The 60,948-nt window shown below is 46.6% G+C and overlaps 5 protein-coding genes and 1 pseudogene across 5 annotated transcripts; 3 read left to right on the top strand and 3 right to left on the bottom strand.

Annotated features, from left to right (window-relative positions):
* Positions 1 to 4,820: 4,820 nt before the first annotated feature.
* On the bottom strand, positions 4,821 to 5,723 carry LOC127185148 (voltage-dependent anion-selective channel protein 1-like; annotated as a pseudogene).
* A 22,960-nt stretch (positions 5,724 to 28,683) lies between these two features.
* On the top strand, positions 28,684 to 30,815 carry LOC127185532 (PWWP domain-containing DNA repair factor 3B-like). Its single transcript, XM_051141960.1, has one exon. It carries the CDS (start codon positions 28,704 to 28,706, stop codon positions 30,813 to 30,815), a length of 2,112 nt encoding a protein of 703 aa, XP_050997917.1. The 5' UTR covers positions 28,684 to 28,703.
* Positions 30,816 to 32,079: 1,264 nt separating this feature from the next.
* Positions 32,080 to 32,439, top strand: LOC127185533 (histone H2A-Bbd type 2/3-like). The gene has a single exon (XM_051141961.1). The coding sequence runs from the start codon at positions 32,080 to 32,082 to the stop codon at positions 32,437 to 32,439; it is 360 nt and encodes a 119-aa protein (XP_050997918.1).
* Positions 32,440 to 40,763: 8,324 nt separating this feature from the next.
* Positions 40,764 to 42,892, bottom strand: LOC127185534 (PWWP domain-containing DNA repair factor 3B-like). Its single transcript, XM_051141962.1, has one exon. It carries the CDS (start codon positions 42,870 to 42,872, stop codon positions 40,764 to 40,766), a length of 2,109 nt encoding a protein of 702 aa, XP_050997919.1. The 5' UTR covers positions 42,873 to 42,892.
* A 2,326-nt stretch (positions 42,893 to 45,218) lies between these two features.
* Positions 45,219 to 55,039, top strand: LOC127185535 (X-linked lymphocyte-regulated protein 5C-like). Its single transcript, XM_051141963.1, has 4 exons — positions 45,219 to 45,372; positions 52,814 to 52,931; positions 53,684 to 53,787; positions 54,933 to 55,039. Exons 1-4 carry the CDS (start codon positions 45,219 to 45,221, stop codon positions 55,037 to 55,039), a joined length of 483 nt encoding a protein of 160 aa, XP_050997920.1.
* A 5,168-nt stretch (positions 55,040 to 60,207) lies between these two features.
* LOC127185536 (histone H2A-Bbd type 2/3-like) lies at positions 60,208 to 60,579 on the bottom strand. Its single transcript, XM_051141964.1, has one exon. It carries the CDS (start codon positions 60,577 to 60,579, stop codon positions 60,208 to 60,210), a length of 372 nt encoding a protein of 123 aa, XP_050997921.1.
* Between the last annotated feature and the right edge of the window lie 369 nt (positions 60,580 to 60,948).

The raw sequence follows: 60,948 nt of genomic DNA on the forward strand, positions 1-60,948 counted from the left end.
AGGATAGCTAGTTACCAAGAAGAGACTTGATATTCTGAGAGCATATATAGGGGGAGGGGGTCTCCCTCAGACACAGACATAGGGGAGGGGAGAAGGAGAGAAATGGGAGGGAGGGAAGAATGGGAGGAAACAGGGGAAGGGCTAACAATTGAGATGTAATATGAATAAATTAATAAAAAATAGGCTTCAAACAAAAACAGTCAGAAGAGATAAGGAATTTCATAGTGATTGAGGGAACAATTCATCAAAATTACCCACAATTCTAAACATTTCTGAAAACATGGTTATGACTATGCTCCATTTGATAAAACACATCTTAGTAGATGTAAACTCATAAATTAATGCTAACAGGATAGTATTGGGTGAACTGGTACTCCACTCTCACCAACCGACAGAACATCCTGACAAAAAACAGTGAAATATCAGAATAAAATAATATACTAAACCAAATGAATTTAACATACATCTATAGAACATTCCACTCAAACACTGCAGAATAAACATTTTTCTCAACACATTATGAAACCTTCTCTGAAACAGATCATATATTAGGACACAAGCAAGTTTTAACAACTATGGGGGAGCTTGTTATAATAGATGATAAAGAAATGACATGCAACAGATCTGGTATGAAAGTAGAATTTTTTGTGGGAAGGGAAGAGAAAAGGGGAGAGAAAGTAGAGGGTGCCCCATGACAGACAGATAGAGGGAGAGAGAGAATCCAGAAGAGACCAGAGTATGCAGGATGGCTGGTGGTTCTTTTATCCGGCTCCCCTGGGAATAGAGGCAGGTGATGACCTCAGAGGTTGCAGGTTGCTAGGCAACCTATAAGCAGGCTGGTGGGAGCACAGAATATTCCTACATTCCTCCCATTTCCTTTAATTAAATAATGAGGAGCTAGGAAGGAAGGAAGGGGTGGTGAGTAGGGAATGAGGACCTTGGGTACTATAGAGCAGGTGATTGAAAGTCTTGTTGGGTATAGTAGTCTGGGGTGGCATCTGTGGTCTCTTAGTGTCTGCATGACTTCTGTCCAGGCCCTTCTGGCTTTCATAGTCTCTATCGAGAAGTCAAGTGTAATTCTGATAGGTTTGCCTTTTTATGTGACGTGGCCTTTTTTTTTTCTCTTACAGCTTTTACTATTCTTTCTTTCTTCTGCACATTTAGTGCTTTGATTATTATGTGGCAGGAGAATTTCTTTTCTGGTCCAACCTATTTGGAGTTCTTATATATTTACGGGCATTTCTTTCTTTGGGTTAGGGAAGTTTTCTTCCATGATTTTGTTGAAAATGTTTTCTGGGCCTTGCAGTTGGGAGTCTTCTTTTTCTTCTATCCCTATGATTCTTAGATTTGGTCTTTTCATAGTGTCCCAGATTTCTTGGATGGTCTGTGTCAGGAGCTTTTTAGATTTAACATTTTCTTTGACTGTTGTATCTATTTTTTCAGTCATATCTTCTACCCCTGATATTCTTTCTTCCATCTCTTGAATTTTGTTGGCGATGCTTGTGTCTGTAGAGCCTGTTCTCTTCTATGGGGTTTCCATTTCCAGGATTGTCTCAGATTGTGTTTAGGTCTTCAATCCTTTTATTCATTTCCTTCTCATGTTTGATTGTAGTTTCCAGTCTTTCACTAATTTCTTTAAGCATTTTGTTCAATTCTTTCATCTCTTTCTTTGTGTATTCCTGTTCTAGTTTCCAGGATTTATTTTCCTCCTTTAAGGCCTCTATCATTTTCATAACCTTAGATTTGAAATTTTTCTCTTGTGCGTCGGATGTGATAGTACCTCCTGGGCTTGTTCTGGTTTCTGGTGGTGTCCAATGGTCCTGGGAATTGCTGCTTGTGTTCTTAGGCTCACCTCTTCCCATTGTGATGTCTCTGGGGTTATCAGGTTTGGTGGTCTCTGATGATCTGTGAGTTTAGGGGTATGTGTAGCCAATGGAGCTTTGGTCTGTACCCAAGTCACCACCTCTGGGTTCAGTCTTTGCTTACTTGCTGTTTATGACTCAAGAGGGTCTGGATGCTGAGGAGCAGGCAGAAAGATATTTGGGCAGAGATATGTGCCCAGCGGGCCTCTCAGGGTGGAGGACAATAGGGCTTTGGTCTGCACCCATGTCCCCTCCTCTGGGTTCCTTCTCTGTCTGCTGTTTCTATCCTAGGAGGGTCTGGCTGCTGGGGAGCAGGCAGAAAGATAACCTATTAGAGAACTCCTCCAGTGGCCTGTCAGCCTCCTGGGGTAGAAGGCAATGGGAATTTGGTCCAGCGCTCAAGTCCCTCCTTCTATTTTTGCTCTCTGCTTGCTAGCTGTTTCTACCCTAGGAGGGTCTGACTGCTGGAAAGCAGACAGAAAGATATCTGAGCAGGGAGCTACTCCAGTGGCCTGGCCGGCTACCTCTGGACAAGGGACAACAGGACTTTGGACCCACGCCCAATTCACCTCCTCTGGCTCAGTCTCTGCTTGTTCCTCTGTTTCTGACTTAGGTGGGTCTGGCTGCTAGCAAGAAGGCAGAAAGATATCTGAGCATAGAAGTACTCCAGTGGCCAGGCAGCCTCCTCCAGGCAGAGGGGATTTTGGTCAGGCACCTTATTTACCTCCTTTAGGTTCGTTCTCTGCTTGCTAGCTGTTTCTGACCTGGATCCAGGGGCTGGCTGCTGGATAGCAGGTAGAAAGGTATTGGAGCAGAAAGCTGCCCTGGTGGCCCTGCCAGATTGCTCAGGTGGAGGAGTGTGGACACTGATATTTTGTAGTCTCCAGTTCAGTTGGATACCCGGAGAGCATGGGTACCGAGTGCTTGCAGGGGAGTAGCTAAACTTAGGAAACTGCACATCCACTTGCACGGACCCAGGGACTTTTCTGTGAATTATCCAGGTGAGGCAGAGGTCAGACCCACATGTGCTCCACACAGTGTGCACCCTCTCTTACCTGGGAAACACAAGCACTGGTGCTTTGTCAGTCTCAGTTTGTTCCTTAGGTCACTGTGCAGTCACTGCTGTCCCCGTGATCAGACACAGTGTAAGATCAGTGCAGCCATCTGGGATCACCCTCTCCCAAAAAGTACTTTATTGATACAAAAAAATTTGAAGTTGGTTTTCAATGCAAAAAATAAAAAATAAAAAGATGCCATAAGTATATACTGGAGAAAAGATGGTCTCTTTAGCAAATGGTGCCTGGAAAACTGAATATACACATATAGAATAAAAGTAGAGCCTCAGCTCTCACTCAGAAATCAACAACCCCATCTGGATCAAAGACCTGAACAGAAAATTTGAAACTCTGAATCTGGTAGAGGAAGAATGGAAAATATTTTAAGGTGTAGGCATAGGCAAGGAATTACTAATTATGGACACGAGCAGCTTAGGAAATCACATTATCAGTCAACAAGTGGAACTTTATGAAATTAAAAAGCTTCTGTAGAACAAGAGTGAAGAGACAGCCTCCAGAATAGGACTTAATCTTTGCTAGCTACAATATTGACAGTACTAATATCTGGAATATGTAAACACTGAAGTGCAAACACTGAACAACGAGAAAATAATCCAATAATAATGGGTTCACAAACCATTTGCAAAAGGTGATTACATACGGCCAATAAACACAGTAAGAAATATTAAAAATATTCAGCATTACCAACCGCCAGAGAAATGTGGATAAAAGCTACATTGAGAGTGTATGTAACTCTAATCAAAATGTCAGTCATTTGAAAAAGCAACACATGATGTTGAGGATGTGGACAAGAGGAAAAACTGCACACTGCAGATGTGAATGTGAGCTAGCCCAACCTTTCTGGAACTAAGTGAGGAAGTTTCTCAGACATTTACTCAAAAGATTTGAGGTCAACATGTCACCTGCACATCACTGTTTATTGGAATGCTCTTCACAATAGCTATGTTACGGAGTAAATCTGGGTATATAAAAACAAATACATAAATAAGTAATTTTTTAAATGAAAAAAGAAAACTAAAAGTTTTTTCTCAATATTTCATTCAAGTTTTATTTTAAGTAATGTTAATTATAGCATTTGAAAGGGAGGAGCTAATTCCACACAAAATGGAAGACTCTATAATGTACCCATTAAGCTGCTAAGAAGTAAGAGTGGTGAGGCTACAACAGAAGTCAGTTTAGATCCCTAGTGTTGTCAGGGTGTGACCGCAATCACCTGCCCAGCTCAGGGCTGGAAAAACTGGAAGCTATTTCATACTCTGGTGCAATGGCAAAAAAAAAAAAAAAACGGGGGGGGGGGTAAGAGGGGAAGGGTTGAAAAATAGAAGAAAGAAAGAAAGAAAGAAAGAAAGAAACAAAAAGAAAACTACACCATAACACAGGGAAGTATTAAGTCCTGAATGGCTTCCTCTGTCATGCCCAGCTACTCTGCCCTAAAATGGCACAGAAGAAACAGCTAACCATACCCTGAGAACTACTTTTGGTGTAAACCAGGTAACTGATGGGCTAGGATGGGAACAGAGCATTACAATCTGCTAAAGTGTCCCTGTCACAGAGGTGTGTGCATGCTTCCCAGCAGTTAGGATTGGGACACCAGGGTCACTCAGGAAATCACAATTTCATCTGGAGACTGGATACAGATTTACAAAGGGCCCGCACATTCCCAGCTTCCACTTGCAGCCTGGCATCTCTAGAGGGGCTCCTCCCCAACCCACGCCTACAGCCAAAAGGAGCCTTTCTGGAATGGGGTTTCTGCTTACCTCTGAAGTGGTAAACACCTTGAAGCCGAATCATCCTTAGCATGGAGGTCTAACGTGGTGTTTATCAGTTCTTGCATCCCCAACATACAACATTAAAAGATACACTAAACTATGAAGGTAGCTATGCTGCAAAATAGTTAAAATTAACGATTGTACAATATTCATTTATGCTTGAAATCCCAGTCCTAGACCAAGCTTGCGGCCACCCGCGTTGACGTTCTTGCCATCCAGCAGAGCTGACAGCGTCAGTCTGATACCTGGCTTCAGGGTCTGAGTGTACCCTAAGCCAATCAGGCTAGAGTTGTTCACTTTGGACGAAAAGCAGGCGTCAGGGTCGACCTGATACTTGGCTGCTATTCCAAAGCGAGTGTTACTGTTTCCTGCTGTCCAGGCGAGATAGACAGCAGTCTCCAACTTCTTGTTCACCTTCTGATAAATGGGGCCATCAAACTCTGTCCCGTCGCTCACATTAATATGAATCTGGAATTTGTCCATCTTCTAGCCAACTGTGAAGTTGCTCTGGGTCACTCAGGACTTGGAGGTCTCAAAATTCGTCTGGTAGCCAGCCAGCCAGCCCTCACAGTCAAGCACCAGAGCACCCCGGATCGAGGGCCCAGCGATGTTAAAGTCTATGCCACAGCCTAGGTTGATATGCTCCCTCTTGTACCCTGTCTTGATTTTAGCATTCTTTTTCCCAGTGTTAGGCGAGAAGGACGAGTCAAAGGTCAGCTTCAGTCCGCGCGCAAGCTGGTCTTCCACGGTGATCTCGGTGCCCAGGGTGTTGTCTGTGTTCCACTTCTCCGTAAACGTTAGTCCGTACTCAGTCCACCTGCACTTGGGTTCCAGGCTGCCGTTCACTTTGGTGGTCTCTGTGTCGGCAGAGCCCGAGCTGGTAAATTCCAATCCATTCTCGGACTTCGTTTTCAAATCAAGTTTTATTAAGCCAAAGCCGTAGCCCTTGGTAAAGACATCCTGGCCGACTTGCCGAGATCAGCTTATGTGGGAGGCACAGCCATGTTCTCAGAGGCGGTGAAGGCGGTGGGGGGGGGGGAGGTGCGGCCAGGAGCCTGGGAGCCCCAGATAAAGGTTTTTTTTTCTTTTAAGGAGTCAGGTGAGAACAATAACCGGTTTGCCAGTATCTGAGGTAGAAACAGTACAATCCCTTGGTGATTCCATGGCTTATCTCCAGAGAATGGCCCTTCCTTAAAATGAGCTACCTGTTTATTTCCTAATCAAGGAGCACTTGTCTGGGATGCTAAAATCACCTTGGATATAGTTTCCCCACACTGTACTTGTTAGCATCTTTGTTCTCATTTTCTAAGGTTCTGAACACTTTGAGTGGCTCATAAGTTGTATAATCACCCCAAGGGTATTTCTGTAAATTAGTGTGCAGCCCTTGTCACGACAGTGGTCCTACACAGTAAGTAAAAGGGAAGGAGGACTCCCTTGGGTCAGGTAGAAGAAACAAAGCAGGCTCTTCTTCTGCCTTCCCTTGAAAGATGCTTTGACACCCAACTAGGGCTTCTCACAAAGCACCAGAGTGGTGAGGAGGGGACAATGAATGAGAACCCCATATGGACACTTACAAAGGTGAGTCCCTGAGATAGAGAAATAGCATATTGCTTTCATGGTGAAGGAGAAGCACTATTATTTGCAGAGCTGTGTGAGTCTCTGTGGCCATGTCTTTACGCATTTGCAGCCATCTCTATGTCCACTGCTATTGATCTGTGGATGGCCATTTGAGCTGTTTTCAGATTGTGGTTGTTAATAAAGCCAATAAGAAATATCATATACAAGTCTTTATGTGGGTATATATTTTTAGTTCTCTTGAGTAAGTGATAAAAGGATTCCTGGCCATATCGTAAGTGTGATTTTTAACTTTATCAGATTAATGGTTTTCCAGTATGGCCACATCAGTCTACCTTTCTAGCAGCTTTTTATTTCATACACACACTCTTTCAACCATCTTATACCTTCCAACTTTTATTCCTCTTTTTCAAATTTGATTTACCTGCATGTCTATGGACATTTTGGAATTGGTTTTCTTATTTATTTTTTATACTTTATATAGTCAATTTTTAGGTTTTTTTTTTTTTACTTTTATTGATTCTTTGTGAATCATGCACCCTAATTCCACTAATCTCCCCATCCCTTCATATGCACCCTCTACCCTTGCAACTTTCTCTCGCAAATAAAATTTTAAATCATGGAAGCTGTAGTTTGTCCCACAGTATACATTTTTGTCCACACATTGTTAGTTGCAAATGTTCAGTACAGTGAGTCATTGGTGTAGTTCATATATAGGGTAGAGCTGGCCCTGGTGGCTTGGGCACAGGAAAGCCAAGCCCAAGGACATAAGAACAGGAGACCTAGCCTTGCCCTTTGCCTGCTGCAACATTGAGTGAGCTATCTAGAGCAGTGCTGAAGAGCTCTCCCTGCAGGTGTGACTGTGGAAGAGCTGGCCAGATCAGCTACCACCATGATCCACGGCTATAAGTTGACAATTTTTAGTTTTTAAGTATAAAAGTTTTACATTTTTAAGTGCTTCTCTGGGTAAATCATATTTTGGGGACACCATTGTAAGTGATAAGTACTTTTTCTATCCTCTTTTTTGTGGTGAATATGTTTTTGTTTATTTTGTTTATTTGTTTGTTTGTTTGGTGTGGGTGTGGGTGTGTGTACAGAGGCCAGAAATCACTCTCCACTCTATTTTTGTGTGGATGAGTCTCTCACTGAGCCTGAAATTTATTGATTCAGTCAGACCAGCTGTCAGCAAGCCCCAGGAGCCTTTAGTTTCCACTTGCTCAGCACTAGGATTGCATGCAAATGTCCTTGTGTGCTGGAGCATCTTTCACATACATGCCCAGGAGTGGAATGGCTGGGTCTTGAGGTAGCACTATTTCCAATTTTCTCAGAAAGCACCAGATTGGTTTCCCAAGTGGTTGTACAAGTTTGCACTCCCACCAGCAATGAAGGAGTGTTCCCCTTTCTCCACATCCTCGACAACATGTGCTGTCATTTGAGATTCTTATCTTCACCATTCTGTCAGGTGTAAGATGGAATCTGAGTCATTTTGATTTGTATTTCCCTGATGACTAAGGATGTTGAGCATTTCTTTAGTGTTTCTCAGGCACTTGATATTTCTCTCTTGTTTAATTGGGTTATATGTTTACCTCTGAACCCCATTTCTTAATTGGGTGCTGTTTAATTTCCTGATTTCTATATATATTTTGGATATTAGGCCTCTGTTGGATGTAGGGTTCGTGAAGATCTTCTCCCAGTCTGTAGGCTGTCGTTTTGTTCTGTTCTCCTTTGCCTTACAGAATCTTCTCGGTTTCATGATGTCTCATTTATTAATTGTTCATCTTAGAGACTGAGCTATTGGTGTTCTGTTCAGGAACTTGTCTTCTGTACTGATGAGTTCAAGACTCTTCCCCACTTTTTCTTCCAACATATTTAGTGTGTCTGGTTTTATGTTGAGGTCTTTAATCCACTTGGACTTTAGTTTTGTGCAGGGTGATAAAAATGGATCTATTTGCATTTTTCTACACCTAGAAATCCAGTTAGACCAGCACTATTGGTTGAAAATGCTATCTTTTTTTCCATTGTATGGTTTTGGCTTCATTGTCCGAAATCAGGTGTCCATAGGTATGTGGATTTATTTCTGGGTCTTCAATTTGATTCCATTGATGCACATGTCTGTTTCTATGCCAGTACCATGCTGTTTCTATTATGGTTGCTCTAGAGTACAGCTTGAGATCTGGGATGAAGATTCTTCTGGAAGGTCTTTGATTTACAGGATTGTTTTAGCTATTTGGGGTTTTATGTTTTTCTATATAAAGTTGAGAGTTGAGCTCTCAAGGTATGTAAAGAATTGTGTAGATATTTTGATAGGGATTGCATTGAATCTGTAGCACGCTTTTGATAATTTTTTTTTTTTACTACTTTGATCCTTCCAATCCATGAGTATGGGAGATCTTTCCATCTTCTGATATCTCCTTCAATTTCTTTACTCAGAAACTTGAAGTTTCTTTTCATACATATAGTTCACTTGCTTAGTTAGAGTTACACCGAGATATATGTGGCTATTGTGAAGAGTGTAGTTTCATGAATATTTTTTCTCAGCCCATTTGTCATTTGTATATGAGAGGGCTGCTGATTTTTTAAAAAAAATTAATCTTATATCCAGCCACATTGCTGAAGGTGTTTATCAGCTGTTGGAGCTCTCTGGTGGAATTTGGGGGGACAATTATGTATAATATCATATCATCTACAAATAGCCATACTTTTGACTTCTTCCTTTCCAACGTGGATCCCCTTGATCTCATTTTGTTGTCTTAGTGCTCTAGCTAGAACTTCAAGTACTATAATGAAAACATATGGAGTGAGTTGGCAGCCTTGTCTAGTCCCTGAACTCAGGACATCTGGAAGAACAGATAGTGGAATTTCATTGAGTCCTCTCTCCATTAAGTTTGATGTTGGCTATCAGCTTGCTGTATAAAGCATTTATTATGTTTAGATATGTGCCTTGTATCCCTGATCTCTCCAAGACTTTAAACATGAATGGGTATTCGATTTTGTCAAATGCTTTTTCAGCATCTAAGGAGACGGTTATGTGGGTTTTCCCCCAATTGTCCTTATGGTGCATTACATTGATGGATTTCCATATATTGAATCATCCCTGCAGGCCTAGGATGAAGCCTACTTACTAGGCCATGGTGAATGATATTTTTTTATGTGTTCTTGGATTCGGTTTGTGAATGTTTTATTGAATATCTTTGCACCAATGTTCATAAAAGAGATTGGTCTGAAATTCTCTTTCTTTAGTCGGTCTTTTATGTGGTTTAGGTATCACGGTGACTGTGGCATCATACAATGAGTTTGGTACTGATCCTTCTGTTTCTATTTTGTGGGATAGTTTAAAGAGAGCTAGTACTAGCTCTTCTTTGAAGGTCTGGTAGAATTCTTTGCTGAATCCATATGGCCCTTTGCTCTTTTTGGTTGAGAGACTTTTTATGACTGCTTCTATTTCCATAGGAGATATAGGACTGTTGATTTTGTTTACCTGATCTTGATTCAACTTTGGTAAGTGGAATCTATACAGAAAATTGTCCATTTCACGTAGATTTTAAGATTTTGAGGAACATGGGTTCTTGAAGTTAGACCTAATGATTCTTTGGATTTATCATCTGTTGTTATGTCTCCCTTTTCGTTTCTTATTTTGTTGATTTGTATACTGTTTCTCTGCCTTTTAGTTAGTTTGGTTAAGGGTTTGTCTATCTTGTTGATTTTCTGAAAGAACCAGCTCTTGGTTTCATTGATTCTTTGAATTGTTCTCTTTGTTTCTAATTTATTGATTTCAGCCCTGAGTTTGATTATTTCCAGCCATCTATTCCTCTTGGATGTTTCTGCTTCTTTTTGTTCTAGAGCTTCCAGGTGTGTCATTAAGTTGCTTGTATGAGACGTTTACAATCTCCTTATAAAGACACTTAGTGATATGAACTTTCCTCTTAGCACTGCTTTCAAAGTGGCCCATAAATTTGGGTATGTTGTACCTTTATTTTTGTTGAATTTTAGCAAGTCCGTAGTTTCTTTATTTCTTCCCTGACCCAGTTGTCATTGAGTAGACAGTTGTTCAGTTTCCATGTGTGCATAAGATTTATGTTATCTTTGTTGTTGTTGAAATCCAGCTTTAGTCTATGGTGGTGTGGTAGGATATAAGGTATTATTTCAATCTTCTTGTATCTGTTAAGGCTTGCTTGTGACCTAGCATATTGTCAGTTTTGGAGAAGGATCCGTGAAATGCTGAGAAGTAGATATAATCTTCTGTATTTAGGTGAAAAGTTATGTAGATATCTCTTAGGTCCATTTGATTCATGAGGTCTCTTAGTGTCATTGTTTCTTGGTTTAGCTTATGTTTCATTGAGCTATCCTTAGGAGAGAGGGGGGGTGTTGAAGTCTCCCACTATTAATATGTGGTGATTTGTGTGTGGTCAAAGCTTTATTAATGTTTCTTTTACAAATGTGGATGCCCTTGTATTTAGATCAAAGATGTTCAGAATTGTGATGTCATCTTGGTTGAATTTTCCTTTGGTGAGCATCAACTGTCCTTCCTCATCTCTTTTGATTAATTCTGGTTGAACGTCTGTTTTATTAGATATTATAATGGCTACTCCTGCTTGCTTCTTGAGTATCTGCTTGGAAGACCTTCTTCCAGCCATTTACTCTCAGGTAATGTCTATCTTTGTGACAGAGGTGTGCTTCTTTTATGGAGCAGAATGTTGTGTCCTGTTTTTGCATCCATTCTGTTAATCTGTGTCTTTTTATTGGAGAGTTGAGAGATTAATGACCAGTGACTGTTAGGTCCTTTGATTTTGATGTTGGTTGTGGTAGTGTGTGTGCTTGTCTAATTTTGTTTTGCAAAAGTGAAGTTATATATTTACTGTGTTTAACTGGGTGTAGATAGCATCATTGGGTGGGAGTTTTCCTTCTAGAATCTTCTGTAAGGCTGCATTTGTGGAAAGGTAGTGTTTAAATTTGTTTTTGCTGTGGAATACCTTGTTTTCTCCATCTATGGTTATTTAAAGTTTTGCTTGGTATTGTAATCTGAACTAGCATATGTGGTCTCTTAGAGTTTGCAAGACATTTGCCCAGGCTCTTGTAGCTTTTAATGTCTCTGTTGAAAAGTCGGGTGTGATTTTGATAGATTTTCCATTGCATGTTACTTGGCCCTTTCCCTTGCTGCTTTTAATATGTTTTCTTTGTTCTGTATATTTTGTGCTTTGATTATTATGTGGCAGGAGGATTTTCCTTTCTTGTCTACTCTATTTGGTGTTCCGTAGGCCTCTTTTATGTTTGTGAGCATCTCTTTTTTTTCTTTCAAAGATTTATTTGTTTGTTTGTTTGTTTATTATGTATACAGTGTTCTGCCTGCAATCATACCTTCAGGCCAGAAGAGGCACCAGATTTCATTATAGATGGTTGTAAGCCACCATGTGGTTGCTGGGAATTGAACTCAGGACATCTGGAAGAAAAGATAGTGCTCTTAACTGCTAAGCCACCTCTCCAGCTGGCATTTCTTCTTTAAATTAGGAAAATTTTCTTCTATGATTTTTGTTGTAAATATTTACTGGCCTGGGTGGTGGTGGTGCATGCCTTTAATCCAAGTACTCAGGAGGCAGAGGCAGGTGTATCTCTGTGAGTTCGAAGTCAGACTGGTCAACAGGGTGAGTTCCAGGACAGTCAGGGCTACACAGAGAAACACTGTCTCAAAAAACCAAAATAGAAGAAGAAAGAGAAGGAAGAGGAGGAGGAGGGAGAAGAGGAGGAGGAGAAATGCCATGGGCCATCTCGGTCTGGTATCCATCCTTGGGTCGGGAGTTCTCTAAGTGTCGGTGGACAAAGATAGGTGAGTGACACAACAGAAAACAAACGCAAAGGTGCTGTTTGATTCTGAGTGTATTTTGGAGAATAGCAAGCCAGGTTTATATACACATTTTAAAATGGGGGCATTCACACGTGGTTACATTATTTTCCCCACAACACTGGTGATGCTAACATGTCTAAAATTCATCTTCTTTTGCAAACTTAAATGGATTCTTATAAGCTACAGGAAATTCACCTCTCAGTTCAAATGGAATCCAGATAAGTACTGCCAACCAAGTTTACGTCTCCCACCTATCACCTATTTTGGTAGTTGGTATTCCACACCCTTTCACTGGATTTTGGTAGTTGGGATTCCACACCCTTTCACTGGATTTGGGACTTCCTTCTCTAACTAACTAATTGCCATCTTTCCCACACCCAACACTGGCTGATTAAATGAGTTCCCCCCTTCTTAGTTGGTCTGAACACTTCCCTTTGTCTGAGAAACTTGATATCTCTTTGGTTCACTGGGAATCAGAGGTACCCAAGCCTGTTCTGTATGACAGCGGCTGGTCCTCCTCTGTGGTCTCATTCTTTTATCATAGTTGTTGATCCAAGGTCACTTATATTTATATTATATTTTTGGAAATTACACACACATATATACATAGACACATACACACACACACACACACACACACACACACACATATATATATATATATATAGAGAGAGAGAGAGAGAGAGAGAGAGGGAGAGAGAGAGAGAGAGGTGGGAGGGAAAGAGGGCATGAATTTTAATGATATCCCTTACATTGACCTTTGCATATATATATGCGTATGTATCTGTGTGTGTGTGTGTGTGTGTGTGTGTGTGTGTGTATCACTGGAATTCTTTTCTACATCTCCTCCTTTTCTTTTTTATTATTTACTGATTGTAACAAAAGGTGCATACATGAGCAGAGTTGTAAAGTTATCTACTAGAGGATAGGCAACATACCAGTGAATCCACTGCTGAAAAAAAATTAATATTTTCAACCAGTAAGCATTATTGCCAATAGCTCCTAATCTAAAAGTGAGGCCTTGTGAGCCATTTGCCCATGTGAGCTATAATTTTGATGGGGTAAATGCTCTATCTTCATAAGTGCAATTGTCTACTCATACCTATAAGACAGAGTTACATATAATTTAATAGATTTTTCTAGGTCTCACATTGTTTTCAGCATTCTCTTCCATTAATTTTCTCTGAGACTTGATTTGAGATGATATTCATGACTCATTTAGGACTGAGCACTCAACATTCACTTATTCTCAGAACATTCACCAGTTATGAAGCATTAACTGCTTCCCACAGCTGAAAGAAGCTTCACCTGAGAAAAGTTGATAACAGCACCAACACATGGACAGAAACATAAATATTTAGGAGACAGTCAACATTGTGTCTGTTCCAGTTTGCCTTCTGTTGCTACAATAAAGGCCATGACCAAAAGCAACTTGGGAGGAAAGGGCCGGGCCCTCCCACAGTTATCATTAGGCAAAGAAATATTACCTAGAGATGTCTACAAGCCACTATGATAGAACCATATTTTTAGTTTAGGCTCCCTTTTCTCAGATGACTCTATCTTGTGTCAAGCTGAAAAAACAAATGAACAAACAAACAACAAAAAACTAATGAGGACAATTATCCCCTTGTCAAATTGACACAAATATATGATTATTAAACAATAATATTTCTTCTTGTTTATCCTTAAGACAATTCTGTTAATACAATAATATAAACCATAATGTAAATTAAAAGTCATGTAATAAAATAGGAAAATCTTTAAAAGTTTAGACTCTTTAAACTATTCACCATCCCTGTTGCTAACTGGTTTCTATTTTCAGGACTGACAAGGCAACTTACAATCTTTCCTAACTACAGTCACTGAGTATTAATGCCATCTTCTGACCTCCATGGGGTCACGCGTGGCCATCTTATTAACAAACTAAAATATAACTGAAGCTTCCTGGTTTCTCAAGAGAAAGCTTCTCAACCTTTAATAGATTCATGGTCCCAGAAATTTAAGTAGATTTTTACACATGCACACATTACATAGTTTGGCATTTTAGAATTCTGGATTTGAAGTGTATATCTTTTCTAATTTTCACTTTAATTTGTTCAATGCATTATTTCAAATATGTTATCTTAAGTGTCTTTTCTTGAATGCATGGTATTAAACTATACACATTAGTGTTTACAAATTTAGAAGAAATGTTTTGTTGAAAATCAAACAACTGAAATGTTTGGAAGAAGATTCAAACAAGCTTTGGGAAGAAAAGTCTATAATAAATCTAGAGAAATCTGTAACAAGAATATTGAAGTGCTCTGCAGTGTCTCCTGACTCTCATCCGGGAAATGATTTAAGGACTTTCTGACTCCTTGTTGTATGTTTAGCTTTAGTCTTTCATGGAAACTGAGTCTGATTTGTGTAGGTCTCTTGTCTTTAGTTCAGTGAAGAAAACAACAGCAGCAGCAACAACAAAAGCAATCTAATAGCTGTTTTCTGCAGTAGCTAAACATCTTGCAAGTTATTAAACATAGGTTTTAGTCTTCTTTTGCTATATCATTATTATCAGTTATTGTCTTTGTTTATTTATATTACACAAGTCAATGTGATAAACTGTGCTGCATAGCAAAGTGGTGATGTTATAATTATAACCAAAATACATAAATGAGTAAATAGCCTTGTTTTTTTATATATGTAACTATTGTGAGAAACATTTCATCATTTCCTTCAATATTGATTTTTCATTCCTCTATAATTTATAACCAATTTAGCTCTCCTCATTTTGAATTTATGGTTATTGCTTCACTGGTTTAAACTCATACAAATGTAAATATCATGTTAGGTTTCAGTTAATGTTGTTGTTGTGTAAGTTACATTTGGATATGCAGAAATACTTGCTTTTTTGGATTTAATAGTATTGACTTGGTGCATCATTTTTAATCATTGCAACATTTTATGATTTACAATTTTAAATATACTGAAAATGCACAATAAGTCTATACATGTTGTAGAGCATAAAAATGAAACTAGTGCTTTAGACCTTTTCATATTACTGCTTTCAATTCCTTGGCTAAAATTATTCTAACATTCACTCAATGTCTTCTTAAAATTTTTATCAAATATATATGCACTAATAATAGTTTTCCTTTTTTGATAAATATATTTCTTTAATTTTGCACAAAATCTACTAAGTATACTATTTTAACTTCCAGTAATAAATTAATACAGAGTTGTAGTTAAACAAAAATTTCATGTTATTAAAATATAGTTTATTAATCATTTTCTTGTTGATATAAATTTAGCTTTCTAGATTTTTTCTATGTCAAATAGTACTATCATGCACATTATGTTATCTATGGATATTCTTCTTTACAGTATAATTATCTATTCATTGTTTTAGTATGTCATAAAAGTTATATGAATGTAACCATCATTTTTTTCCTCTAATGAGAGATAAGTATTATCTTCATAATGTCATTTCAATTTTAATAAAATGGCTTTTGTTGTTTTAATATTTTTGTTCATCGGTTTACTATTTTATATATTGTTCATATATGGTTATATATGTATATGTTGTCTTACTCATTGTTTTAATGCTATGAATAGACACCATGACCAAGGTGACTCTTATAAAGGAAAGCACTTAATGGAGTGATTGCTTACAGTGAGGCTTACTCCATTGGCACCAAGGCTGGGAACATGACCAAGGGCAAAAGGTACGATGCTGGAGAACTGAGACAATTATCTTTCTCAAATAGTGCCACTCCTTGATGACTAAGCATTCAAATATAAGGGCCGATGTGGTCCATTCTTAATCAAACCACCACATATATAAATATGATGCTAATTTCTTGCCATTATATATGTGCGAAATATGTTTTTACATATTTTAGATGATGTTTTTAAATTTTTATGAGACTTATTTGATGGCTAGATTTTTTAGTTTTAATATTCATATTTGTCATATTTTGTGTTGTGTTTAGGGGCTGAATCTTAAACAGTGTATATATGCTTATGTTTAAAAAAACCACTTTCTTACAGTTTGAAACAACAAATAAAACATTTAAGACATTTAAAGCAGAATGTTACAATTTTGTCTGAAACTTTGAATGTAGATAAATCTATGAGTCATAGAAATCTTTTTAAATAAGATGCATTATATACATCATATAAAATATTGAAAATATATTAAAAACAAGATCTTTATGCTACATATATTGAAACTTAAAGGGATAAGCTGGCTGTATTGCATGGGTCTTTAAAAAATAGTCTTACATTTATAGGCCACAATTAACATATCTGTGCACTCATATGTGTCTGTTTCTATGATTGAAATAAATCTGATAACATTAGAAGAATCAGCTCTTTATACACCACTACATTTTCAATTTTCTATAATAACAATGATGATAACGTATGCTTTCCAACAATGATGATACTTTTGTTTTATGACTATGAATAATACATGCTAGTTCTTTAGAAAACCAACATTACCATAAATACATCTAAGAAAAATTATCTGCAATTTTACCACATCCGCAAAACAGTCATTAACTCTGTAGTGGTGACTATTCTGTTAAGTACCTACCCATGTACATAACTAACTAAACATAAAATTGCTGTCTTTAACTTCCAGTAAGTACATAAAAAACAGTATGTTAGTGTAGTGGGCAATTCACAGGTGAGAGATAATAAGAGTGAATTATTTCATCTTTTACATGCCATTATTGTTATTAAGTCTTTCATAGGTAATTTTATTATTGCATTTCTTATTAGTTGCTAAATAAAGTCTAAGTTAAATATCCTAAGCAGATAACATCTGTATATTTTCCAGTATATTAGACTTAAATTTCTATTATGACAGTTTTATTAATTCTTTAGAATTTCATATATTTTTATTGTATTCATCCCTAATCCTTCCCAAATTCCTCCAGAAACAAAATTCTGTCTGAACTCTCACCCTCACCCACTTTGTACCCTATTTTTAAAAAATTAGTCAGAAGAGTTACAGTTGATTCACTTCCTGAGTCCATATCCAGTTGAGTTTCCTATATACTTCTGGGTGTGAGACTATCCACTGGAGCATAGTTGACTTATCTGGTGCCATATCCTTAAAGTCAACTGACTAAAAAAATGTAAAGAGTCCATAGCTCCTCATAGGATGAGGACTCTTGAGGCCCTCTCCACTTACTGCTAGATGGTTACCTGGTTTGGTCTTGTAAAGGCAACCACATCTTCTGAGAATTCCTCAGTGTAATGGTTCAGAAGACACTGTTCTGCTCTACTCCTCCAGATCTCTGACTCTTTCAGTCATTTTGTGCTCTTTTCAATGATGGTTCCTGAGGAGATATATATATATATATTTGTGATGTTTATGTCCCATTTGTGCTTGAACACATCACAGATATTCTCTGCACTTTTAACAAGTTGTGACATTCACATTAAGTGCCATCTACTGCACAAAGAAACTTCCCTGATGATGTGTGAGAGACATGCTTATCTATGGGTAAAGATAAACATTTAAGGGAAATTTGGTACTATATTCATTTAGCAGACTATTTATAGTAGATTCACTCCCTGGAGTGTGATTATTTCCTTTTCTTGTTTTCTTTACTGTATTTACTGTAGCAGGCATGTCTTTAATCTTATGGATCAGGCCTTAAATTCCAACAGAGTGGTTGTTATTGATATAACATTTATACTATTATATGTTAGTTGTTTTTTATAAAACTGTGTTTGTTTCCCTTAGTTTCTCTCTTAACCTGGCTAACACCCAAATAACTGGGACTCTTTTATATTTAATAATAAGCTTCACAGAACATGAACTAGTTCTATTCTTAATCCTCTAAACTAATTTGGCCTCCTCCCAGATTATATCTCAGAGATACTTGCACTTTGTAACTTTTATTGTTGATCTCTGTCTCTGTCTCTGTCTCTCTCTCTCTGTCTCTCTCTCTCTCTCTCTCTCTCTCTCTCTCTCTCTCTCTCTCTCTCTCTCTGAATGCCCTAATTCCCTCTCTATTTCCTCTTTTGCAGATTTTGAACTTTTTCATACCTACTTTACTTGGGATTCTTTAATTCTTATACCACAGCAACCTACATAACTAATTCTGGTAAGATGAAAACTGCATAAGAATGAGGAAGCTCCCTCTCGGTACCAGCTTGGCTACTCTACTTTTGTCATGTTGCTCCTTCTGATCCCTAAGTGGAAGATCTTTCCATCTTCTAATATCTTCTTTAATTTCTTTCTTCAATGACTTGAAGTTCTTGTCACACATGTCTTTCACTTGTTTGGTTAGAGTTACACCAAGATATTTTATATTATTTGTGGCTATTGTGAAGGGTGTAGTTCCCCTTATTTCTTTCTCAGGCTCTTTATCATTTGTATATAAGAGGGCTGCTGATTTTTTTGAGTTGATTTTGTACCTAGCCATTTTGTTGAATGTATTTATCAACAGTGTCAATTCCCTGGTAGAATTTTTGGGGTAATTTATTGTATCAACTGAAAATGCCAATACATTGACTCTTCCTTTCTAATTTACATCCTCTTGATCTCCTTAAGTTATTTGAGTGTTCTATCTAAAACTTCAAGTACTATGTTGAACAGATATGGAAAGAGCAGGCAACCTTATCTTATTTCTGATTTCTTTAAGATTCTCTCCATTTAATTTGATGTTGGTTATCAACTTGCTGTGGTATTACCTTTATCGTGTTTAGGTATGTGACTTGAATATGTGACCTCTCCGAGACTTTTATCCTGAAGGGGGTGTTGGTAATTGTCAAAAGATTTTTCATCATATAATGAGAAGTTTGTGTTTTTTCTTACAGTTTTTTATATGGTGTAATTAATTGATGGATTTTCAGAAGTTGAACCAACCGTCTGTGTCCTTGGGATGAAGCCTACTTGACCATAATGGATGATGTTTTTGATGTGTTCTTGAATTGTGTTTGTGAGTATTTTATTGAATATTTTTGCATTAATGTTCCCAAGGAATGTTGGTCTAAAAATCTCTATCTTGTTTGAATCTTTGTGTGGTTTAGGTATCAAGGTGACTCTGTCCTCATAAAATGCATTTGTAAGTGTTTTTTCTGTTTCTATTTCATGGAATAATTTGAGTAGAATTGGTATTAGCTGTCTTTGAAGGTCTAGTAGAATACATATGGTACTAAAACCATCTTGGATTTTTTGTTTTGGATTTTTGATTTTGAATTTTTAGTTGGGAGAATGTTAATGACTGCTTCTATTTCCTTAAATGTTATAGGTTTATTTAGAGTGTTTACCCAATCTTGATTTAGCTTTGGCACATGATATCTATCAAGAAAGTCACCCATTCATTCTTGGAGTACAGTTTTTTAAAGTAAGACCTAGTGATTCTTTGGATTTCCTCCACATTTGTTGTTATGTCCTCCTTTTCATTTCTAACTTTATTAATTTAGATACTGTCTATCTATTTATTTAGTTTTGTTTTATTTAGTTTGGCTAAGGGTTTGTCATTCATGTTTATTTTCTCCAAGAACCAACATTTTTGTTCATTGACTCTTTGTATTGTTCTGTTTCCATTTTATAGATTTGAACCTTTGTTTGATTATTTCCTGCTCTCTACTCTTCTTGCGTATGTTGCTTTTTGTTCTATAGATTTCATGTGTAGTGTTTAGTCACTAGTATGAGGTCTCACTAATTTCTTCATGAAAACACTTAGTGCTATGAATTTTCCTCTTAGCACTGCTTTCATCATGTTCTATAAGTTTGGGTATGTAGTACCTTCATTTTCATTGAATTCTAGGAAGTCTTTAATTTCTATTTTTATTTACTCCCTGACTCACTGTTCATTGACTAGAGACTTTCAGTTCCATGCGTTTGTATGCTTTCTCTTGTTTCTGTTGTTGAAGTCCAACTTTAATCTATGGTGGTCTGATAAGATACAAGGGTCATTTCAATGTTCTTGTATCTGTTGTGACTTGCTTTGTGAGTTTTGGAGAACGTTCCCTGAGGTGCTGAGAAGAACGTATATTTTGGGGTCCATTTCCAATTCTTTATTCTGAGGTGTGGTTTTGTATGCAGCAGAAGGATGGAACTTGTTTTCACATTCATTCTATTAGCCTGTGCCTTTTTATTAGGGTAATTGAACTCATTAATATTGAGAGACATTAATTATTAATGATTGTTATTTCTTGTTATTTTGTTGTTGACAGTGTTTTTTGTGTGTGTGTGTGTCCCTTTGATTTTTGTTTGGTGTGAGATTATTTATTTTCTGTGTTTTCATGCATGTAATTAACATTTTACTGTTGGACTTTTCCTTCCAGCTCTTTTTGTAGGGCTGTATTTGTAGATAGATACTGTTTAAATTTAACTTTGACGTGTAATGTATTGTTTTCTCCATCTTTTGTTATTGAAAGTCTGTCTGAGCATAGTAATCTGTGCTGGCATCTGCGGTCTCTAAGGGTGTGAAAGTCATCTGTCCAGGTTTTTCTGGCTTTTAGGGTCTCCTTTGAGAAGTCAACTGTAACTCTAATAGGTATGCACTTATATACTACTTATCCTTTTTCCTTGTGGCTTTTAATATTCCATATTTGCTCTATACATTAGTGTTTTGATTATTATGTGGTGAGAAAAATTTTCTCTGATCCATCTTTTTGTTTTTCTGTAAGCTTCTTATACCCTTAGAAGCATCTCCTTCTTTAGATTAGATCATTTTTTTTCTCTAATATTGTTGACTATATTTTCTGTGCCTTTGAGCTGAGAATCTTCTCCATCTTTTCCTATTATTCTTAGATTTGGTCTTTTCACTGTGTCCCATATTTTCTGGATGTATTGTGTCAGGAACTTTTTAGATTTCACATTTTCTTTGGCTACTTTATCAATTTCTTCTATTGTCTATTTTCTGTGCCTGTGAGTCTCTTGCACTCTGCTTGTGACACTTGTTTATGTAGTTATTGTTCGTTTACTTAGATTTTTCAGCCCCAGGATTCCCTCAGCTTGTGTTTTCTTTATTGCTTCTATCTCTATTTTCAGGTCTTGGACCATTTTATTCATTTCCTTCGCCTGTTTGTGTTTTTCTGGGTTCCTTAAGGGATTTATTCACTTCCTCTTTAAAGTCCTCTATCATCTTCATAATATTGTAATTGAGGTAATTTTCTTGTGCTTCACTTGTGTGGGAAATCCAGGACTTGTAATAGTAGGTTATCTGGGCTCTGTTGTTGTTGTCATATTGCTGTGAGTATTGTTTGTGTTCTTAAGATGGCCTCTAATTAAGAATAAGCAGGCCGGCTACCAACTCCATTTTAATTCAGTTATTTTCTTGATCTTCAGCTCTTTAGTTTTGTTTTTTGTTTTTTATATTCTAGATACTAACCTTCAATCAGATCTATAATTGCTAAAGATTTTCCCATTCTGCAGGCTACTACTTTGCTTGAATTATGGTTTCCTTTGTTATATGGAAGGGCTTTTTTTTTTTTTGCTTCATGAACTCTCATTTATTAATTTTTGGTCTTAATGCCTAGACTATTAGTGTCCTGATAAGAAATCCCTTTACTATGCCAATGAATTCAACACTATTCCACACTTTCTATTCTATCATATTCAGATTATCTGGTATTACATTGAGGTCCTTGATTCATTTAGAGTTGCTTTGTGCAAGGTAATAAATATTTGAATTTTTTTTCTTTGCAGCCATCTACTTTCCCCTCCACCACTGATTTTCTCCAGTGTGTATTTTTTACTTCTTTGTCAAAAAAATCAGATGTTTGGGTAAATTTACATCTGGATCTTCAATTTGATTCAATTTATCAATGTGTCTATGAGTATTAACACAGAGACACACAATGGGACAATTTGTATCGAATAAGAAACTTTGGAGCACTTAATCTTAAATCAGATAACTTCCTTAAACCTTATTTCTCAGTGTTCGGGTATCTATGAAAAAGACAATACAAAATGATTAGAAGAGCCAGAGGCGGTAGATAACCCCAAGGAAACTGTCTTCAAGACAGTACAGGATTGATGATCAAATAAACTCACAGAGACTGTCATGGGATACATAAGACATACACGGGTTCAATCTGGACTAACTCACAACATGGAAAAGGAGAAGTGGATGCAAAGTTCCTTACCTAAATAATAAAGTTTTGCAATTTAAAGCTGCTTGAAAAAGGAAAGTAAATTTTTTCTCCACTGAGAACATTAACCACACTCCAGAAGAGACCCTTATATCCAGAAGCAGTTCATCAATACAAAATGGACTCCAGGTTTTTCATTTAGGTTTTAAAATTTTGTTTTCTTTGGCATTTCTTGTCTTATTAAAATTTTTTCTTTCTTAGCTTTGGATTTAATGGTTTTTGTTGTGGTTTTTTTGACATATAGAGAGAATGAGAGAGAGAGAGAGAGAGAGAGAGAGAGAGAGAGAGAGAGAGAGAGAGAAAGAGAGAGAAGGAGATTTGGTGGGTAAAGATATGGAGATCAGGCAGGAAGTTGGGGGGATGGAAAGTAATGATCAAGATATGTTGTATAAAAATAAATAAAATTACAATAAGAATATGGTCAAAATATATTGCATAAAATCCAGAAACAATTAAAATATGTATAAAAGAAAAAATGAAAGATATATATTAGAAACATTTTTTACTTGAAATATTTTTCAATCTTTTTAGTGACTATTAAGGACCATGAGTATGTTGTAGTTTGGTAAATCTATGTTTTCCTTTACAAGACACCATTAAACTATGTTACAAAATGACTACCTTGTAGATGTCTTAACACTGAATTTCACAGAGAAGAAATTTTAAATTGTTCTTAAGTGTTCGATTGGTATATTATATTTAAATTGTCTTTTGACAACTAAAGATTAGTAAAATACCTTACATGTTATCTTCTGGATATTCTGTTATTATTTTACATTAAATGTTAGTTATTTTTGGAAGATATAAGGTGAATGTCTTGGTAGATTATTTATTTCAGCAATTTAATATATAAGTTGTTTGGTTACTACATGTTGAAAGACTAGACTTTCAACCTTGATGGGATTGTATGGGACTGGCCGTATTGTACCTTGTTGTGGCATGGTTGGTTGATGTCCCTGGGAGACCTGCTCAATTCTGAATGGAGGAGGGGGTGGGTTTTGGCCTGTGGGGAACTGGGGAAAAGAGGTAATGGGAATGGGAGGGAGGGGAAACTGCAGTAAGGATGTATTATATGAGAGAAGCATTAAAGAAAAACCTAAATAAAAAAAGAAAGACTAGATTTTCTTCATTGTAGTACCTTTACTCCTTTGACAACGTTTAAGTTTTTATTCTGAGTCTAATTCTATGTTGTCTGTTTTATTTTGCTTATTTTTGTAACTATACTTGTAAGACTTCAATGTTCATATTAAGATATAAAATGTAAATGTTTTCATTTCTATTTTAAAATGTTAACATTTTTACATTTCTCAAAAATTTTTCTTTAATGTATTATGTAGAGGTTTATTTTTACTTTATTTTGTGGTTTTTCATACACCATTCTTTCATCGATGTCTGTCTCTTTTAGGCCAAAATAAGTCTTTCATGTTGAATAATTCTTGTATCCCTGTGCTTTCTGTTATTCTTATATGAGGGATTTTATAAACATTGATTAGAATCAATTGCTTTTAATTGAACTTCATCCTTACTGATTATCTGCCTACTGGCTCTGCCAGTGTTTGACCGAATGGTACTGATATCGCCATGTGTCCAAGTGTACTACTTGATATGTCTTTTTTCCCCTGTCCTTTTTAAAAATTACATATTTTGAAGTTCAACAGCAAGGTGCATAGCTCTGTTATTAATTCTTATGTTTTTATATTTATTTGTAAGACAATTTCATATGTGTCTATATTTAGTTGCATATTATTAAGAACTGAAAACCTTCTGGAGAGGAGTTTTAATCCAGAAACATGGCTGCTTTGGCAAGGAATCATATCCAAATACCTAGGTGTTTATCCAGTTGGAATTCAGACAGGTCCTTAATATAGATCTTTAGTCCCTCTGGCTAGAATTTAGTACACAATTTTATCCCAAACAATGAAGTCTAATTGAGGAGTAGACAAAGTGATGAATCTGAGAAAGATTTAACAGAATGAGTCAGAGATAGAATAAGCCCCACTGTCAGGAGAACAGAGAAAAAAGAGAAGTTACAGGAGTACAGCCCAGAGAGAGAGAGAGATCAGGAGAGTTTGTGGAGACATTACAATAGAGCTTAAGAATACAGTAAAGTTTGGTGCAGTTCAGTTAACTGCCGCTATGTTAGTGCAGTTCAGTTCATGGAGTTCAGAGGCAGTTTTTCCACACAGAACGTTTCAAGCAGAAGCTGAGAGAAGCCAGATTGAATCAGTCAGCTTGGAGAGGAGTTTTGAGCCAGAACAGCTGAGTTGAACCAGCCAGCTAGAGTTCAGAAAGACCTGGAAAGGGTGAGCTTATTAAGCAGTAATTCTCGGACCCTGAAAACATTCCAGACATAGGTTAGTAGATGGATGATGGAAACTGAAGCTTTCAAAGTCCAGGATTGATGAAGATTAAATTGTATGGAGTCTAGGAGCTTCCAAGTCTAGATCTAGGGATAGTAAAATAGAAATATTCTGGGTTCAGCCCAAGCCATGTATTCATAAAGCTTGGGTATGGCTCTAATCTCATCCCCACTTCTGAGAAAATAAAAACATTTACAACATTGTCAATTTACTATGACACTACATTTTAAATTATTTTCTGCCAACAATTAATAGCTTTCATAGTTCTAATTTTTCTGTTAGTATAATTTTGTTTAAACTTCTAATTTTTAATAAATCAATATATCTAAAGATTACTTCGATAGATGGGATTTGTTTTTATATGAAATATGATAGTTTCAGATGACTATGATAAGATATCACAGATTCTCAGATCCACTTAGGTTTGAAAGTTCAATATATTATTAATATTATGTTTCACAACACCAGTTGCAAAGAAACAGTTTTTAAATAAATAGTTACGGGGAAGGTGACTAATTTTAAGTTCTTCAAATGTTTATTATCATTTTAATCATTAACATACAAAGAATGTATGTTTCTTTTTCGTATTACTTTGTGAGTGTTTGAGTGTGTGTGTGTTTGTGTGTATGTGTGTGTGTGTGTGTGTGTGTAATAAAAGTTCATTTTTACCTGGTTCTTGCTAAGGAGTAGGTGTTCCCACAGGAATAAATCCATTTCTCCAATAAATCATGTTGAGAAACTTGGTTTCTAAATGAAAATTAGTATTCTCAAAGCAATCTTATTCTTTGGACAATCATCTACTGACATTACATTATAGACTTAAATGTGAAACTACTTATTAATACAAATCCTAATAAAAACTGAGAGGAAAGTTTCAGAACATTATTCTTGGCACTCTTATGTATGTTTCCAAGGGAATTAAGTTCAGAGTGCTGAGGAGCTACTAACACTCCTATGTATACTGGAACATTGTTCACAGTACTTAGGGTGAGGAAACAAAATGTTGCTGATTGTGATAAAAATTAAAAATGCTATCTATAGGCAATTTAATACTCCACAGTCTTCTGAAATGAAACCGGCCTTCTAGTATGATATAGGTAAACTTTAAGGGCACAATGACATGTAAAAGAAGTGGATATAATCCCAAGATTTGTACTGCAAGGTCCTGGTTATACTTGGTAAAAGAAGTAGTCAAGTTCATGTAATTAAAGAGCTGTTCCCACCTGGAGAAAACGCCAATAGCCTTCACAGGCAGCCATTGGGTACAAGGTCTTGATACAGGGCCTTTGGCGCCAGGGTTGAAGCAGGGGCAGAGACAGAGATTTCAGGGTTCCATCTCCCACACTTCTCCACGAGCCTCTGGAGAAGACAGTGCTGTTTTCACGGGGAAGGTGACTATCACAGAAATGTCAGCAAACCTTTGAAAGTAGTGCACCGCGGGCGACGGCGGAGAAGGTGGAGGCAGGTGGCGATACTTATATGAATTAAGCAGGCTGTAGGAAACTTAAGGAGCTTTCAGATGCCCTGGAGCAATAGGCACACAGGGAGGGCATGCACACTGGGGAGAGCGTGGCCTGATATGACCGGTTATGTCTGGTCATGACTGTTCACGACTGGGTTACAGATACTGCACAGATGCCCTGGTGTGTGGGCTTGAACACACAGTTGTTATTCCCAGTATGCTTTCTGACTGAAGTCTGTGGGTCTGAGGACGCCCTGCTTGAGGGAAGCAGAAGCAAGCCCAGGCCTGGGCGGGGTAGGGAGGGTGCATTCTATAAGTGTAACTCGGGCATCCTTGGTTTCTAAGGGTACCCTGTGAGGGCTGAGCTCTCACGTACCCGACACATGGTGCCCGGGAGGGCGTGGGGCGGGCACGGAATGGCTGGATGGTGCTCCCTCGGCCTTGGCGGAGAACAACCTGTGCTAGGAAGGTCCAGCAGAAGGCAGCCTACAGTAACTGAGGGGCTTATGTTTTCCTCTGTGTCCTCAGGAGACCTCTGCGTGACAAGGCCCAGGACTCCAAGGGGGCCAGATCAGAGCAAGCCAGCCCTGTGAGGATCACACAGCCTCATCGGAGGAAGGGTTACTCCTGGTTGATGCCTAAGTCGAGCCCCATACTGCCACCATACACACTGAATATTGCATCGTCCAACAGGTGGGGCCTGAGACACACCCCGACCCCTTTCTGTAGATAGCCACTTTAGGCACTGTGAAATGGGGCTTGAAGTCCCTCAGCCCTGGATGGGAATACAAGAGGAGGGGCCCTGCACATTGCCATAGAGAATAAGGAGCTAGAGTGTACCACCGGGTGCTTATGGATACAGAGGGTGGGAGGGGAAGGACTGAGGGAGGGACTGAGGGAGAACATCGTTTGCCTCCCGTGTTTCTGTAAGGTTGGGAATTCCCAGGATAAGGTCTGGGGTCCCCATGCTCAGTGTGCTCACATGCACAGAAGGGACGCAGGGTAATGAGAGTTCCCAAGAAGAGCAGGGACCTCTGGACACTACGTCATGAGCCCTGAGTCCACAGTGCTCTGCCTCACTGTGGCTTATGGTGCCCAGGGAGTGACAGGAAATCACTTGCATCCTTGAATGAACAGGGAGCAGAGGTGGCACGTGAGCCCTTCCTAGTTCTTCCGCTGTGCTGTAGTCCTTCAAAGCAAGCACAGAGGGCCTCTTCTGAGGATGAGACAGATGTGGGTGTTGTTACCCTGACAGGCTCAAGGCAGATGCAGTCAGGAACAGAGTAGCCACCACCCCAAAAGGTCGCACACACATGCATGCGCGCGCACACACACACACAAGTGCAAACTTGCTTGCGTGCTCACACTCTCATGCACATGCAAATGGAAATGTGCAATGCACACACACACACACAGAAGGGAGGGCGAAGAAAGGTATGAGATTCCACCGAGAAATCCGAGGGGAAGTAACTATGCTGAGAGGCATAGTACGGAGGAACATGAACAGGATTGCTACTCTACCGATGACATTGATTAGTACTGGACCTAGGGATGGACAGGCAAGTCACCACTCGGGTCGTCAAGTAGCTGCTGTGATTTTCTACCTGTCTAAGACACTATGGATTAAAATTAGGGCACAGAGGTTGTGGGCAGGAGAGTTCTCTGGTCTGGGAACAGTTGGAGGAACTGTGCCACCCATCACAGGCAGATATGGTGTGCAGGGTCTATTGCAGACTAGACATTTGCAGCAGGAGGGCGCACAGCTCCAACAGAGACACTCACTCCATCTGACACTGCCGAGTCTGCCCATTTCTCCACAATGGAGTGCTTTCTCTTGGGGGATCTCCCCAAGTGTGCCCCGTGGACACTCGATCCCATAGTGAGGTGCAGGATGGAGTTGGGAACCACAGATCTGAACCAAAAGATTGGAGCGGGTGGGGGGTGGCCTGGCCAGAAGCAATGATAGCAGCCATCCCTCCCTGCTTACCATGTTATGCAAATTACCATGAAGATTTCTCCACCTCCTTGCTGCTCAACCAGGAATCCCACAAGTATGGAAGGCACGTGCACTAGGTGTCCACAGGTTTCCTGGCTCAGAGGGGGTGTGGCAGAGCAGGACTATCTCCTTAGGAAAGACTCCAATGAGGCTTCCCCCTCCGAACCCCATCCTCTGCAAGGGCGTCCCAGGGATCCCCAAGGTACTGACTGGGTGGGCAAGAAAATACACAAGCCTTGTAAAGACACCCACCTCTCTGGGAAGAAGTGCACCACCCCAGCCTCAGGGTGGGAAACAAAATGGTTATGAGTATGTGGCACACACTCTCGGGAACCTTCCGTATCTTCTCCTGCACCTGGAGAACAGACTTCTGTGAGCTCCCTCGATTTCCCTCGCCTCACCTCACTGCGCTGATGCTCCCGTGTCCACTAAAGGCTATTTCCTTCCTCATGCAGCTCTGTTTCCCTCTCCCACCCTCCAGGGTATGCCCATGCCCACCACATCACCCTGAGTGAAGAAGTCACTTCAAGCTTCTCCACCAGACTCTGGAGGGAGGCCAGCACCTCAGGCAGGGCAGCCAGGCCGGAGAGGACCCGCAGGCAGTCAAGGAGCCCACCGCAACCCTGTGGTTCGTGATCAGCACAGCCCCAGAGTCCAGTCACCATGGACTCTGCAGAGTATGTGCTCTGCAAATGGAAGGGCCAGCTGTGGCCTGCAAGGGTCTTGTCGAGACCCAGGACCTCAGCCCATAGTAAGAGGAGAGGGGCACCTTTCCTGGAGGTGCAAATCCTGTCAGTGGGTGAGAAGACGAGAGTGAGGAGCACCGAGGCGAAGCCCCTAACCAAGTCTAAAATCTTAGCCGTGGCCTCCTTGGCAGGGAAGGGGTCACAGGGCAGTGGCTCACCAGGGCAGACCATGCCATACAAGGGAGCCCTCAAGGTGGCACTGGATGTTCTGGGCGAGGAAAGGCACTTGTTTCCAGGAAGGAGGGCACAAGGCCAAAGAACCAGCATGGAGGCTCCAAAGGCTCCCAAAGAGCAGGCCAGCTCCAGCCCGTTCCAGAGCCTTCGCCTACAATCGTGCAGTCAGAGAGGCCAAGGGCTCTCCCAGAGGAGTCCTGGGAAGCAGCGGGGCCGCCCCCGGGGTCCTGTGGTGAGGAGCTCACAGAATGTGCCTGCTGTGCAAAGGGGGAAAGCCCAGGCCCACAGTGCTGTTGGGCCCCCTCACTTTGAAGGGCAAGGGAGTGTGCTAAGAGGCAGCAGAGTGTGGCCAAGGTCCCCAGCACCTGCAGGAAAGGCTGCTGGTAATCCAGGCAAGAGAAAGCTGAGCACATCCAAGCACAGGCCTCGGAGTGCCCCAGCCTCCACAGAGGGCGCCCAGGCTAAAAATGAGCAGCAGGCTGCCCCTGGGCCACCGAGGAGGAGGAGGAGGAGAAGGCGCGTCTCCACCTCGCCCAAAGCCCCGAAGCCACAAGCAAGAGCATCCTGTGCAGGCCTAGAGATCCAGGCTATTGGAGGCCAGAGGAAGAAGACTGCCCTCCCAGAGGACAACAAGGACCCAAGTCCGGGGACCCTGAAGCCGGTTGTAAAGGGGGCATCAGCAGCCCGCGTGCCTCCTATCCGGAGGCTGCGGAGGTCACTCCGCCTTGCTAGCACAAAAAGGAAGATCCACGTGCTGTGTCCCCTGTGCAGGGTCCCGGAACTGGAAACTCATGTGCACTCAAAGGCGGCCAGCACCAGGTTCCAGAGGAGAGGGGACGCAATTCAAGAAGACAGCCAAGCCACCAAGGTGGCTTCTTATGCCCAGGGTACGAATACCATTGAACGAGGAATGCTGGTCTGGTTCAAATGTCAGGACCTTCCTTTCTGGCCAGCGGTGGTCAAGAGCGTCAGCCAACACGACAAGATGGCGAGGGTCCTGTTGATCGAGGGCAGCATGCAGCTTGAGCGCAGGGGTGTCCGCGTCCCTCTCTGCAAGCTGAAGCCTCTGGACTGTGGGGAGAAGAGATCGCTCTTGAGGAGAGCCAGCAGAGTGTACGGCCCGGGCATCAGCTGGTGCTTCTCAGTGATCGACCACTACAGAGAGGGCCTGGCCTGTGGCTCCTCCCTGGGCTCCTTTATGGACTACTACACCTCCCGAGCCAGCTCCCCGCTAAGGAGGGCCATCCAAGAGGGCGACCTGCACATTGACTTCCCCAAGGTGAGCTATGCCGACTTGGAAGACTGGGAGGAGGAGATGACCCTGGCTGGGAAGCGGCCCTGCAGGAAACTCCTGCCTGACCGCACCAGGGCTTCCTGGGACAGAGCCAACAAGAAGATCGTAGACTTCATCGTCAAGAGGAAGGGGGCCGACCAGCACCTGCTGGACATCGTGAAGGGCAGAAAACAGTCCAAGCGGCTGGACGACCTCCGCACATCAAAGAGGGACGTCTTCTGCGTTGAGACCTACCTGGAGGATGACGACCAGTTGCATCTCGTGGCCAGGCATTTGCAAGAAATAGCCAAGGAGGCAGATGAGTCCCTGCTCTCCCTGACAAGAGGCGACATAGTGCGCTTTACCATAGAGGTTCTTCTTCCAGAAGCAATCATCTGCTCCATCGCTGCCCTGGAGGAGCTCAGCTACAAGGAGGCAGAAGAGAAGTACCTGCGTGGCCCGCCGGTGCACTACCGCGAGAAAGAGCTCTTCGACAAGACCATCTTAAAGGCGGCCCGCAAGAGGTCAGCAGCCAGGGTTCAGACTGGCAGAGCCCCTCCTGCGCTTGGCCCCACTTCTTAGAAGGGACCTCCCTCCTTTTACCCATTGCCCCTGGAAATCTCCAAAATAGGAGACAGGATGCACCCCCCAAATAGGAACATCCTTGAGCCTGTGGGGCATGTTATGGGTACTGTGGAAGCTCCTCACTGGCAGGGTGGGGGAGCATTTTCTCCCCCCCCCCCAGAAATAAATCTTCACTTTTGTGCTTGACAGTGCAGATGTCTAGATGGGATCTACAAATCCTGTCAGCTTCAGGCCAGGCCTAGCCCTCTTTGCCCTGAGCCCGAGTACCCAGAAGTCCCGAGGGCACACCTCCCTGGAACCTCAGCAGCCCTGTGTGGAGTATTGGCTAGCTAGGCCCACAGCCTTGCACTCTCTGCAGGGACCCTATGCACCCAGAAGGCACACCAGGTTCCTCATGACGCCTTGTCTCGGACTCCCCCCATACTTCCTTGTCCTCCTCTCTGTCTTCTATAGATGCTTTAGATGGGGCCAGGGTTCCAGAGTTTTCTCCACTACCTCGCTCTTCACTCACCCACACTGAAGGAGAGGATGTGTGTTTTGTGTCAGACACAGGTACGCAAAACAGGCTACCCATTACCGAGTGATTCTGCCTGCAGGGCCTGTCCAACTGGGGCATGAGCCGCCTTGGCAGAAAACAGATTAGTGGCTCCGGGGCACCAGAGACCCGCAAAGCTGTAGCTTGGTGTGGGACACTTGCTCAGGGCGCTGAGTTTGAGTCTCCACATGCAAAGTCGGGGGAACGGCCTCAGGTCTGCAGAGGTGCCAGGGGTACTGGGGAGAGGGAAAGGGAGCACATGCTTCATGGGTGGGGGCGGGGAAAGTACCATAGAAGCCGGAAGTAGAGAAGGATTGGTTCTCCAGGGCAACACTGAGTTGCCGCCACCCCCTTCCCGCACCACCCATCCCACCTCCCCACCTCCCCCACCCCACACCCCTTTCCCCCATCCCCATTCCCGGCGGGCATCTTATTTCCTAGAAGGCTCCTCTGGCGACAGAGGTGTCAAGGGGACCTCGGTGCCCCTAGCGAGGGCATGCCAGGAACCTTGCCATGTCATCAGCGCGAGCGCGGGACCGGGCTGCAACCAATGAGAGAGAGGCCACTAGGACGCGCCACCAGGAGCAGAGGACCATTGGGCCTTGGCATCATCCATCCGGGTCCCTCCCTCGAGGCCCACAGCCCAACGGCCCAGCCAAGCGCAGCAGCCAGGTGGAGCCCAGCCGGCCTGTGAGGTCTCACTCGGAGACTAGCATGCCCTGAGCCATGCAGACCAGCCGTCGTCGAGGGGCTTCGTCTCGCAGCTCCCCCACCTCCAGAGCCCAGCTGACCTTGTCTGTGAGCCTGGTGGAGCACCATCTTCGGGAGGGCGGCCATGGCCCACGGCTGAGCGAAAAGGCGCCCATCTTCCTGACTGCCATCCTGGAGTTCCTGGTGAGCAGTCTACTGGAGCAGGCAAGAGATGAGGCCCAACGCCAAGGCGCCCAGAGGCTCATCACCCCGCAGCTGCTGGAGGCCGCTGTCTACAGCAACGCCCTGCTTGGACAACTGCTCCAATCCGTCACCATCTCCCAGGTGGCCCTGCCTGAGGCCCACAGGAGTCGCCAGGGCCGCAATGGTCCCTAGCTAGGAGCCTCTGCCTCAGTTCCCCTTTGCCGCCACCGTTGCCGCCTTCCCTGCTGCCTTCGCTGTCGCAGCCCTTGCTGTCACCTGGCTCTGAGTTCCCCACCAGCCCATCTGCCTGCCCCTGCTATCCATCCCACTCCATTAGTTCATCCCACCCTGTCTTTCCCACAGTCAGCCCTGCTTACCTGGGCACCCTGGTTGCTTGTGTTCTTATTAAAGCTTTAGTTTGAGAAAAGCATGGCCTTGCTTCCCTGGCTGTTCCTTAGGGGATGTGAAGGGCACGGGGGTGGGTGTGAGGGTGCTACTTGGGGAGGAGGGCGCGGTCGGCCTAGTTGAAGGGACACAGGGGGTGGTAGTGCTGCTGGGTGACCCACAGACTGGTGTCCCTAGCATTTCCTTGGGGCGTGAGGTGGTGGGGGTGGGAGGACGCCTTGGTGGGCCTAGGTGAAGGGACACAGGGGCTGGGAGTGCTGCTGGGGCACCCACAGGCTGATTGAGGGCAGAGGGGAGGTGGACCTAGTTAAATGAACACAGGGTGGAGGAGTGCTGCTGGGTGGCCCACAGGCTGGTTTCCCTACCTTTTCCTTTGGGCAGGAGGTGGTAGTGGGGAGAGGAGGGCACGGTGGGCCCTTGGTGAAGGAACACAGGGGCTGGTAGTGCCGCTGGGGGATCCACAGGCTGGTGTCTCTACTTTTTCCTTTGTGCAGGAGTTAGGAGTAGAAAGTGAGGTCAGAGAGTGAAGTGGGCCAAGTTGAAAGGACACTGGGGTGGGAGTGCCGCTGGGTGACCCACTGGATGGTGTCCCTAGCTTGTCCGTTGTGCAGGAGTTAGGCATAGAAAGTGGGGGCCAAGGGTGAGTTGGGCACAGTTGAGGGAATACAGGGTGTGGGAGTACTCCTGGGGGACCCACAGACTGGTTTCCCTAGCTTTTCCTTAGGGCAGGAGGTGGGATTGGAAGGGGAGGGCAGAGGGTGGGTTGGGCCTAGCTGAAGAAACACATTTGCTGGGAATGGTTCTGGGTGACCCACAGGCTGGTTTCCCTAGCTTTTCCTTGGGGCAGGAGGTAGGAGTGGAAAGTGGGGTCCCGAGTGTGAGGTGGCCCTAGTGGGAGGAAAGAGGGGTGGAATTCAGGCAGGAGGGGGTGGGGAGGTGGTGGGGTGAGGGTGACCTACATACAGGCTGGTTTCCCTAACTTTTCCTTCGGGGATGATGTGGGAGTAGGGGCAGAAGGTGAGGCTGGCTTAGCAGCAGGAACACAGTGGTGTTGGGGCCAGGTGTGGAAGGCAGGCAGGGATGGCAGAGGAGGACTGACAGGCTTCTCTGGAGGAAGAGGAGGAGGACTGCGTGAGGCATGGCACGCACGATGCACCTCCTGTCTCTGAAGCAGTCTGGTCCAGCCTGGGCCAGCTGGGTCAGAGTGATGGCCTTTGCCTAGGAGACCAGGGAGCAGAGGCAGTCAGGTTAGGGATGCAGACAGGACAGTGGCAGCATGCGGGGCCTAGGCTCATCTAGGACCACAACTCAGGATTAGTCCTTGGATGGTCAGCAAGGTCCCACAAGGAGGCTTCCCTGCAATACAGATGACCAAGATGTAACCTAGCCTGCCTGCACCTGAAGCATCCCACCACCTGAGGCCTTGGCTGGCCTGACTCTGAGGTTTTAAGAGGCCATATCCCGAGGCTCAAACTCCACACCACATACTGGTTTTCTGTGCACCCATCTGACACTTGGCTTACCCTGACCCTTGATTTATGTCTCTCTGGGCCCCACCCTCAGCATACCTCTTTGGCAGCTGGTTTCACCCCACAGAATCTCATTCGCATATAGGGCTGGCAGCCAGATAGAACCTGCAACAACCTCCTGGTGCCTGGAGCTGAAGACCTCTCCGTGTGCTCTGGGCAAGGAGGTCACAGCTACCTCCTACTTCCTGCTCCAAACAGCATCAGCTGTATGTGCCTCAGCAGAGCGTGGACACACCTCCCAACTTCAGCTGAGGTCACGTCTTGGAGTAGCTCTGCACTGTCCTATCCGTCTCAGCCCTGACACCACCTCTTCTAGCTGCCCACTTCCCTGTGATCTCACCACACTGTCATGCCCTCCTGTGCCAAAATGGAGATTAAGAATTTCATCGGACGATCCTAGTACGGCAGATATAGGAAAACATAAACAGGCAGCATAGGTGGACATCTAATGAAAATTTAAAAAATAAAAATAAGAGCACACACTATTTGAAAGCTTCAGCAGTCTATAAAAATGAAATTCTGCCATTTGTAGTCACATGGAGGCAGCTGTAAGGCACTGAGAGAGAAAACAAGCTGATACAGAACACCAAATAAAGCCTATTACCTTTCATGTGTGAAAACACACAAACACACACACACACACACACACACACACACACACACACACACAGTTAAGGTACCTGAAACCAGAAGAAAGACTTTTAGGAACAGGGCTCATTGGAAGATAGCAAATTTGGAATGAAATAAAGGTTTGAAGATGGTGGCTGGATATACACTATGCTGACGTAACACCGCAGATGTCATTTATTCATAAAATGATAACTTCAAATTTTAATTAAATTAAAGAAAAACAAGAAGAGATGGGTCGTTCATAGGAAAACATGAAAATGGGGAGTATGAAAAGTCATGGCAATCAGTGTTATGAGACAAGTTTTCTGTTTAACACTATGCTATACAAATACAAAAATGGGAACATTATAAGTAAATTATGAGACGACTTGAAATGGATTGTACAAAAAGTTTCCAACCTTTGAGAAATAGGCACTGGAAAAGAAACAATAAATCTTAATTCAGAGTTAGGTGTACATCTAGGCTGAGCAATAAAAATGAATAAAGCATACTACAAAAGATGCTCCTGTAAACACCCATCCAAAATACTGAAGCCATAAACGTCTGCTCAGATAAGTGTGGACAAACCAAAGGTAAGGGCAGGCGTCTTTCAGCCAGTGTTGGATACAGCGCTGAGATGAGTCCTCATGTCTTTGGGAAACGCCAGAGCCACTACAAGCTCGAGACCTACCTGGTAGGTCTGGGTTCTGCTGTGGGGGGTCATGTAAACAGTTTAACACATCTGAACAAGCTTGTGGGCAAGCACCTAGCCAAGCCTGTTGCTTGGTGAGGTCCACCCAGCAATTGTGCCCAGGGGCCCCATGGCTTGCAGTGGCACAGGCTTGTAATGGGAACTGAACTGTCTTGAGCTGCAAAGGCCCACAGCACTTTTTTTTTTTTTTTTTTTTTTTTTAGTGTGCCCACCTATCTAGCTCTCCTCTCTGGAACCAGATGGGCGGTACCCAAAGACTTCAAAGAGTGTCACAGGGAAGGGTCCCTAGCCCCTACCCATGGGTGCAGCAGGCAAAGCTGTCCCATCCACTCCCCTAGGGTCCTGGGGTCCTGACAGAGCTTTCTCAGGATGGTGAAACCAGTGAGATTTGGAAGTGAGAGTCAGGACACCATGGGCCAATCCTGGGTCCCAACCCCTCTTCACAAACCTAGGAGGACAGGGCTCATGATGCTGCCTGCAGACCCTCCTTACCCAGGAAGGTGGGCCACACCTAGCTAAACGTCCAAGAAAAGAACAACCCTGCCTCTGCTAAAGCAAGCATGACAACAAAGGCATATGCCTGACAGAGTGTGACTGTCCTGGGGTGAAGGCAGGCAGATGGGCTGGATGGGGGGGGCGGTGTTGGGGGGTATGGGGCGCAGAAGAGGCAGTGGAATGTGTGAAGGCTGCATCTGGGCAAGCATGCAGGGAAGATGCCTGAACAGGGCACTGTGGGACTAAGGCCTAGGAAGCCTGGGACACCCTCAACTCTCTTTTAAATGATCCCTCCTGTGGAACTATGGACTGACCGTGGGAGAATGTCTGAACTCCATGGAGAGAGAGAGTGTGTGTGTGTCCCTAGACCCTCAACCTGCACACATGCTCTCCTGTTACTCCTCTCAGACCCTGTGGCCCTGACAAACCTTCCCCAGGCTGACCCCTCGGGCCTTTTCCAGTTTCATGGGGAATTCAGGCTCAAGAAATCACTTCCTGGACAACCAAGGGTCCCAGGATACCTAGTTACTGTGCTATGGAGAAAGGCCTCACAGCACTGTCCCCTCCTTAATCCACTCTCTCCCTCTCCCTCAAGAGGGGTCACAACCCGAATGACTTTACTTCCAGAAGTGAACTACCCTAGGCCCCAGGAGACTTTGTCCTTCAGCCTGGGAACCCTAAGTCACAGCAAGCCCCCCCAAAACTCCTCTTACTCTGGAGGGTGGTCACTGCTAGGGAGAAGTCACTTCTGGAAGTGTATGTACTACAGTGGGTCAGGACATCAGTCACTCCACTAGGGACGTGTACCTCAGAGCAATCTCCCCCCTACCCCTCTTACAAAATCTGTGGAAGGAATCAGACTCCATAAGACTGAGCTGCCAGAATTCAAGAGTGTGGAAACAAGAAAATGAATCTCTAGGAAGTGAAATTACCTGGGACCCTTAAACCTAGAAACATCTTTGCACATGAGCCATATGACCCCCATTTTTGCTCCAGACCTTTGTGTTTCTTGTTCAGGAGGTTGGGAACATGGACAGTGGGCCACTGGTGTTATTAGTGATGCTCCCTAAAGCAGTTCTGGGCTCTATCCCAGAAACTGAGAGTCAGGCTCCCTGGAAGTGAAACCTGCTGCATCCAGGCATTGCTACATCAGAGGTTACTCCCACCCTAGCCTGTACCCTTGCTCATTTTGTAATCACTAAACTGCACGAGGGGAAATTAAAACATTTCATTACAAAAATAGACAAAAGTAAGTGGTGGACACTCAGCCAGCTATACAGAAGATACCGGAAAGAACATTATCATCAGAAAACAAATATAAATTCATCAAAGAGGCCACTGTTGAAACATAAACAATAACAGGAGAAGCAATCAAAAATGCCGAAGACAACACCACAGGTCACGTGCAGTAAACTTGGAACCCCTACCCAGATCCAGCCAATGGACAAGACATTCTCAACAGTTGAGTGGAGAGTGGGGTCTGACTTTCACACGTACTCTGGTGCCCCATATTTGACCACGTCCCCTTGACGGGGAGACCTGGTGGCACTCAGAGGAATAATAGCAGGTTACCAAGAAGAGACTTGATGCCCTATGAGCATATACAGGGGGAGGAAGTCCCCCTCAGTCACAGTCATAGGGGAGGGGAGTAAGGGGAAAATGGGAGGGAGGGAGGAATGGGAGGATACAAGGGATGGGATAACCATTGAGATGTAATGTGAATATTATCAATAAAAAAAGGGAAAAATCATGGTATCAGTAGTTTGTCAGAATGTTAGAAATTTATCTGTTTTGAGAATCAAGCCATCAATCCTCTTTCCAAATAAATCACTGTGATTCATTAAAAAAAAAAAAAAAAGAAAAAAGAAAAAGAAAACACCACAAGTCAAAAAAATGGAAAGGAATTAATACAAACCTTTCAAAGACAACTCTCCATACTGATAGTCTCAATTCACCATCCAAAAGACACAGATTACTATACAGAATTTTAAAAAATGGGAGCCTTCATTTTTCTGTCTCTAAGAAATACAGGTGTAGCTATTTTAATGTAAGACAAAATGAAATTCAAGCCAAGAAGAAAAGAGATAAAGACAATTCCTTCATTCTCATCACTGGAATATTCAGGCACGAGAGAACAGTAGTCTTAAAATACATGCGTCAAACACAGGGATACAAACTGTGATGGAAAAATGTAAAGCCACAGTTAAAGACCAGTACGGTAATAGTGGGTGAGTTCAACACCATTTGCCACTAATAGAGAAGCCATCTGGATTAAAAGTAAATAGAGGGATGCTAAGGACGAATAGCAGTATCAATTGGATGGACATAAAAGAGTATACCAACTGAAGGCCAGCAAGACACATGGCACCTAAGGGACATTTGGCAAAACTGGACACACGTTAAGAGAGAAAAGAAAGCTAATGAAGCCATGAACGGTGATAAAGCATCCTATATTCTAAAAGGAAACAAAGGAATAAAGCAAACTATTAGTATCAAAAGAAAGTATATTTTACAGAACTTGGCAAAACAAAATGGGAGAGTCGAATTTAGAACTTATTAAAGATAGGCATGGTGGCACATGCCCAGAATCCCAACGCTCAAGGAGGGAGAGGCAGGCAGGTCTCTAAGTTCAAGGCTAGACTGGTCTACAAAGCAAGTCCAGGACAGCCTGGCTACTCACAGAAACCCTGTCTAATTAACCAAATAAGAACTGGACTGCCCCGGTGCCTGGGTATGTAGAACACAATGACCTTAGACTCGCCCTTCTCTTGGGAAAGCCATGAATGGACTCGAATTCTTAATTCTTGCCCTACACGGAGTCAGAATCAGCAAGGAGGGAGGTGTCCATGACTCATATACTTTTTAAAAGTGACAAAGGATTGAGTTGTACCATGTCGGCGGCTTTTACAGAGAGACGATTTATAGCACTGAGGGAAAACTTGGTTCCATTTTAAAATCTTCTTCACTTTGTCTTTGCCATGTGTACACGTTCGTTTCTGTGTGTACCTGGACCTGAAATCCAGAAGCTGACGTCAGCTGTCTTCCTCATTTGCTCTTCACATTAGTTTGTTTAGACATGGTCTCCTGCAGAACCCGGTGCTTGCCAATTCAGCTCCACTGCCTGGTCAGCAAGCCCCAGGGGTCCTGTCCCTGAGGTCCCACTCCCGAGAATACCAGCACCTGCACCGTGCTTGGCCCTATACCCAGGTGAGAGCCCACTGTGTGCAGAAAGGAAAGGCAGTAGTTAGCGTCAAGGACTCAGGTTCAGCATTCTCCAGTGCAACAGGAAGGGAACATGTGCTGGGAATCCAGAGGCACTGGCTGGGGGACACATGGGTGTTTACAGGGATTCAGCAGAGAACAGGGCACAATGGCCCCAGCCACTCATAAGGCTGTACTTCCGGGTCCACAGAGGCGCCGATCCAGTGCCCCATCTCTGAAATACACCAAGGACTGTGGTCCAAGAGGGGGAAATGGGACCTTCAGCGCGGTGGGGCCAGGCTGTTTGTCATCAGTACACCCCAGGTGTCAGTGACTCCAAGGAATGACAGCCCCCTCCTTCTCCTGCAAATACCTGAAGGCGCTGATCTCAGGACTCTGAGGAAAGCTGAGATGGTGATGTCTGCTGCAGACAGTCAGCCCACAGGGTTGGCAAATCTTTCTCATTATGAGTATGAAGCATCTGGGGAGTGGAGGGTGGCTGAGAGAGCAAAGGGCTTCCTGAATGGGGCGGGGCTGATGAGTTCAGTGCGTTAAAAGAGAGGTATATGGACAGGCATGTTTAATCTCAGCACTCTGGTGAAAAACACAGGAGGATCAAAAGAGCTGCCTGGCCAGCCATTCTAGCACAATCAGTGAGCAACAGGTTCAGTCACAGATCCTGTCTCCAAAAGTTGAGGAATAACACTGAAGACACCAGATTTTGACCTCAGATTATCTGCAACTTGTACACACACACACACACACACACACACACACACACACAGAGAGAGAGAGAGAGAGAGAGAGAGAGAGAGAGAGAGAGAGAGAGAGAGAGAGAGAGAGAGACAGAGACAGAGACAGAGACAGAGACAGAGACAGAGACAGAGACAGACAGACAGACAAAGACAGACACAGACACAGACACAGACACAGACACAGACACAGAGATTGCCATACATCGTGTTCTTTGAAAGCAGGCTATCTCCAGGGTCGCATTTCCCTTCTCTGGCTTCAAAGACGAGTCACAAAACACACATCCTCTCCTTCAGTGTGAGTGAGTGAAGAGCGAGGTAGTGGAGAAAACTCTGGAACCCGGGCCCCATCTATAGCATCTATAGAAGACAGAGAGGAGGACAAGGAAGTATGGGGGAGTCCGAGACAAGGCGTCATGAGGAACCTGGTGTGCCTTCTGGGTGCATAGGGTCCCTGCAGAGAGTGCAAGGCTGTGGGCCTAGCTAGCCAATACTCCACACAGGGCTGCTGAGGTTCCAGGGAGGTGTGCCCTCGGGACTTCTGGGTACTCGGGCTCAGGGCAAAGAGGGCTAGGCCTGGCCTGAAGCTGACAGGATTTGTAGATCCCATCTAGACATCTGCACTGTCAAGCACGAAAGTGAAGATTTATTTCTGGGGGGGGAAGAAAATGCTCCCCCACCCTGCCAGTGAGGAGCTTCCACAGTACCCATAACACGCCCCACAGGCTCAGGGATGTTCCTATTTGGGGGGTGCATCCTGTCTCCTATCTTGGGGATTTCCAGGGGCGATGGGTAAAAGGAGGGAGGTCCCTTCTAAGAAGTGGGGCCAAGCGCAGGAGGGGCTCTGCCAGTCTGAACCCTGGCTGCTGACCTCTTGCGGGCCGCCTTTAAGATGGTCTTGTCGAAGAGCTCTTTCTCGCGGTAGTGCACCGGCGGGCCACGCAGGTACTTCTCTTCTGCCTCCTTGTAGCTGAGCTCCTCCAGGGCAGCGATGGAGCAGATGATTGCTTCTGGAAGAAGAACCTCCATGGTAAAGCGCACTATGTCGCCTCTTGTCAGGGAGAGCAGGGACTCATCTGCCTCCTTGGCTATTTCTTGCAAATGCCTGGCCACGAGATGCAACTGGTCGTCATCCTCCAGGTAGGTCTCAACGCAGAAGACGTCCCTCTTTGATGTGCGGAGGTCGTCCAGCCGCTTGGACTGTTTTCTGCCCTTCACGATGTCCAGCAGGTGCTGGTCGGCCCCCTTCCTCTTGACGATGAAGTCTACGATCTTCTTGTTGGCTCTGTCCCAGGAAGCCCTGGTGCGGTCAGGCAGGAGTTTCCTGCAGGGCCGCTTCCCAGCCAGGGTCATCTCCTCCTCCCAGTCTTCCAAGTCGGCATAGCTCACCTTGGGGAAGTCAATGTGCAGGTCGCCCTCTTGGATGGCCCTCCTTAGCGGGGAGCTGGCTCGGGAGGTGTAGTAGTCCATAAAGGAGCCCAGGGAGGAGCCACAGGCCAGGCCCTCTCTGTAGTGGTCGATCACTGAGAAGCACCAGCTGATGCCCGGGCCGTACACTCTGCTGGCTCTCCTCAAGAGCGATCTCTTCTCCCCACAGTCCAGAGGCTTCAGCTTGCAGAGAGGGACGCGGACACCCCTGCGCTCAAGCTGCATGCTGCCCTCGATCAACAGGACCCTCGCCATCTTGTCGTGTTGGCTGACGCTCTTGACCACCGCTGGCCAGAAAGGAAGGTCCTGACATTTGAACCAGACCAGCATTCCTCCTTCAATGGTATCCGGACCCTGGGCAGAGGAAGCCACCTTGGTGGCTTGGCTGTCTTCTTGAATTGCGTCCCCTCTCCTCTGGAACCTGGTGCTGGCCGCCTTTGAGTGCACATGAGTTTCCAGTTCCGGGACCCTGCACAGGGGACACAGCACGTGGATCTTCCTTTTTGTGCTAGCAAGGCGGAGTGACCTCCGCAGCCTCCGGATAGGAGGCACGCGGGCTGCTGATGCCCCCTTTACAACCGGCTTCAGGGTCCCCGGGCTTGGGTCCTTGTTGTCCTCTGGGAGGGCAGTCTTCTTCCTCTGGCCTCCAATAGCCCGGATCTCTAGGCCTGCACAGGATGCTCTTGCTTGTGGCTTCGGGGCTTTGGGCGAGGTGGAGACGCGCCTTCTCCTCCTCCTCCTCGGTGGCCCAGGGGCAGCCTGCTGCTCATTTTTAGCCTGGGCGCCCTCCGTGGAGTCTGGGGCACTCCGAGGCCTGTGCTTGGATGTGCTCAGCTTTCTCTTGCCTGGATTACCAGCAGCCTTTCCTGCAGGTGCTGGGGACCTTGGCCACACTCTGCTGCCTCTTAGCACACTCCCTTGCCCTTCAAAGTGAGGGGGCCCAACAGCACTGTGGGCCTGGGCTTTCCCCCTTTGCACAGCAGGCACATTCTGTGAGCTCCTCACCACAGGACCCCGGGGGCGGCCCCGCTGCTTCCCAGGACTCCTCTGGGAGAGCCCTTGGCCTCTCTGACTGCACGATTGTAGGCGAAGGCTCTGGAACGGGCTGGAGCTGGCCTGCTCTTTGGGAGCCTTTGGAGCCTCCATGCTGGTTCTTTGGCCTTGTGCCCTCCTTCCTGGAAACAAGTGCCTTTCCTCGCCCAGAACATCCAGTGCCACCTCGAGGGCTCCCTTGTATGCCCTGGTCTGCCCTGGCGAGCCACTGCCCTGTGACCCCTTCCCTGCCAAGGAGGCCACGGCTAAGATTTTGGACTTGGTTAGGGGCTTCGCCTCGGTGCTCCTCACTCTCGTCTTCTCACCCACTGACAGGATTTGCACCTCCAGGAAAGGTGCCCCTCTCCTCTTACTATGGGCTGAGGTCCTGGGTCTCGACAAGACCCTTGCAGGCCACAGCTGGCCCTTCCATTTGCAGAGCACATACTCTGCAGAGTCCATGGTGACTGGACTCTGGGGCTGTGCTGATCACGAACCACAGGGTTGCGGTGGGCTCCTTGACTGCCTGCGGGTCCTCTCCGGCCTGGCTGCCCTGCCTGAGGTGCTGGCCTCCCTCCAGAGTCTGGTGGAGAAGCTTGAAGTGACTTCTTCACTCAGGGTGATGTGGTGGGCATGGGCATACCCTGGAGGGTGGGAGAGGGAAACAGAGCTGCATGAGGAAGGAAATAGCCTTTAGTGGACACGGGAGCATCAGCGCAGTGAGGTGAGGCGAGGGAAATCGAGGGAGCTCACAGAAGTCTGTTCTCCAGGTGCAGGAGAAGATACGGAAGGTTCCCGAGAGTGTGTGCCACATACTCATAACCATTTTGTTTCCCACCCTGAGGCTGGGGTGGTGCACTTCTTCCCAGAGAGGTGGGTGTCTTTACAAGGCTTGTGTATTTTCTTGCCCACCCAGTCAGTACCTTGGGGATCCCTGGGACGCCCTTGCAGAGGATGGGGTTCGGAGGGGGAAGCCTCATTGGAGTCTTTCCTAAGGAGATAGTCCTGCTCTGCCACACCCCCTCTGAGCCAGGAAACCTGTGGACACCTAGTGCACGTGCCTTCCATACTTGTGGGATTCCTGGTTGAGCAGCAAGGAGGTGGAGAAATCTTCGTGGTAATTTTCATAACATGACAAGCAGGGAGGGATGGCTGCTATCATAGCTCCTGCCCTCCCCACCCCCGACCTGCTCCAATCTTTTGGTTCAGATCTGTGGTTCCCAACTCCATCCTGCACCTCAGTATGGAATCGAGTGTCCACGGGGCACACTTGGGGAGATCCCCCAAGAGAAAGCACTCCATTGTGGAGAAATGGACAGACTCGGCAGTGTCAGATGGAGTGAGTGTCTCTGTTGGAGCTGTACACCCTCCTGCTGCAAATGTCTAGTCTGGAATAGACTCTGCACACCATATCTGCCTGTGACGGGCAGCACAGTTCCTCCAACTGTTCCCAGACCAGAGAACTCTCCTGCCCACAACCCCTGTGCCCTAATTTTAATCCATAACGTCTTAGACAGGTAGAAAATCACAGCAGCTACTTGTCGACCCGAGTGATGACTTGTCTGTCCATCCCTAGTCCAGTACTAATCAATGTCATCGGTAGAGTAGCAATCCTGTTCATGTTCCCCCGTACTGTGCCTCTCAGCATAGTTACTTCCCCTCGGACTTCTAGGTGGAATCTTATACCTTCTTCACCCTCCCTTCTCTGTGTGTTGCGTGCACCTGAGCAATTTTACTAATCTCCCTTGGATTTCTTGGGGAATCTCATACTTGGTAGGCCCCGCCTGTCCTCCTTCTCTCTCTTCTCGTCTCTTCCCCTCTCTCTCTCTCTCGTCCTCTCTCCCTCTCGCGCTCTCTCTCCTCCTCTCTCTCTCTCTCTCTCTCTCTCTGTGTGTGTGTGTGTGTGTGTGTGCATTGCACATTTCCGTTTGCATGTGCGTGAGAGTGTGAGCATGCAAACACGTTTGCACTTGTGTGTGTGTGCACGCATGCATGCGTGTGCGAGTTTGGGGGTGGTGGCTACTCTGTTCGTGACTGTGTCTGCCTTGAGCCTGTCAGGTCCCTATCAGCACTGAGCATGTCATGTGTGCCCATGGGAAACAATGCCCACATCGGTCTCATCCTCAGAAGAGGCCCTCTGTGCTCGCTTTGAAGGACTACAGCACAGCGGAAGAACTAGGAAGGGCTCAGGTCCCACCTCTGCTGTCTGTTCATTCAAGGATGCAAGTGATTTCCTGTCACTCCCTGGGCACCATAAGCCACAGTGAGGCAGAGCACTGTGGACTCAGGGCTCATGACGTAGTGTCCAGAGGTCCCTGCTCTTCTTGGGAACTCTCGTTACCCTGCGTCCCTTCTCTGTGTGTGAGCACACCGAGCATGGGGACCCCAGACCTTATCCTGGGAATTCCCAACCTTACAGAAACAGGGGAGGCAAACGATGTTCTCCCTCAGTCCCTCCCTCAGTCCTTCCCCTCCCACCCTCTGTATCCATAAGCACCCGGTGGTACACTCTAGCTCCTTATTCTCTATGGCAATGTGCAGGGCCCCTCCTCTTGTATTCCCATCCAGGGCTGAGGGACTTCAAGCCCCATTTCACAGTGCCTAAAGTGGCTATCTACAGAAAGGGGTCGGGGTGTGTCTCGGGCCCCACCTGTTGGACGATGCAATATTCAGTGTGTATGGTGGCAGTATGGGGCTCAACTTAGGCATCAACCAGGAGTAACCCTTCCTCCGATGAGGCTGTGTGATCCTCACAGGGCTGGCTTGCTCTGATCTGGCCCCCTTGGAGTCCTGGGCCTTGTCACGCAGATGTCTCCTGAGGACACAGAGGAAAACACAAGCCCCTCAGTTACTGTAGGCTGCCTTCTGCTGGACCTTCTTAGCACAGGTTGTTCTCCACCAAGGCCGAGTGAGCACCATCCAGCCATGCCCGCCCCACGCCCTCCCGGGCACCATGTGTCGGGTACGTGAGAGCTCAGCCCTCACAGGGTACCCTTAGAAACCAAGGATGCCCGAGTTACACTTATAGAATGCACCCTCCCTACCCCGCCCAGGCCTGTGCTTGCTTCTGCTTCCCTCAAGCAGGGCGTCCTCAGACCCACAGACTTCAGTCAGAAAGCATACTGGGAATAACAACTGTGTGTTCAAGCCCACACACCAGGGCATCTGTGCAGCATCTGTAACCCAGTCTTGAACAGTCATGACCAGACATAACCGGTCATATCAGGCCACGCTCTCCCCAGTGTGCATGCCCTCCCTGTGTGCCTATTGCTCCAGGGCATCTGAAAGCTCCTTAAGTTTCCTACAGCCTGCTTAATTCATATAAGTATCGCCACCTGCCTCCACCTTCTCAGCTGTAGCCCGCGGTGCAAAACTTTCAAAGGTTTGCTGACATTTCTGTGATAGTCACCTTCCCCGTGAAAACAGCACTGTCCTCTCCAGAGGCTCACGGAGAAGTGTGGGAAATGGAACCCTGAAATCTCTGTCTCTGCCTCTGCTTACCCTGGCGCCAAAGGCCCTCTATCAAGACCTTGCACACAATTGCTACGTCTGAAAGCTATTGGCGTTTTCTCCAGGTGGGAACAGCGACTTCCCTCCCTGTGGTAAGACAGACACAGAAGGGACAGGCTGATGAGAGGGTGTAGGAAGGGTAGAGTGTATATTGCTCACACACAGAGGCAGAGCTACACGCAGAGATCCCAACGAGCTGGAAGGTCATAGAGAAACCCCGGCTGCACACCCTGTAATGCCGAGCTGGTGCTTAACCCAACCCTGGGCAGGGTGAAGGCGCAGACAGAGACACAAACTCATGCCTGTTGAGGGAACCCAGTCTGGCCCTTCCTCGGGTGTCCATACCGCACTGATTTTATCTCAGTCGGCCCAACTGCGGTTAGTGGCCAGTTTAGAGACAGCTGTCTTTTGGGGGCATTTCTGTTTTTCTCCTTCTCCTTCTCCTTCTCCTTCTTCTTCTTCTTCTTTTGGTTTTTTGAGACAGGGTCTCTCTGTGTTAGCCTTGGCTGTTCTGGACTTGCTTTGTAGATGAGGCTGGCCTCGAAGTCACAATGATCCACCTGCCTCTGCCTCCCAAGTGCTGGGATTAAAGGCCTGCACCACCACGCCCGGCTTTGGGGACATTTCTTACTTCCTGTGTCAGGTATCCCAGCCAAGACAGTAACACCACTTGGGATCCACGGTCCTCCAAGGGAACAGCAGGCCAGCACCCGCCTCCCACTCCTACAACCCTCACCCTCTGTCCCACGCCCACCCAACCCCACCAGTGCCACTCACCTCCTCCTTAAATGCCCTCCAGCTTCTCTCTCAGACAACACAAGCCACAGCTATCTAGCATAAGGTGCTGCCACACAAGCACGGTCATTCTGTCAAGAGCACATGCGACAATCATGCCCAAACAGAGAGGAGGCATCCATTTACATGTGTTGGCGAACTGTGCTTTCAGGGCCTGAAACGATAAAGCTGCCACCAAAGAGCTGTCACCTGAGGACAAAGAGACAGGGCTGGGTGAGCAGCCAGTCCTTGGGGCTTCACTTCAGACAATAGTAGTGAGCCCCTTTCCTGTCCCGGGAAAGAGCACACACGCTCCCAGGGCACACTCACCGGCTCAGCTCACACAGGCACTCAGGTTGGCTGCAGGCACCTACCTATGTGCTCTGCCTGTCTATCTAGTGATTGCACCTCTCCAGTCTGTTTGTATCCTTCGCAAATGTATCTGTAATCAGGAAAGAATGGCTTGCTCCCCTTTGTTGTCATGGCAACCGCCGTGTCATGGGGGTGAGGGTGGGGGACATTCCCTCCTAGTAGCCAGCTCTCTGTGGAAATGAGGAAGTACTAACCCACCCAGGAGGCTGACTGTTCACTTACATCCCTGTCACCTAGCTCCCCTCCCCACCCCCTGCAGCTGCAGGCATGAAAGGAAGTAAGCGTGCGTGTGCAAGGACCACAGAAGGGGATGCTGCCATTCCTGGGTGCAGGGCCTTTGACCACAGAGGGACTGAGACAAGGCAAGACAAGAGATGACAGTTCCACTCTGCCTCCTATAAGGTCGGGGCCATGTCTGAGAAGGACACCTTTTCACCTGCCAGAATTCGGAAGGCAGGCATGTTATTTCTCCAGATGCAAATGAGTGTTCCAGGCAGAAAATGTGGAGGAGCACGAACCTGCACAGGATAGAAAGCAGCTCACGGATTCAGGTGGCGACATCATCAAAAGATCCATCTTGAATCTCAAACAGGAAGGGGGCAGATCAAACTTCAAATGGCAGGAAGCTTTGGGAGCCTCAAAGCCCACCCCCTAGTGACATATTTCCTCCATCACTGCCACACCTCCCAAACAGTGCTATCTACTAGGAAACAGATATTCAAAAGCCCCAGGCTGTGGATGCTATGTCGTTCAAACCAGCAGCAGCATCTGCACCAGCACCTTCTCACCCACCCACCTACCCACAAACACACACATAGGGACACTCACACCTCTCTCTCTCTCTCTCTCTCTCTCTCTCTCTCTCTCCCTCCCTCCCTCCCTCCCCAATAGGCACACAGAAATCTGTGTTCCATTAGGCTGTCCCCGGGCATGCCTACTGCTCTATGCAGCCATCCCTGCACCCAGTGAGATGTTTTTTCACCAGATTAGATGCCACCAGCTTGGGAAGTTCACCTCTTCCGGTTTTTTCTGATCTGCCCATGGCACGTCCAGGGATCCTTGCAGACAGTGAATTTTGTCTGACTGATTTCACTGAAAATGCTTTCAACGTTCCTGGAGTGGCAGTGCCTTTCTTCCTTACGGCGGGATAGTATTCTGTTGTATGGATGCACTCTGCTTGGTGTATGTCTTCATCATGAAGGGGTGATTTAGGCCTTTGCCCCTGAGATTGGAGCTGCTGTGAGTTTTCACATATCTATATTGGCTAAAATGCCTCTTCTATTCAGGGGGTGGCCCCTATACCTAGGGGTGGAGTAGCCTTGTGATGGGGTGTTGTCATGGGCCTCTCTTCCACCCTGGAGCAGACAAATCCCTAAAGGGCTGCCTGGGAAAGCTTTGTGGAGGTGCTAGGGACTCCTAGGAGTGGGCAGGACAGCAGAGTGTGTGCTCCTGCAGAGACCAGGGACCTTCCACATGGCTCTTTCAGTATCTCAGACTCTGCAGGGGCCCACATTTGCACATGTGAGGGCATTGAATACAGGGAGCAGAGGCCTTCAGGAACTTTCTGCAGGTCCTAGGTGAGCCCCCAGTTTATGGAAGCACACCTGACAACTCCAGGTCAGGCATTTTTGCTTATGGGGAGGGGAGAGTGAAGGGGTGGGAAGCACAGGGGTTGGGTATGGAGGGCATGGCAGTGGGGGCAGGGGCGGGAGGGGTAGGAAGTTCACCAGATGGAACAGCATTGCCCAGGTCCACAGAGAGCAGACATGATTTACTCTAAGGTAGAATGCTTTCCAGGAGCTAGGGAAGCCTGGGAAGATCCCCCCTGAGCCTCCTGCAAGGAAAAAGAGGGTCTCTGGGATTGTGGTGAGCTATGTATGTCCCTGTAAGTGAGTGACTAGGTATTGGGGCCCAAGATAGTCCCCGAGGCCAAGGTCAGGAGCCTGAATTCTACCTTAGAGTGGAGGAGGCCAGCAAGGGTGGTGTGGGAAAGCTTTGATACAATGCAGGGAGTGAGCAGAGTGGGCAGGAAGGCCTGTGTGCTCGCAGAGGGCTAGGGCTCTGCCACAGGGCCCTTGCTGACGTCCTTGCGCACAGAGACACTCATCCAGGTCCACACTTCCACAGTTGGGCCTACATAAAACACATCTGTGTGTGTTTGGGGTCCTTCCAGGCCATGAGAGCGCAATTTCCTGTTCAGGCAGGCATGATTGCAGGTGGACCTAACCAAGGAAAAGGAGTGAGTGGATGGGCACACGCATATGCACGTGCTTTTCCACAGAGGCCTGATACTTTCCAAAGTGAGGACTGACTAGCCATGACCACCCTCCTGAGGGGAAGCAGGGTTCTGGGCAACCTTGGTGAGGTGTGTTCCTCCAGGGGAGTGACCAGGTATTAGGACTCAGGATACTTTCCTCCAGGATACTTTACTCAGGTGACATCTGATGCCTGAATGCCACACACCGAGAGGCCTAGGCCCCAGGAGGACAGTCTAGGAACATTTTCTGAGGGACTCGGGGAGGGAGAGGAGGAGATCAGGCAGCCAGTGTTGCTTGAGGAAGTGGTTGGGGCAATCTACATGGCCCACTCTGAGGTCTTTGGGCACCAGATGGGACCAGATGTTCTCTCGGTCCACATGTCTGAAAGGGGAGGAGAGGCCTGCGGGTTTTTTGTGTCCCTTGCAAGCCTTAACAGGGCTGGGCTGTTTCATGCTGAGGCATGCGCAACCCCAAGCCCCTAGACACACATGCATGATTGCCAGGTGAGCCTCAGCATGGAATGGCCAGTGTCTCGCATGCACACACATTTTCCACCCTGTTCTAACACTTCCGCAAGTGACTTCTCACTAGCTGTGACCACGCTCCAGAGTAAGAGGAATTTAGGTGGCTTCCTGTGATGGGGGTGGGGGTGGTTCCCAGGTTGAAGGACAAAGTCTCGCGAGACCCAGGGCACTACACTTCCGGAACTGACATCTAGCTAGCTGTGACCACCCTCTAGGGTAAGAGGGGTTGGGGGGAGATTGCTGTGAGGTACATGTCCCTAGAGGGATGACTAATGTCTGGTCCCACTGTAGTACACTTCTGGAAGTGACTTTGTATTAGCTGTGACCACCGTCAAGGGTAAGAGAAGTTTTGGGGGGCTTGCTGTGACTTGGGGCTCCCAGGCTGAAGGACAAGGTCTCCTGGGACCTAGGGTAGCTCACTTCTGGAAGTAAAGTCATTCGGGTTGTGACCCCTCTTGAGGGAGAGAGAGAGGATTAAGGAGGGGACAGTGCTGTGAGGCCTTTCTCCATAGCACAGTAACTAGGTATCCTGGGACCCATGGTTGTCCAGGAAGTGACTTCTTGAGCCCGAATTCCCCATGAAACTGGAAAAGGCCCGAGGGGTCAGCCTGGGGAAGGTTTGTCAGGGCCACAGGGTCTGAGAGGAGTGACAGGAGAGCATGTGTGCAGGTTGAGGGTCTAGGGACACACACTCTCTCCATGGAATGCAGATGTTCTACCGTGGTCAGTCCATAGTTCCACAGGAGGTACCATTTAAAAGAGGGTTGAGAGGGTCCCAGGCTTCCTAGGCCTTAGTCCCACAGTGCCCTGTTCAGGCAGCTTCCCTGCATGCTTGCCCAGATGCAGCCTTCACACATTCCACTGCCTCTTCCGCGCCCTGTTCCCCCCAACACCGCCCCCCCACCCCCAGCCCATCTGCCTGCCTTCACCCCAGGACAGTCACACTCTGTCAGGCATATGCCTTTGTTGTCATGCTTGCTTTAGCAGAGGCAGGGGTTGTTCTTTTCTGGGACATTTAGCTGAGTGTGGCCCACTTTCGTGGCTAAGGAGGGTCTGCAGGCAGCATCATGAGCCCTGTCCTCCTAGGTTTGTGAAGAGGTAAGTGTAAGTGCACCAGCTGGGCCCACCTGCTGGGCCTTTCTCCTGCATAGATGCTATTCCAGCCTATGAGAAAGCATCACGCTTCTGGGGTTGGCTGTGGCTAGGTGTTACCTTCCTGCAAAGAGAAAGAGGTTTCTGAGTGGAGGGTGTTGAGCTAGGACCATCCCGGTGGGTGGCTGGTTGCCAGAGGATGCTTTGGTGAAGTCCAGTGATGGGGAAACTGTGTCAGAGTTTGGGGGATGAGATTAGACCTGTGCGTGGTAGAGGCAAAGCTCGGCCTGTGAGGTGAGGTCCAGGTGCAAATAGAAGTGCCTCCCTGGGCGACTACAGTTCCCACACAGAGAGGTGTGGACCACCATGGGGGTCCCTGCAAAAGCCATGGTGTGCACAGTAATGATCCTCGTGAGGCAAGAAGGGGATCCTGTCCCAGCATGCCTTAGTCAGCAGGAGTTGGCTCAGACTTGTAGAGTGTGCCCTGGGCAGTGTATTTTAGACTTGGCTAAGTGCAGTACAATTTTGGGGGAAAGTTCCCAGGTAGCAGTCATCTCCATTCCACGTGTAGAAGGAAGATTTGGGCCTAACTGCTCAGAAACTCCTTTGCAGCGTGCATGTGACCTCTACCAGGAGGATGGGTTCCCTAGAGTAGAGGCTTAGGGTCTGCTGTGGTTTCAGTCATACAGACAGTATGGAGGTCACCAGGAGATAAAGTACATTTTGACCTCTGTCCTGAGGAAGGGTTGTTCTGACTGAGAAATAAGACTAAGGAGGAAGGTCTAGGGAGGGAGGGTGTGAGGTAAACATAATAGCCTGGGAGAGTCGAGTGTGGCCTGGCCCTGCAGGTGGCACAGATCACCAGGCTATTAACCACAAGCAGGCCCAGGCTTCCATGTGGAAAACAGGTACACACCTCCCTTCTGTTGAAGAGACAAGCCAGCATGCGTCACACTCCTGGCTTCTATAGTGCTTGTCAGGGACTGCAGAGACCTTGTGCCCTCTGCTGCCTGCTTTGCCATTTTGGGTGAGTGAATCTCTGCACTTACCTCAGGTGTAATTTTTTGGTCTCTCCTGCACAACTGGTCTCCCAGGTTGCTTCTGAGGCATCCAGACTGAGAGCGGGTAGGGATTTCACCTGACTGTGCAGCAGGGCTCAAACATGAAGTGCCCAGACATGGCTCCGGTGAGCTTGTTGGCCACCAGTGGGTTGGCGTTTGTGTCTAGACAGCAATATCGGGTCACTTGGTTTGGGGGCTAGCCCAAGCTGGTCTTATGCCAGGGACAAGAACTCAGGAAAAGGGGCTGAGATTGAAAGGCCACTGGGTTGTGGAGAGCTCTGCATTTGGCAGAATGTGATTGCTCCTGGTGGGCTACTGATATCCCCCATGGTAGCCAAGTCAGTGGGTCACGTGCCCCTCAAGCCCGGGCACCTTTGATTCACTCATGTAGGCTGCCCTAAGACAGCATTAGTAGAGAGGCATCGTCAGTTCTTAGCCAGTGTGCACAGTGTGTGAGGATGTCTGGCAGCACTGCTCTTTCTGATGCAGAAGAGCTGCTTGGGTGGGTGTTGAAGTTGTCTATGCAATTCTTTGTCAGCGGTGGTCGTCAGTCAAGCACGATGCCCCATCACGATGCACTTAGGAAGTGGAGGCAGGAGAATTAGGAACTTTAGGTTGGCCTCAGTCACCTATCAAGCTTGAGACCAGCCTGAGCTACACAAGACCCTGTCAAAAAAGTGCAAACAAGAGCCAGTTGGACCACACATCTGTACTTACTCGCGTTGTCACGTAGGGGACCTGTCCAGGATGAGAAAGCGCTTCTTCCTCTGGATCTTTGATTTATAGTAATAGCCATTTCCTTTCTGGTCTAGGTGACACTACCCGGTCCCTCGTGGCAAAGAGGAAGCAGTTTGAAAAGGACATAAATGCCTCTTTCAGAAGCCTGAATGAAAACCTCCAGAGTATTTTCCAAACCCAGCAGAAGCCTAGGTAAAGTTGTGACCTTCTGGAAAGGACATCCTACAACCCACACTCTTCCTAACCAAGTCACTGCTGGCTGCCATCGCGATTCTACATAGAGTGGAACAGCTAATGGAATCTACATAGCACTGCAGTTTTCTTTATGACCTGGTCCCATTCATGACTGGTGTGACAGGGCCCCGCCCCAACCTCCAATGTCTTTCATGGACCAGAGATGTGTCAGCTACAGGCCTGGCAAGAGAACAGTTTCTCCCCCATCAGATAACAATACAGATAGCTTCCTATGAGGAAGGCCAGTTCTCTGTGTTCTACAAAACTACATCTATTAGGAGATACCCTCAGAGCTCTCCTTTGTAAGTCATCATGGCCACGAGGGGAAAGGGTTCTGTGCAGTCTTAATATATGTCTCATAGAGTGAAGGGAATGTTACTTTCACCACCAGGACTTAGGCTCTCAGACGCTATAGGTTATTGCATAGGGGAAGGAAAGACAAGTTTAATTTAAAGCCAGAAATGCAGTCTTTGGAAAAGTCATCAGTGTCCAAGAGGGAAGGTGCATGAGATGATGTCTCTCTCTGGTAGTGGCTTCAGACAGAATTCTTCTGGAATGAGAGTCCCCTTTGTGCCTCTCATGTGTCAATTTAGTGCTTCTCCCCTTTGTCTTTTGCTCCTAGCTCTTGTTTCAACAGGATGAGGGTGGGCCATTGCCTTACCCTCACCCAGTATGACCAGGCTCAGCCATCAGTACTGTGCTTACTACAGGCAGGAGCATCACTCCAGCTACTCTGAGATGTGTGGGCCCATCTACCAGAAGTGGCTGGAGGACATGGAGAGAACAAGAGAGCAGGAGGAACGGCCTCCTGTGAGTGACCCTTTTAGCTTGGAATACATGTCCTCTGGCAGTGTCTGAAGTGGCTGGGCTCCGGTGCTGCCAGTCAGGAGGGAGAGGCAGGACTTGAGCCCAGAGAGACAAGCAGGGTGTTGGCTGTGGTGAGGAGAGACTGGCCATCCTCCCAGGCTTCCTTCTTTTTCTGTGGAAAGATGACTGAGTTAGGAGCCAGCATGGGGGTGGAGTGGGGGTGGGATCTGAGCAGTCACTGCCTGGAGAGAGTGCAGGAGAAGGTATGGGAGTGTATCCTGATGGGGGGAGCCCTTCATGAGGGGCATGTCCCATGAAAGTCTTCACTTACCAGGAAAGTGGGACAGAGCGGAGGGCATCCTATTGGGACTCTAGGTGAGAGAAGCGTGGGAGAATGGGGAAATAGAAGGATCAAAAGGGTCCTAGAAACCTACAAGAAGAACATTATGATGGGCAGATCTGGGCCCAGGAGTCCTGCTCAAACTATGACACCAGCCAAGGACAATACATGCAGTAAACTTGGAACCCCTACCCAGATCTAGCCAATGGACAGGACATTCTCCACAGTTGAGTGGAGAGTGGGGACTGGCTTTCACACGAACTCTGGTGCTCCATATTTGACAACATGCCCTGGATGGGGAGGCCTGGTGGCACTCAGAGGAAGGATAGCAGGCTACCAGGAAAGGACTTGATACCATATGAGCTTATACAGGGGAGGAGGAAATCCCCCTCAGTCACAGTCATAGGGGAGGGGAGTAAGGGGAAAATGGGAAGGAGGGAAGAATGGGAGGATACAAGGGATGGGATAACCATTGAGATGTAATGTGAATAAATCAATAAAATACATTTAAAAAAGAAAAAAGAAAACTGGGCTACAAACGAATGTTTTGTACTTAATTTTGGTGAGGTGGGAATGCATAGATTAGACAGATCCTATGTTAGTTTCAAACTGAATAATTGTTTCATGGGATTGTTGAATAGGCTTGCCAGAGTTTCTTATCCTGTGGACATGCAGACATTGCTATGCTGTTTTATGTATGGAGAGTCACATCTTCAAACTTGATCATGAGTGAGAGGACATGAAACATCACGGGAAGCAGTTCCTCTAAGCAGCTGGGCTAATAGTTTGTCATTGATTTTTTTCTCTTTCAGCTTGTAACTCAGCACCAATGAAGACTTTGGAGAAAGCTATAGAGGATCACAAAGTCAAGCTTGAACACGCTAAGGAGATATGTGACAGGCTTTTGAAGGTCTGGTAGATTGCACTTGCTAACAGAACACACTCTTACTTCACACGGTGTGTCTATAAAGGCTGAAGACACATTGGCCCTTTCTCAACCTGTGGGGAGAGTCATTAGCTTTGAAATTCATGATCATATTCTCTTTGGAATATTTTCCTCATACAGGAGGAATGCGAGGGTTTGTTTAACCTGGGAAACTGACGGCCATTTGTGGACACTGTTCTAGCACCTGCTGGAAATTTCCTTAGGAAGGAGAATGCACATTCAGCACCACATTGATGAGTTAGGGACTTCTGGTGACATTTTGGTATTCGAGTGGATGAAGGAGTTGTGTAAATTAGCATGTCTGGAGAATCTCCTTCTGGCTTTCTTTGCGTCCTTCCCTTTGGACAGGCTAGTGAAGCAAGCACTAGGAGAGGGGAGCTTCTGTTTCCTTTCCTGGTGAGGGTTTGGCAGTCTTCCGGTACTAGCATTATCCTTGATATTCGTGGGGGCTGAAGAAGCTGGTAGAGGATTAACTCTCTTTGAATAGAGGGTTGTCTGCTGACAAGTGCGCCCTGGCTGTAGCTCCGGGTCCTAAGTGACCTTGGCACCCACCTACACTTCCAGGAGTCAGAGCAGCCCTTCAGTGGGAAGTCTTTTTGGTGATCTCCTCAAAATGCACTCTGGAATGTCTGTCTTCTAATATGATCCGGACAGCTCCACCTGAAGAGCCCAGTGTATTGGGGTAAGTTAACTTGTTTCCAGGATGCTAGTGAGAAGAACGCATGAGTATGCCCCAGTGAGTACCCTAGTGAATATCCCTAGCGCCCGTGTGCAACCCAGGCTCTTAACACAGTGAGTACCCTAGTGAATATCCCTAGTGCCTGTGTGCAACCCAGGCTGATAACACAGTGAGTACCCTAGTGAATATCCCTAGCGTCAATGTGCAACCCAGGCTCTTAACACAGTGAGTACCCTAGTGAATATCCCTAGCGTCAATGTGCAACCCAGGCTCTTAACATGGTGAGTAGTACCCTTGTGAATATCCCTAGCGTCAATGTGCAACCCAGGCTCTTAACACAGTGAGTACCCTAGTGAATATCCCTAGCGCCCGTGTGCAACCCAGGCTGATAACATCCCACATGTGCTTATAATCCCAGAGGTGTGAGGGTAGAGACACAAGGATCCCTGTGGCTTGTGGGAGGGCCAGCAGAGCCAAATTGGCAAGCCCCTGATGGAGAGACCCTGCCTCCAAGAGGAATGGGGTGAGCAGTCCAGGAAGGCGCACAAACAGTGGATCCTGAGCATACATGGAAACTAGTACATGTGAAGGAAGTTACTTTCAGATTCATGTGCTCTCCAGTCTCCACACTGTAGCACACATACACGTGCACAGGAAAGTAATACTTTTCAAGACTGTGAGAGCCACCTACATACACCCAGTCCTTTAGGAAGAGCTTAAGAAAGCGCGGCTCTGATGCAGCTGAATGCTGCTTGGGAACTGGCTCACAGAACCCACCGGAAAGGCTTGATTCTAACTGTGAGTGCTCCATGTGAGCAGCACTAGAGAGAGACCCCTGGGCCTCTCTGGCTTCCCAGGGGGTCCCTGCCCTGTGCCCTGTGCTCTTCTGCCTCTCTCACTCTCTTGGTCTCCCTCTGCTTCTTCACTCAACCTTTCCCTCTCCTTTCCTAGTCCTCAGCTCTTGCGGGATTGCTGTCCTGAAACAGGGACTTTCCCTCTTCCACACTCCCCTGTGGCCTTCCTTCTTAATTCTCCCTGCTTCCCCTGTGTCCTTGGCAAACACTCAGCCCCCAGAGCTTCCCTGGATGCTTCTGGGACAGTCTTCCCTCCTCCCAGTGCATCAGCTTCCCCTGTCCCCTGGCCATGTTTTGCTTCTGCTCTTTGCCCAGGTGGCTCCCTGCGCCTTGTCTTCACTCAGGAAACCTTATGTTTTCACCAATTCAAGTCACCACCTGTGTCCTTTTGAGCCACGTGCCCAGCAAGCTCCCCTTCCATAAACCTGTTTTTGGCCAGCATGCATGTGGCCTCTTCCTAAGCTCCTCTGTCCCTGGGGATAGGGCAGAGACAGGGCAGGCATTTTGCAATTTCTGGACAGAAGGTGACAGACACAGTTCTTTCTCCTCTGGCTCTGCCGCTGTGGTGTTCTTTGAGAGATCAGAGGAGATTGACTCCTCACTCCAGCTTTTCTTAGCTTGAAAGGTCCTGCAGTTGCATGCTGTGTCTTCTCTGTGAAAGTAACATCCCCACTGGCACGGTGGATGAATGACTCCTCCCCCCAGGAAACCTTGGGGTGTCTCCAACATGGGCCTGTCTGTGCCTCTTTTTCCATGTCTGCTCCGTGTGGCCTTTAACTGCTCGCCCAACCATTTTCTGAGATATGTACCTCAGCTGTTCTCGTCCCACAGCGATTCTGTGTTCAAACGTGGCACTGGAACTTTTTGTGGGGTGGCCATGTAGATGCACACAAAGTCACCACAGTTCTTAACTTTGAACTCATCACAAGCATCTTTTGGCTCTGTAAAGCCGTTACTTTTATGATTATATGAGGTGAGGTGTCAAGTCCGGGCTTCATAGGGCTCAAGTAGGGATTGGTTGTTTGTTGTGCTTTGCTTTGTTTTGTTTTTCAGAAAGCCAAGGACTTGAGTGAACATCGCCAAACTTTTATTGGTGGTTGAGAAAGTAAAGTAGAGAAGGAAATCTCCAAGGCGCAGGACAGAGTTCTCATGGAAACCATAAGACCTGTGTCTGGAACTCTGTGCGTCTCGGGCTGGCTTCCTATTGGCAGAGATATAATAATGATTCTCTAAATCTCCATTTAGAGAGCAAGAGCAACAGCAACAGCAAGAGCAAGATGTGTCCCTTGTTGAAACCTGCCTTCAGTCCCTGATCCTTGACCACTCTGAAGAAACCATCTGAAGCTCACTGTCTGTAGAGGTCAGGGCAGCCAAGGCCATAGGCAGTGGGATGCTTCAGGTGCAGGCAGGCTAGGTTACATCTTGGTCATCTGTATTGCAGGGGAGCCTCCTTGTGGGACCTTGCTGACCATCCAAGGACTAATCCTGAGTTGTGGTCCTAGATGAGCCTAGGCCCCGCATGCTGCCACTGTCCTGTCTGCATCCCTAACCTGACTGCCTCTGCTCCCTGGTCTCCTAGGCAAAGGCCATCACTCTGACCCAGCTGGCCCAGGCTGGACCAGACTGCTTCAGAGACAGGAGGTGCATCGTGCGTGCCATGCCTCACGCAGGCCCTCCTCCTCTTCCTCCAGAGAAGCCTGTCAGTCCTCCTCTGCCATCCCTGCCTGCCTTCCACACCTGGCCCCAACACCACTGTGTTCCTGCTGCTAAGCCAGCCTCACCTTCTGCCCCTACTCCCACATCATCCCCGAAGGAAAAGTTAGGGAAACCAGCCTGCATGTAGGTCACCCTCACCCCACCACCTCCCCACCCCCTCCTGCCTGAATTCCACCCCTCTTTCCTCCCACTAGGGCCACCTCACACTCGGGACCCCACTTTCCACTCCTACCTCCTGCCCCAAGGAAAAGCTAGGGAAACCAGTCTGTGGGTCCCCCAGAACCATTCCCAGCGAATGTGTTTCTTCGCTAGGCCCAACCCACCCTCTGCCCTCCCCTTCCAATCCCACCCCCTGCCCCAAGGAAAAGCTAGGGACACCAGCCTGTGGTTCCCCCAGCAGCTCTCCCATGTCCCGTCCCGTGTTTTCTACTAGGCCAAACACATCCCTCTGCCCCCACTTTCCACTCCCACCTCCTTCCCAAAGTAAAAGCTAGGAAAACTTGCCTTTGGGTCATCCAGCAGCACTTCTACCCCCTGTGTTCCTTCAACTAGGCCCACCGCACCCTCTGCCCCCACCTTAAACTCCCACCTCCTACCCAAAGGAAAAGCCAGGGACACCATCCAGTGGGTCACCCAGCGGCACTCCCACCCCCTGTGTTCATTTCACTAAGCCCTCTACACCCTCTGCCCCACCTACCCCTCCTAAGTCCTGCCCAAAGGAAGAGCTAGGGACGCCAGCCTGTGGGTCCCCCAGCAGCACACCCCTGTGTGTTCAGTTAGGCCCAATGCACCCTTGAGGCCCACATGCTGACCAAAGGAAAAGCTAGGGAAACCCTCCTGTGGGTCACCCAGCAGCACTCCCACCCCCCTGTGTTTCTCAACTAGGAGCAACTCACCCTCCCCCCTGACGTTCCACTCCTAACACCTGCCCAAAGATAAAGCCAGGGACACTGGCCTGTCTGTCACCCAGCAGCACTTGAGTCCTGCATTCTACTAGGCCTACCTCACCCTTTGTCAGCAGTCGGCCTGTGGGTTACGCAGAAGCCACCCAAAGTGTAACTCCACCAAGCCCTACCTCACCCTCAGCTGCCACCTTCCACTCCAACCAACTGCCCAACGGAAAAGCTAGGGAAACCAGCCTGTGGGTCACCCTGGACCATTACCACCCAATGTGATTCTTCCACTATGCCCACCTTTCCCACTGCCCCTAATCACCTGTGGGTCACCCAGAACCAATCCCACCCCGTGTTCCTTCATCTGGGCGCAACTCACCCTCTGACCCCAAACAGACTGTAGGTCACCCAGCCTCACTCCCACCCCAGTGTCCTTTCAACCTTTCAACTTGGCCCACTTCACTCTCTGACCCCACTTTCTACTCCTAACTCCTGCACAAAGGAAAAAGTAGAAACACCAGCTTGTGGGTCCCCCAGCAGCTCTACCAGCCCCTGTGTTCCTTCATCTAGGCCCACTGCGGCGTCCTCCCCCACTACCACCTCACGCCCCAAGGAAAAGCTAGGGACACCAGCCTGTGGGTCACCCAGCAGCACTACCACCCCCTGTGTCCCTTCAACTAGGCCGACCGCGCCCTCCTCCCCAAGTAACACCCTCACACCCACCCCCGTGCCCTTCCCGTCCCCTAAGGAACAGCCAGAGAAACAAGGCCATGCTTTTCTCAAACTGAAGCTTTAATAAGAACACAAGTGCCCAGGTACGCAGGGCTGACTGTGGGAAAGGCTGGGTGGGATGAACTGATGGAGTGGGATGGATAGAAGGGGCAGGCAGATGGGCTGGTGGGGAACTCAGAGCAGGTGACAGCAAGGGCTGCGACAGCGAAGGCAGCAGGGAAGGCGGCAACGGTGGCGGCAAAGGGCAACTGAGGCAGAGGCTCCTAGCTAGGGACCATTGTGGCCCTGGCGACTCCTGTGGGCCTCAGGCGGGGCCACCTGGGGGATGATGATTGATTGGAGCAGTTGTCCAAGCAGGGCGTTGCTGTAGACAGTGGCCTCCAGAAGCTGCGGGGTGATGAGGCTCTGGGCGCCTCGGCGTTGGGCCTCATCTTTCGCTTGCTCCAGTAGACTGCGCACCAGGAACTCCAGGATGGCGGTCAAGAAGATGGGCGCCGTTTCGCTCAGCCGTGGGCCATGGCCACCCTCCCGAAGATGGCGCTCCACCAGGCTCACGGAGAAGGTCAGCTGGGCTCTGGAGGTGCGGGAGCGGCGAGACGAAGCTCCTCGACGACGGCTGGTCTGCATAGCTCGGGGCATGCTGGCCTCCGAGTGAAACCTCACAGGCCGGCTGGGCTCCACCTGGCTGCTGCTCGGCCTTTGGGCTGTGGGCCTCGAGGGAGGGACCCGGACAGATTATGCCAAGGTCCTCCTCTGCTCCTGGTTGCGCGTCCTAGTGACCTCTCTCTCATTGGTCGTAGCCCGCTCCCGCGTTCGAATTCGCACTGATGACGTGGCAACGTTCCTGGCATGCCCTCACTGGGGGCACCGAGGTCCCCTTGACAACTCTGTTGCCAGAGGAGCCTTCTAGGAAATAAGAAGCCTGCCGGGGGTGGGGGTGGGGGAAAGGGGTGCGTGGCGGGGGTGGGGGATGGGGGGGATGGGTGCTGCAGGGAAGGGGGGGCGGCA

Source organism: Acomys russatus, chromosome X (genome assembly GCF_903995435.1).
Source record: "Acomys russatus chromosome X, mAcoRus1.1, whole genome shotgun sequence".
In the NCBI taxonomy this organism is placed as follows: Eukaryota; Metazoa; Chordata; class Mammalia; order Rodentia; family Muridae; genus Acomys; species Acomys russatus.

Bases quoted from the DNA above. Each gene is read 5' to 3' on its own strand.
- LOC127185536 (XM_051141964.1), bottom strand. From the start codon at position 60,579: ATGCCCCGAGCTATGCAGACCAGCCGTCGTCGAGGAGCTTCGTCTCGC.
- LOC127185532 (XM_051141960.1), top strand. From the start codon at position 28,704: ATGGACTCTGCAGAGTATGTGCTCTGCAAATGGAAGGGCCAGCTGTGG.
- LOC127185534 (XM_051141962.1), bottom strand. From the start codon at position 42,872: ATGGACTCTGCAGAGTATGTGCTCTGCAAATGGAAGGGCCAGCTGTGG.
- LOC127185535 (XM_051141963.1), top strand. From the start codon at position 45,219: ATGTCTCCTGAGGACACAGAGGAAAACACAAGCCCCTCAGTTACTGTA. The intron at 45,373-52,813 runs GTACGTGAGAGC...TTTCTGGTCTAG, and splicing joins TCCCGGGCACCATGTGTCGG to GTGACACTACCCGGTCCCTC. The intron at 53,788-54,932 runs GTGACCCTTTTA...TTTCTCTTTCAG, and splicing joins GGAGGAACGGCCTCCTGTGA to CTTGTAACTCAGCACCAATG.
- LOC127185533 (XM_051141961.1), top strand. From the start codon at position 32,080: ATGCAGACCAGCCGTCGTCGAGGGGCTTCGTCTCGCAGCTCCCCCACC.